The sequence below is a fragment of the Acomys russatus genome, chromosome 10 (assembly GCF_903995435.1).
Source record: "Acomys russatus chromosome 10, mAcoRus1.1, whole genome shotgun sequence".
Lineage (NCBI taxonomy): Eukaryota > Metazoa > Chordata > Mammalia > Rodentia > Muridae > Acomys > Acomys russatus.
In genome coordinates, this window is record NC_067146.1 from 67,712,613 (window position 1) to 67,784,342 (window position 71,730).

The following is a 71,730-nucleotide window of genomic DNA, read 5'->3' on the forward strand; positions in this document are numbered from 1 at the left end:
GAATGCTGTTATTGTGACAACGGATCCTGGAGCAGGGCCACGGTCTGTCTGTCCAACACATTAACCGCAGTCTTCCCCAGCGATGTTGGGAAGGCATGCTGCATTGCTTTCGTCAAAAATTCCTCCTTAGCCAGGCAGTGGTGGCGCATGCCTTTAATCACAGCACTCAGGAGGCAGAGTCAGGTGGATCTCTGAGTTCAAGGCCAGCCTGGTCAACAGAGCTAGTTCCAGGGCAGCTAGGGCTACACAGAGACACTCTGTCTCAGAAAGAAAAATCCTTTTAATATCTCTTTGGTTTGTTTTATATGTCTGAATGTTTTGCCCTTCTGAGTGCCTGTGCACCCCCATGCATGCATGATGCCTACAGAGGCCAGAAGAGGAAGTTGAATCCCTAGGAATTGGAGTTATGGATGGTTGTGAGCCAGCAAGCTGATGCCGGGAACTGAACCTGGGTCTTCTGCAAGAACAACAAGTGCTCTAAACCACTGAGCCATCTCCAGGCCCCAAATTCTTTTTTTTTTTTTTCTAATTAAATTTTTTTATTACAGTGTGTGTGTGTGTGTGTGTGTGTGTGTGTGTGTGTGTGTGTGTGTGTGTAAGTATTCCTCAGCATCTCCAGCTGCTTCTGTCAAAATTTCATCTGCAGTTGCCAACACCAGCTTCTAGATGAGGCTCTCAAGAGCACGTGACCACTTTGTTTCGCTCTTCCAGAGTTTCAGCTCATAGAGTTAGGGCAAGATTTCAAACGCACCCTGAGGAATATTCTTTCCTGTGCTAAGCAAAGGGTTGCCAACATTCTGAAGACTCCAACTCTGCAGATAGTTGGGTTAGATGGATTCTTTGGCAGCTAGTGAGGTGGTGTTTTGGCTTGCTTCTAGAAAACAGATTTTTTTTTTTTAAAGTCTCTGGGGTGAAAGGAGACAGACAGACTTCCCTACCTACTAGAGAAAAGGGCACTAGTTTGGTTTCCAGAATTGAATCACTTATTTTCTCTTTTAGTCCTTATAGTCAATTGCAGGAACTATTTAAGAGGTCAGCAATGGCATCATTGAAGAAGAGGGGGTTAAGAAATCAGCTCTGCCACCGAGAGACCCCCCCACAGAACAGTTTTAAACTGGGGGTGAAGGATAGCTGGGAGTAGAGGTAGGGGTAGGTGGAAAGAGGTCTCCATGTAGGGGAAAGAAAGCAAATCTGGTTGCAGCTGTCAGGAGGGCTATGGTGAACTCTGTTTACAAACGCCCAGAAGTCAGAGGTGCAAAGGACAGCAGGAGCCTTCCACTGCCCCCAACCTCGAATACCTGGTCCCAGAAGCTCCATGACTCCCCACCCCCACAAGTTAGATTGCTTGGCACACTACTCTGGTGATAAAAGTCCACACACCAACAGAGACACAGTGTAGTTCATTCATTCATTTTTCCCCCCTCTTACACATTCCCAAGGCTGATAATACGTGTGCCCTGGGTGCCGTGTGGAAGCCAGCTGACAGACAGCATGAGGGTGAGGAATGTTCCTCTTTTTCCCCCTCTCTCTCTCCTCCTCCTCCTCCTCCTCCTCTTTCCCTACCTCCCTCTCACTATACAGTCCAGGTTGGTTTTACATTCTTTTTTTTTTTTTTTTTTTTTTTTTTGGTTTTTCGAGACAGGGTTTCTCTGTGTAGCCTTGGCCATCCTGGACTCACTTTGTAGACCAAGCTGGCCTCAAACTCACAGCAATCCACCTGCCTCTGCCTCCTGAGTGCTGGGATTAAAGGTGTGCACCACCACGCCTGGCTCTGGTTTTACATTCTTTTTTCTTTTTTCTTTTCTTTTTTAGGCTAGCATAAAACAATAGGTTCATTTCAGCATCTCATAACTAGATGCTACCATACTTTGCTCTTATTTGTACTTGGCCTCTTACTGTTGACCCTCTTTCTCCCTCCAAATAGTTTTCCCTCTTGCACATCGTCCTTCCCTTAAGATGTCTTCTTTTCCATAAGTTCCCTCTTTACCTTTCTCTCCCTCTCTCCCCTACTTCTCTCTGTCTCTCTGTGTTCTGTCTCTGTCTCTCTCCCTCCCTCCCTCCCTCTCCTCTCTCTCTCTCTCTGTCACACACACACACACACACACACACACACACACACACAGACTCCTAGATCCTGCATACAAAAGGAAACATGGTTTTGTTTTGAGTCTGGCTTATTCTGTTTAATAATCTCCACCATCTTACCCATCCATCTGTTGATGGGTATCTAGGCTGGCTCATTTCTTAGCTACTGTCAGTACTGTCCTTCCTTTTTCTCCCTCCAAACCTTCCTACACACTCTCCTTGCTCTCTTTCAAATTCATGGCTTTTTTTTTTTCTAGACAAGGTTTCTCTGTGTAGCCTTGGCTGTCCTAGAGCTCTCTTTGTAAATCAGGGTGGCCTTGAACTCACAGAGAGCTGCCTGCCTCTGCCTCCTGAGTGCTGGGATTAAAGGCATGTGCCACCACGCTTGTCTTGGTTTTTTCTTTTTACTAATTGCTGTTACGTATATGTACATATATGGATAACCAGTTACTGCGCTCTTCCCTGGTGAGGACTGCTTCTCCTCCTCCCAGCATTCCTTAGCTGCTTGTAGCTCTTTGTGTAGAGCTGAGGGATAGTGAACTTTTTTATAGGTCTCTATACTCTGTGACTCCTGTGTCTGATGTATCATTTTCTGTCTCTTCATTTTTCTTATTATTTCCTGAGAGTTTTCTATACAAGAACTTTTTAACTTCATGAGCACTATTTGTCAATTTGAGGGATTATTTCCTGTGTTATTTGAGTCCCTTTCAGAAAGCCCTTGCCTGAGCCTATACCTCGAAATGTTTTCTCCTCCCAGTTTCAAACATTTCAAGTCTTACACTAATGTCTGGGGTCACCCTGAGCCAACCTTGTGCTGGATGTGAGCTAGGCATTGTTTCATTCTTCTCACTGTTTGCCCAGCACAGTGTGGAAGAGGCTGCCCTTCCTCCAGTGTGTGCTTTGCACATGTTGGTAGAACATTAGGTGTTTGATTTATCGTATGTATTGTGATCTATTTCTGAGTCGCCTATTCTGCCCACCAGTCTGTGTTCTTGTGGCAAGTTTAGATCTATTCTCTGCACTGTGGTTAATGTCTGACTCCTCCATTTTGTTCTAGTCTACTTGTCCCTACCAGGCATGCTACTTCTGTTCCATAGTATAGTTTGAGGTTAAGCATGGCCTGTTTTCAGCAGTGCTTCTTCTGCTTAGGACTGCTTCAGCTATTTGGGGTTTTTGTGCTATCATACTAATGTGGGTTGCAATTTTTACTTTTGTGAAGAATTCGATTGGAATTTTGATGGGTGTTGTGTTAAATATGTAGATTTCTTTTAGTAATATAATCATTTTTTTACAGTAATTCTGTCAATTCAAGTGTATGAAAAGTCTTTACATCTTCTAGTATTTTCAGTTATTTCTTCAGTGTCTTAAAGTTTTCATTGTAAAGGTCTTGTACGTTGTTAGTTAGTTAGACTTATTCCCAGGTATTTTATCTCTAAACCACTGTGAATGGGATTTCCCCAATTCTGATTACTTGCTTTCATTATTGGTATATTGGAAGGGTACTTAAAACTACATCATCTATTTGTTTGTTTATTTATTCGTGTGTGCATAAATGTGCATAACACAGAATGTGTGGAGGTCACAAAACCATTAATAAGAATTGTCTCTCTCCTTCCACCATATGAGTCCCACGGGTTGAACATAGGTTGTCAGGCTTAGTGGCCAAAATTTTAACCCATGGAGCCATTTTTCTGTCCCACCGCTGGCTTTTGTATGTTGTTTGAGTGTTGCGTTACTCTCTCCAAAGTGTGTGTTCGGTATAAGAGTTCTCTGGTGAGTCTTCTTAAGTATAGGCTCCTGTCATCTGCATGTGGGGATGCACTGGTTTTTCACTTTCCTGTTTGTATCCCTTTTATTTCTTCCTCCGATCTTCTCGCTGTAGTTAAGACTTTGAGAAACAGATTGAATATGAGCACTGAGAGTGGTGCGCTTGTCTACTTTAGAGGAAATCTTCCTAGCTTTTCCCATTTGGTGTGATGTCAGCTAAAGGTTTGTCAGAGAGCTTTTATTAAGATCCCTTCCCTGTAATCTTAGTTCCTGGTCATGATTATGTTCAACTTTGTCAAGGGCCTTTTATGCATGTATTGCATTGATAATGTCACTATGTCCTTAAGTCTATTTATTGATGTGGCACCCTCACATTTTTTTGGGTGAAACCATGCTGCTGAGAAGACTGTGTATTCTGTACCAGTCAAATGGAATACTTGATATCTGTTCAATGCATTTGATCTATGATTTAGACTAACTCTGAGGTGGTTTCCAGTTTATCTGACATATCTAAAGATAGGCGTAGGTACGGAAGTTATTATTACACCAGAAGCTATCTAACCCCTTTGCCTGTTAGTGTTTGTTTTGTAAAATTGACAGCTCCAACATTCAGTGTGTATACATTTACAATTTTTACCTGTAAAAATATGTAGTGCCTTTCTTTATCTCTTCTGAATAATTTTTATTTGAAGTCAAATCTTTAAGATATGAGAATAGGTACTATAGTTTGTTTCAACTTTCATTTTCTTGCTAGACTGCCATACTTTGTGGGCATCTTTGCCAGTGAAATATGTTTCTTGGTGACAACACAGTTAAATCTAGGTTTTAACCAAGTCAGCCATTCTGTGCTTCTCAGTAGTGAGTTTTGGCAATTTACAGCCAAGACTATTATTGAGAGACCTTTACTAATTTTTACCATCTTGTTTTTCCAGTTGATTGGATTGTTGTTTATTAACTTCTTTCTTCCCTAGTAACAGGGATTTTCTGGTTTCTTCCTGTCCTAGTTAGGCTTACTATCACTGTGATGAAAAAAACCATGATAAATGCAGCTCAGAGAGGGAAAGGTTTATTTCACTCATGGTTCCATGTAACAACTAATTATTAAAAGTAGTGAGGGCAGGAACTGACACAGAAGCCATGGAGGAATTATGCTTACAGGCTTCCTCCTCATGGCTTGCTCAGCTTGCTTTCTTATAGAACCCAAGACCCAACAAGCCCAGGGATGGCACCGCCCACAATGGACTGTCCTCTCCAATCAATCACTAATTAAGAAAATGCCATACAGGCTTGTCTACAACCTGATCTTAAGGAGACATTTTCTTAATTGAGGTTCCCTCCTCTCAGATGAGTTTAGCTTGTGCCAGGTTGAAAAATACTATCCAGCACACTTCCGGTGCAGCTTTGTTCATCTTCCCTCTTATGGTTTTCATGGCTGGCTCATTTTCTTCTTTTTCTATGTGTCGTAGTATTTATTTAAGTATCATCTGCAATCCTGGGTTAGTGGTCATGAACTACCTTAATGTGTACTTGTCTTCAAATGTCCTTATGTCTCCATCAATTTTAAAAGATAACTTTGCTAGATAATAAGTCTTGGTTGAGAGTTACTTTTCATGCTTTGAAATAGACCTTGCTCTCCTGTCTTTTAGGGTTGTTGATAAGAAATCTGGTGCTTTCTTGGAATGCTTGCCTTTGTAGGCATGTTAGCATTTCCCTTTTATCCTTTAATAGTGTTTCTTCCCCTTAAAATTTTGTACGGCCTGAAAATAATGTGTTGTTGAGAGGTTCTACTCTCATCATGTCTAATTGGAACTATGAATGCCTCGTCTGTCTTTGATGTCCATTTCTTTTCCTATACGTGGGAGATTTTGCTGTTATTTCCTTTCATGTATGTCTATAATTTTTAATCTTAGCCCTTTCTTCCATTCTGTAGGTTTTAGGTTGTGTTCTAAAGTTCTTGGAACTCTTGTGGTCATGCTTGTCAGTTTTACTGTATTGATGTTTGAGTGTAGTGTTTCACTGTGTCCATCATCCTTGGTATCTTCCCTGACCCCACGCCCCTTTTTCTGTTTTGTTGAGTCTTTGTTGAAGCTCTTCACTATATTTTTTATTCCGGTTGAATTTATTTGTTTATTTATTTCCACCCCCCTTTTGCCCCCAGCCCCCAGACAGGGTTTCTCTGTGTAGCCTTGGCTATCCTGGACTCACTCTGGAGACCAGGCTGGCCTTGAACTCACAGGATCTACCTGCCTGTCTCCCAGTGCTGGGATTAGAGGCATGTGCCACCATGCCCGGCAATGGGTTGCATTTCTTATTTCCAATATTTGTATTTGTTTTGTTTTGAAATGTGTTTCCTTGCTCAGGTTTTCTTTTGTGTTGCTTTTTCATCCATTTTACTGGCTTCTCATATATTTTGCTGACATTTTCCTTCATTTTGCTGCCTGTCCTCTTTGTGTCTTGGATTTGATTTGCTTGTGTGTAATCTCCATGGAGCCATTGGTCTTTTTTTCTAGTAAACTTTCAAAATCATCACCTTCCATTTTACCCATCTCTGTATCTTTGAAATCCACAGTCAAGACATTTAGACAGCTGTGGTACCTTGCTTTTTAAGTTTCTTGTATTCCTGTATTGTGTATCTATTGGAGTGGATAATCTTCCAGTTTTATTTGTGGAATTTTTACTGAGAAGGCTGCTCTTGAGGACTCAATTCCCAGTGCCACTCAGAGAAAAGAAATCATGCTCCCATGAAGAAATATGCTTGCAGTGAGGTGACTCAGCTGGTAAAAGTGCTTTCTGAGCATGCCTGATGACCTGTGTAGGATCACAAACCCCACAGAAACCTGTGTGCAGTGCTTGCATTTGTAATCTTAGCACTCCTACATAGATATGGGAGGTGGAGACAGCATCTAGTGGTTTGAATAAATATGGCCTCTATAGATCCATATGGAGTTGGCGCTATAAGAAGGTATGGCCTTTTTGGAGGAAGTACATCACTAGGGGGTGGACTTTGAGGTCTCAGAAACTCAATCCCAGGCTCAGAGGCTCTCTGTCACTTCCTGCTGCCTGTGGGTTGAGGTGTAGGACCCTCAGCTACCTCTCCAGCACCATGTTCATTTGTACACTGCCATGCTTCCTGCCATGAAGATAGTAGACTAAACCTCTCAACTGTAAGCCAGCCCCAATTAAATGTCTTCCTTGTGAGTAGTTTCCTTGGCCATGGTGTCTCTTCACAGCAACAGAAACCCTAACTAAGACACATGAGAATCACCTAGAAGCTTGGGGGCAGCTAGTCTACAGTATGCAACATACCAGAAACAAGAAAGACCCTGTCTTAGCAAGGTGGAAAGACAACTCTTGAAAGTGGTCCTCTGGTCTCCACACATACGCACCTGCACCCACCAACACTCTGAATTGTAAATAAAGCTGAACTAAAAATTAGATGACTTATGAAAGGGCCAAACATAAAAATCTTTAAAAATATTAAGTAAAAATACTGCTAGACACGTAGTTAGGAGAAAAAGAGGAAGTTAAGGGATACGGAGGAAGGCTACGGGCGGGGGTTGGGTTGTCTACAAGGAGCAGTGGGAGGAGGCGGAAGTCCTACAAGCAGCTTCTCTCTGCATCCTCAGAACTTGGAGAGGGTCAGCGATGTGCATGTGGGGTGTGAACTTGTGGTTTGTGCTGGTGTTGAGACAGGCCTGGACAGGTGCCTGATGTCCACTGGAGCCATCGTTACTTGAATAGCTTTTCCTTCTTTGCATTTCCACTGCCAGCTACACTCAGCTTTGCAGTCTGTGGACTGGGCACATTTTTTTTCTCACTCTGAGTGCGATAAGCAACCACAACACTGAGATCTATCAGTACAGGCAGAGGACGTGTCGTCATGATTTCCTGATCTCTTAAATAAAAATAGTCACGCTGCTGGGGGATTAATCCCTGTCTCTACAGCTGTGAAAGGCAGACAGGCTCAGCCAGTAATCACCTACTGACAGAAGCTCAGTGCTCTCAGACTCCAGGCCACCACTGGAACCAGGGCTACACACATGACTCTCTGAGGCAAGCCCCCTGCTGCCTGCACATTTCAGCTTCCTGCCTTTCTCCAGACTGTCTTACTCTGGGGCTGAGGCAGGATAAATGCAAGCATGCTGCTTTGGGGCTATTCCCCCATGTTCATGCTCAGCTTTAAACAACGGGTGCCCTCTCAAGTTGGTACCCTGGCACCGTCCTCCACTTCATATGGTGGGACAGATGTGGATTCCTCCGCGCTGCTGGCTGGCTGTGGAGGAGTCAGTCTCACTTAACACCTGCAACTGGATTTGAGACCTCGAGGGTGCGGATTTGTCCTGAGGATAAAACTGCTTGGGTTACCTTCTGATTACACAGCTGTCACCTGCCCCATCCTGTGTGCCAGGGAGCAGTGTGGCTGGATCTGTGTTCTGTTTGGCACCATGTCCACTGTCTTTTCTCCCAGTGAAAGAGTCATTTCACTGGACATGGTGGCAAACACCTGTAATCCCATCACTCAGGAGGCAGAGGCAGGTGGATCTCTGAGCCCAAGGCCAGTCTGGTCTACAGAGCGAGTTCCAAGACAGCCAGCGCTACACAGAGAAACCTGTAATGGAAGTTTTGGTTTCTTCGCAAACTCAATTGTGTTATGTAAATATGTTTTTGTTCTAATCCCAAGTGTGGGATTTTACTTTGAGCTTTAGCTTGTCCACATCTATTAGTTATCTTGTTGGGGGGCGTGGTTTTGGCAGCTGTCAACTGCCTGCCTGGTACTGCACAGAGAGGGGCGTGGTCTAGGGCTCTGAGGCTATCAGACACAGTGAGCGTGGGTGGGTGGTGTGTGGTGCTGGCCTGTGGCATGTAGCAGTTTGATGAGACCAGAGACAGATGGTGTTACAAAGAGACAGAGAGAAATGCTCCAAGGAGCAGCAGATTAGAGGAGACTGCTGCCTGCATCTGATATTGACAGAGACGGGGTAGAGCCCCCAAAGAACCCAAATGACTCAAAGCACCTGGGAGAAGTAAAGGGGCCCCCTCTCCCCACTAACCTCTCTCCTACGTAGGGTTGGGAAGGTGGAAGGGAGGTTGTGGCCTAAACACCTCAAATAAAGTAGAGTTTTAAAAAGAGTGCTATAGAAATCCTGTCTCAAACAAAACAAAACAAAGGGTTTTACATATAGGGATTTTTTTTTTCCAAGTACAATTTAAGAACTAAGGGCACTTAGAGATAAGAAAGGCGTGTTTTGGTAAGCATTGGCCCGAGTTAAGAACAATGGACTTTGAATTATAATTGTCCCTTGGGACTTGGGGTACGTTGTTCAGAATCCCTGGCAAAGAACAAATCTCCAGATGTCTATTTGCATATATGTGTGAGCTTGCTCCCGTACATCTTAAGACACCTCTACTTATAATGCCTTCTACAAAGCAACTATTATAGTATATTCGATATAGTGTACCCATTAGGGAATCATGACAAGAAACAGTCTTGTCTTATGTTCAGCTTCGATGCCAGGGTATTTCTCCCTGACTATTTAGTTGGTAAGACAGCTGTAGAACCCACAGGCATGGGGCCCACTGTGTGAAGTCTCTGTCTGGCAAGGTGGTGAGAAGGGAATGGAGGAAGGTTGGTTCTGGTGTGAAAGCTAGACCCAAGGCTAACGTTCCGAGGGATGTACCAGATCAGGTTATCACTGTCCGTGTGTTGCTGCAGAGTCAGACTTGAAGGTCGCATTGAGTGACAGGTCATTTCCACTGCTGACCCCAACAAGCACTCAATCCACCCATTTTAAAATGCTAAAGTTAATTCTTGATGTTTTTTTTTTTTTTTTAAACTATTCAGCACTAGGTACCGAATTTATGGCCTCCTGTGTGCTAGGCAACTGTTCTACCACTGAGCTACATACACACAGTCCTTACATATATATACATTTATATATATATATATATATATATATATATATATATATATATATATATATATATATATACACATTATATATATTACATATATATATTTGAGTTAGGGTTTCACTAAGTTGTCCAAGTTGGTTCTAAATTCATATGGAAACCAGTGTGGCCTTGAACTTGTCTAAGCTGCTCCTGCTACAGTCTAAGTAGCCAAGCTTTATAAGCATGTCCACCATGCCTAGTACACGTGTCTGTTTTTGGGGTCTGTTATAGTCCCATTCAAGTGTCCCCCCTTAACCTTTATGAGTAGAAGAGACCGAAGACCTAAAACCAAATTTCTGTGGGGATTTAAGAGGCAGACCCAGAGAAGAAAGCTTTCTTTGTCACTATGATACTGTCCCCTCTCAAATCTGGGCATCTTTGTGGTACTTAGAATATCCCTGTCCCCACGGCTCCCTCATTAGGCACACCTTCCCAATTCCACTCTCTGTGCATCATTGCAGAAGCCAGAGAAACACTGCTGGCGGCTTAGCACATTCTCCACAGCCACTCACTGGGAAGGAAGCCCAAGGCCCTGTCACTAGAGATCCCAGAAGCAATAAAAGCAGATCTTAGCATCTTAGCCCCAACAGTCTCTGGGCTTTTTCTTGTTAACGGAGGCAGCACTGGTAGCAATGAACCTCTTACATTGCTAGCTCAAAGATGAGAAGAGTGTGGCTTGACACGGTGTCCTTCCTACCTTGTGCCTCTGCACTGGGCTCAAAGTGACAAAGCGTGCACTCCTGTTGCAGCATGGATGGGGACGCAGGGGGCTGGCTAGAAGGCATGCTGGCCCAGCTGGGTGAGGCTGGACGCAATGCGAGGTCAGTCTGCTGTGTGCTAACCTCCACTGAACCCAACCAGGGACAGAGACCAGAGGAGTTTTCTTCCTGTTTCTGTTATTGTTTTTTTGTTTGTTTGTTTTGTTTGTTTTTCGAGACAGGGTTTCTCTGTGTAACCTTGGCTGTCCTGAAGTCGCTCTATAGACCAGGTTGGCCTTGAACTCACAGCCTGGCTCTGCCTCCTGAGTGCTGGGATTAAAGGCATGCACCACTACGCCCGGCTTGTAATTTGACTAGGAGTTGGATTTCTGTTGCTCAGATTTTCAGGGGTAAAGGGCCCTTCATCAGAGGAAAGACACATAGAAGAACCTGGGATGTCCAATGAAAGGGAATACAGAGGACAGAGAGGAAGGCACAAAGGATGTTACCTCAGCCTTGACCAGGTCTAAGCATCCTCTGTAAAGATGTTTCTTTTTTCCAGCCACTTATCTGTGTCAGGGCCTCAGTATTGGAAACTGTATCGTTTTCATGGTGTCTAGCAGCAGGTTAATTTGGTCAAGGGCGGGGTAAAGGGTTGAAACACTGTCAACATTCCATTCTGTGCTCAGGCCACGGACTGCAGAGTCCAGTGCAGCAAAAAGGCAAGAGCGAGCCAAGGAGCTTCTTGGAGCTGCCTGAGGGGGAGGGGTAGAATCAAGGCAGGCCCCACCATACTGGGTGGAGCAGGGCAATGAACAGAGCTCTGAGGCCAGGTTACCTGGATCTGAATGTCAGTCCCCACACTGTGTGATCTTGTGGAAACTACTTACTGTTCCTTGCTTCAGTTTCCTCATCTTGAAAAGGACAGTACACACACACACACACACACACACACACACACACACACACACACACACTCCCACCTAGCTTATAGAAGTAGTGAGAAAATGAAAAAAGCTAAAAGGAAGTTAGTTAGGGTGTAAAAAAAAAAAAAAAATCCCAGCAACTGGCAGGGTGACAGAATCAGGAGGTCAAGGTCCTTGGCTACAAGGCTAGCTGAAGGCCAGGCTGGGCTACGTGGGACTCTTGTTTTAAAAAACAAAAACAAAACAGGGTGAGTATGTAATAGGCACACACAGCTTGAGTCTACTCACTCAGCACTGTTTAATTCATGAGAAAAAGGACTGGAAAGTCACCAGGCTGTTCTGGAACTATAAATAACGCAGAGTCTACACTCAATGGGAAAACGCCAACATTGTGAAACTTACTGGTGCAAGTCAAACTGCTAAGTTACAAAGTGTTAAAATGTTTTTTGTTTGTTTCTTTGGGGGGGGGGTGTGCAAACCTGGGTGATATTTTGATGTTTCCATTAATACCCTTTCTCCGTGTTTATGTCCTGGATGCAGTCCTGTCCCTGCCAAAGGGGCCATGTTCAATTACATTGGCCTGTGGTGTGGACTAAGCTTCCTTGGGAGGCAGGAGCAAGAAAGGCCCTGAACACAACAGACAACAGAAAAAGGGAAAACCCCTTTTTAACATTCTCTCTTTCCTGTGGAAGCTTCTGGAGGTCTCCAGATCTCCCCCCCCCCCCCCCCCCCCCGCCAGCCCCTGTGGGACTGGAGAAGTATCCTGTGAAACCTGGGGCACCCCTGCCAGGAGCTCTGCACCTTGCGCTTGGGAGTCCTGCTGTCTGGCAGTTTGTGGTCATCCCTGTTCCAGTCTGATCCTGCCCCATCTGGGACACCCGCAGGCTCTATAGGACCCGCCTTGGGTTCTCCCTCAAGCCAACTGAGATCGGCAGTTTAGAGACCTTAGCAAATCCTGCATGCCAACTAGCAGCAGAAGGGCCCTGAGCTGAGTCTGCTCAGTACAAGATGTAGCTGAGCCATTGTTTGAGCTGTGCATCTGTCAATCAGCAGACAGTTGGATACATAGGTGTGGGAGCGGCAAATAGACCAGAACCACAGGGCAGAAAATAACTGGATTTTTTTCAAAGATTAGCAGGCTGCTCTGAAGGATCATGTTTTCTCCTCTTGGGCCCTGGGTGCCAACTGCCTTCCTGCCCCACCCTGGCTAGTTGCTCCCTGTGTCTGCACTGGGAAGAGGGTGTGGGGGCCTCAGCAGCAGGAAGCCCTTTGTTTATGCTGTGCTGACCTCTAGAGGCGTCCAATTAAAAGGCATCCCAGAGGGCCCACTTCACTTTGAGCTTGGCATTGACATCCACTTTGGGGGCTGTCTCGCTAGAAAACGCGAGCATTCTTTCCACATTTGTTCCATGACTGCCTAATTATAGTTTGTTCAGGTTTTTAAAAGCATCATTGTTTTCTACTCCCCCGCCCCCAAAAGGTGGAGGGGAGATGGGTCAGATTCAAAGAGGGTTTGTGTCTGTTATCATATAGAAAGAAAATGTCAGCTGACTCCCAAGGCATTTTAACCTCGCCTCCAAACTACTAGCTGGCTACACCTGACAAATGGAGGAATATTTTAGTCACCTAATTCAGCAGGACACGGGGGGGGGGGGGGGGCTAGACACCCAACCCTGGTGCCTCCAGATACTGGGGTGGGGGGTTTGTTTCTTTTCCTGTGTTGTGCACCCACCACATGTGTGCTCAGGAAGCCCTGGGGATATTGTAGTCCCCATCCTACCTGCCTGACGTCACCATGGAAACAGGACTATTTATTACATCCCTAAGCAAGGTACCCTGCCCTTGCCTCTTCGTTGTATGTTTGAATCCTGTGGTGTGGGAAAGAATGTTTAATTGCTAAGAAACAGAGTCAACACTGTGGCCTATGGTAAAGAGAAGGGATGTGTGGCAAGGCAGGGAGAACCTCGGAGCAGTGGCATTTGGGCTAATACCCAGCTGTGAGGCTTCACTTGGAAAAGGGATCCTGACCGTGCAGGGCACCATCGTGGCTTTCTGGGACCTTGTGGCACTCCCTCCTCTAGAGGAAGGCCAGGTGTTCTACTGATGCTCCTCCCCCAAGGGAAATCAGAAATGAGGTCACTGTGGTTACTCCTACCCATGAGAAAAATAAAACGATGGGGGGGGGGTGGGAGGGTAGAGCCACACAGGCTGTCAGGGACCTGTCTAGGCCAGAACCTTCCTTCCTCCTGCCAAATGATTTCAGAGATTAACTATAGCGAGAGGAGATGTGAGTAATGCTAATATCTGTCCCTGCATGTCAGCCCCCCCCCCCCCGCCGCCCAAGCCTGTGTGATCAAGTCATGGAAACAGGAATTTTCCCATGATAAAAATCTGTCTCCATGGCCCTTTCTGGAGCCAGTCTTTGACCAGAGGGGTTAAAAATGTTCACACACAGCTTTCCTTTGGCCTTGGAACCTATGGCCAAAACCAAGGACACCCAATGACATTACAGAAACACACACAGCCTCCAGCTGGGCCTGCTAAGCCATTATCAAGTTTAGGGACCTGTCATTCAGAGGGAGAAACTTGATCTTTAACCAAAAGAATGAAACTTGCTGCAGTCAGAGATCCCAATGAAATAAATAAATGCCTCTGTCTGGTGAGTAGTAGCAACTTCAAGCAAGGTGTTGGGGAAATGTCATCAAGTTGTTATTGGCCTGTCACAGGATAAAGATTTCTGACTGTGCCACAAAGAAGAAGAATTCTCACATACGACAATAGTACTGGCTTAAAGGGAGATGACGCATTACTAAACACTAGCCAGAGCATCTGTTAAACGCACGCTCCCAAATAAAGGCACCTTGGATGCAACTACTCCCTCCCATCCTCCGATCCCCCAACCCACCCCACACGACCCCTGTGCCCACGGTCCTTGCACACACAGTGTGTATTCTGTCACCAAAACCTGTGGAAAGAGTTTAAAAAAAAAAAAAAAAAAGGCAAATACCACCAGGGCTGAAAGGCTCTTTATTAGCAAGTGTATGGTAATTACATCCTTGGATGTGGTCCTTGCTCTCATGGAAGGGAGGGGGAAGCAGATGGGACAGCGGGTAGAGAGAATTTACACAGTTCTGTCTTGAGAATCTATCAAAGGACACAGCTTTCGGCAACCCATTTCAGAGTCCGTCATTTACAAGAGAGCTCTCTGAGAGGAAACACAAACTCAAAAGAAAAGACACACAGGAAAAACTCTCTCGGCCTCAAAAACCGGAAACCAACAACAAAGTGCCTTGCTTTTGTTTCTTCTGGTTTGCTTCTCTGCAGACGGCTGAAATCTTGCTGGGTACACAAATGAGCACAGGATTATAGCTGGGTTCAGACTTGCCTGGCACTGAATATTTATTTTAGTGCCTGTGATAAAGCTGGCATTTGTATAGAGCACTGGCCTATGGCAGTTCCGAGGGCTCCTGCTAAAACAGAATCTCGAGAAACAGAACCAAAAGGCAAGTCCAGGACAAGGCAGTTCATGAAGCGCACACCTCCAGCTTTCTCCCTATGTGGAACAACCATGAACACAGTCCTAAGCAAACTGAATGTTAATTCCTACGTAGCGTCGTACCCACTTCAAGATGCCTGGGAACTATTCAGCCTTGTAGTGTGGCAAATGGGACTTCTAATGTGAAATGCTCAATGCTCAAGGTCATCACCATAGTGTCCCGGCAACTTTTACACCTACTCTTGTATGAAACCTAAAAGACCTTGGCTTCTCAAGGCATACCAGTTACCACTAATCCAGGGTGACTCACTGAGTTTGTATCAAAGAGGAACATGTCTAATGCAAAACCGTTTTGTGGATCTCTGGAGAGGAGGCGGCAAGCCACGCCTAGCATCTCCCTCCAGGTTTGTTCTAGGGACAAGAGCCCCCCTGCAGCCCCCCCCCCCCCGCCTGAGTTTCACAGACACCTGACGCGCCAGTAGAGGAGAGGGCGGGTATGGTCCACGTGCTGCCAGCTGTCACTGCAGTGCCCTTTGGGTCAGCACTCTTGAGGGCATGCTCCCCTGGCTAGCAGCTGGTTTTATTTTTAATAGAAGGAATTCCACCAGGTATATGCAGGGGGCGGGGAGGGGGATGACACACCTGCTGTGCCTTTGGCTTGGCAGGGGGCACTGTGAACGCCACAAAACCATTACCACTACCCGCTAAGCACCCAGTTCTATTGACAGCCAAGAACACAAGTTGTCCTGTACCCCAGGACAGTGTGCTTTGTTTACAGCTCAGATGGACCCAGACCTAACTCTCTCACTGTCCCTGTCGACTTCCGCCTTGTTCACTCCTTTGTTCTTCTCACTGTAGAAAGCTAGCTCTGACTAAACTCTTTCCTACCTGATGAGTCTTAACATGCACTAACTAACAATCCCACTCGGGGGATCACAACACCCGGGCCACACTCTTTGTGCTCTGAGACACTGAAACAATATTCAGAGACATGCATTGTGCTGGAGAACAGTTTCTGTCTGTACTGAGCAATGGCGTCACGCCCAGAGAGTTTTACTTAAGCAAACTGCAAGCCTAGTTCTGGCGCCAGCGTGCAAGGTGGACAGTCTCCTCACGCAACAGACGCTTTGTGCTCTGGTCACGTGCTGCAGTGGGCCTAGGAGTCACAAGTGGACCCCCCTCAGTATTTCCGGGCCCTGGCACTGCATGGGGCCTCACTACCCTCCCTGCTCTGCACTTCGATTGTGGACATGAGGAAAATGTCCCCACGGGTCACTCAACTCTAGGCTCAGGCTTTGTAATGTTGTCATCGGCATAATTCAGATTTCACAGCTGGTCACGCCCACCAGTAAGCAACCAGTCCTCGCTTACATGTGTATTCACACACACACTCTCTTTCTCTCTCTCTCTCTCTCTCTCTCTCTCTCTCTCTCTCTCTCTCTCTCTCTCTGTATTACCTACTAAGTTTGTCACTCTCGCTTTCTCTTTCCTGAGAGACGGGGACAAGCACAGTGCTCACCGCCCATCCTCCAGCTAGTCTCCATGCCAATCTCCCGCCTTGGGTTACCTGGCCACCACATCCGAAGCCTCAAACAGCAGCTCTGCCTGCCTCTGGCAGAACAGGTTCAGCAGAGACAAACCATCTTCTGGGGCCTCGAAGCAACAGAATCTCATCAGTTGCCAGGGGTCAAGCCCACCTCAGGCCCCTGGAGTCTGAACACTCCGCTGGCCATTATATTCTAAGGTGGCCGCATGGCTAGCATCTTAAGGACACCATCTTTGGCAAAATTCCAAATTTATTTCCTCCCCGCGCCCCTCAGTGTCCTTGGCTGTCACTCTTCTGCGCACAGACTTCCTACGGCAGCCACAGTGGGCCAGTGTTTAAAGCTCAAAGAGCAAGTACCCTTGTTTCATAGATGTCATGTGACTTGTCAATGTCCTGCAGTCAAGGGCTGAGGCAACACTAAAAGCAAGCATCTCTCCTAACTCCCAAAGACCCTGTGGGCCTGAGGGAGGGGTCACAGTCATCTCGCCGTGGACCTGTTCAACCTCAGTCGTAGCTGGGACAAGAGAATCCATAGAATGGGTAGGAGTTGAGTGTGTGCATGCTTGTGCACACACGTGCACCCTGGAAGGGACACACACAACAGCAGGTTTGCAAGGACAGTGGATCTGCTGATGCCTCTGGTGTTTGCGGTGGAAATCAGCCACACCCAGGGATGTCCCTCCTCCTGACCCCTGGGCAGAAGAAAGCAGCCCACTGTGCCGCTAGGGATCTCAGCTCAACTTGTACAAACAGAGAACATTAATATGGTAACACCAAGTATATTTGGTCAAAGTTTTAAATGCGTTTTTGATTTTTAAAAAATTCATCTTATATTAATATTCAAACACATGTAAATTTACAGGTGAAGCCTCTGGGTATAAAATTTCAGGTTACCTTGGAATGGAGCAAACTGCTCAGGCGACTTCATTTTATCCACGAAGTCATTTATGTGGCCTACCATATTTAAAAGGAAGTTACCTACCCCAGAACATATGTCTACGAGGCAGAGAGCTCTGTCTCCCTGCTGTGAGCCGACATGGTGGGACCCTGGGCAGGCCTGCAAAGGCTGGACCTCACACCCTGGAAGGAACACTCCGTCTGACTTTGCTGAAGGGCCACTTCAAGGGGCGTCACTTGGCTTGAACATCACCATTAATAAGTTTCTCCCAGAAAATAAACCACATAGGTACAGAAGCACAGGTGGAGACCAGTATGTGACATCACCCAGCAACCGAACAGTGCAGCACAGAGCAGCGAGACTCTCCATACTACACTGGGTTACACAGAAAACAACCCGACATGCCTGCCATATGCACACGCTTCTGCCATTGCAGATTTCTTCATCTTCTTCCTCTTCTTAACTTAAAATACTGGTAGTGTAACGTGTGTGTGTGTGTGTGTGTGTGTGTGTGTGTGTGTGTGTGTGTGTGTGTGTAACATTCTCAAACTGGATGCGCGGAGGAATTAAGTGCTGTAAAGGGGACACTTGCATCCTAAGTTTTGAGAACCTGAGACATGGAAGGGTCACTATGGTGTCAGAGGATGTCCTTCCTGGTAAGTGTTTATTGGCTAAATGACGATGGCAATTACTTCTGGGAGCTGTCTGTGTGTCCTGATCATTAAAAACATCCTCTTGTAACCAAGTAATCCCATAATTAAGATTCCTACTTTCATATCACTTTAAATTTCACTGCAAGTAGGCTCCCTGGAGTATGTAATTATAATTTTAAATAAACCAACTCACTGGGAACCTTTCTTGACATTTTACAGAATAAAAGATTAGAAAAGTAAAAGATTTCATTATATTAATTTTTTTTTTAAATCCTAGTTTATTTTCCTGCTAGATTTGTCTATGGCTTCAAAGCTTGAGGGGCACTTGCTCGGATTCTGTTTGCTTTCATGATTTAATAAGTTGCCATCTCATCGTAAAGAGGGAAAGGTAAAGGCTTCATTTCATATGTAGGTTTATAACCAGCTTAAAGAAATCAATAATTTATATCTTTCGCCCCATCTATAGTTTCCGCTATCAGAATTGAAAAGTGGCTTTGGAATCAGCATGTTTTAAAACGATCAAACAACCACAGGAAGATTTACACTAACCAGCAGCTGGCTGCCACATGCCCAGGTAACCAATTCTACAATGCTGAAACTCTCCAAGGAGCCTCAGCCACCCCCACCCTCTGCATTTGCACTTGGGCAGTTCACGACTAGATTATTAAAACTCATGCTTTCTAAGCAAAACCTTTCACTTACGGACACTCAAAAGGTACATAAAAAAAGTGCAGGCTGCATTTCTCCTCTGCCATGCTTTTCCTCAGCAAGGTCCCATGTGAGGACTCAGAACACATCCTTACTACATTCAGAGTTCTCCACACTCCACCTAGGAGACGTTGGTTCTCCAACACAAACTCAAGGGGGAACAGGCAGCCACAACACGGACTCTAACTTTAAAGTGGCAAAGTGGCTGCCAAGACATCTTCATAGAGACCCCGCCAAAGTGGGAACCCAAATTCTGGTCACTTCTGAGCGAAGGCCATCACAGATATTGTGTGGTCATTCAAGAGGTTATTTCATTTTCATTTGGATGCCAGGAGCCGGCCGTCCTGTTTTGAAGAGCGAATGCAGAAGGCTGCCACAGGAGCGCAGGGGCCCCATGGGTAGCACAGGGCTTACTCCCCCTTCTGGAAGGTGACCCAGGAGTTTACTGCTGACTGACCCCCATCTGGGGGTGGTCCGCCTCTGGCTCCTCCTCCTCCACATCGGCACTGTATTCTTCAAATGCGTCATCATCGGCATCCGGAAGCCCCAGCAACTACAGGGAAGGAATTGGACAAGAAAAGCAATAGCCATAAGCACTGCAGGCAGAAGACCAAAGGCATCACATCCAAATGTATCTGCACCTCAAGAGGCTTAACACAGCGAGTGCATCCATGGACTCAACTCCCCCACCACGGCACCAACAAATTTAACAAAAGACACCGATTTCACCTGGTACCCTGGAGAGGCATGGCCCACAAACCAGTGGTTGGTAGATGCTTATGCCACACCCAGGGTCTTGGTGAATCACACACAGCACGAATAGTGCTGATGTCCCTTCAAGGGGTCCCCAAAACTAACCTTCTGCTTTATTCCCTCACTCAAATATGTGGTTATTTATTAAGAGTAGGACATAGATAAAGATGCTAAGACAACCAGGATGTGCAGTAGCAAAGGGTTAAATTGCATGGCATGTTAGTAAGAGGATCTTAAAATTGCAGTTTTAAGTAATTTAATGATATAAAATGAATATAAATGTAAAACATGGTAAAATTACATATTAATCATGATACAGATTTTCTTAAAATTCATATGGATGGATGCACAGAAAAAGAGACAGCAATGAAATATATTCAAATATTGAGGTTCTTAAATTTTTTACACTTATTTATTTTGTGTGTTTGCATGCATGCATGTATGCACCTATGTCACAACATGTGTCTGGACACAGGACAACGTACAGGAGTTGGTTCTCTCATTTCATCATATGAAGGTCAGAGAGTGAATTCAGGTCATAAGAGTTGGCAGCAAGTGCTGTAACCCATTGAGGTATCTCACTGGCCCCTTTTATTTTTATTAACTGTGTATGTGTGTGTGTGTGTGCGTTTTGAAGTATTTCTATAAGCCTGGGACTGTGGACAATGAATGTTTTGCCAGGATATACGTGCACTACATGCATGCTTAGTGTCCATATAGGTCGTGATGGGGCATTGGACCCATAAAGTAGGAGTTAGGAATGTTTGTGAGCCATCGTGAGAGTTCTTGGGATCAAACCTGGGTCCCCTGAGGGAGCAACAAATGCTCTAAACCATCTCCCCAGATTTCTTTTCAGCTATGCCCCACAAAGTTCTAAGATTATGATCAGGGAAACTTAGAACAAATTCAAGATAAATAGTTTTCAATTATGCATGTCCATATGCATGCATGTGTGCATGTCTATGTTTTCGGTATGTGCAAGTGAGTACTGGTACCCTCGGCAATTAGAAGCGTTGGATCCCATGGAGCCAGCCTTATAGGCTGCTGTAAGCCGCCGGCTGTGGGTGCTGGCAACTAAACTCAGGTCCTCTAGAAGAACAAGCACTCTTAACTGCTGAGCCATCCTTCCAGCCCCATGGTAACAGTTTTCAATGACACTGGCCTTTCATCAGATACTGAATAGTACTAATCACTCATAATCAATCTGAACCAAAACTTGTGTGCTGGCAGAAAGCCGAGGCCTTTAGTGCCCCTGGGCTTCTGCATGTGAAGATGGAATAAAGAGTGACCAGGAGATTTTTTTTAAACACCAATCCCCCAGACTTGTCACCCTCAGGCCATTTAATTAAGTGACCCTAGGAATGTAAACTTCAACTGTGTTAAGACTTGCTTATTCCTCACACAGCTTCTCTATCATCCCACTGCCCTTCCTCCACATTCCCTGTGGCTCAAATGGAAGAACAGTAAGCCAGAAGTCCCAACTAACACACTGTCTACAGAAAGTTCAGGTTCTAGAACTCTCAGGCTCAGACACCCAGGAATGTATGCAGGGCAAAACCATCTGTGAGGCATTACTGGTCACAAGCCAAGATGGCCACAGCTGACTGCCCACGCATGCTGCTGTCTCTGGAGTTTATGGCAGCCAATGTCTCAGACAGGTACTCCTCACATGAGGGGAAGGGCAGTGAGAGCACGTCTGAGCTTGTCCAGCCCTGGCATGCCAATCTCATGTGTCCTTGTGTACAGGAACTCGCTGGCATTCCCATGCCTTGCCTTGCTCAACCACAAAGCTCCCTTGGAACAGTCAGATTTACGTAGACTGCTAGGTCCACTAGACTACACGGGCCAATCCTGGAAAGGAAGAGCTGCCAACACTTGAGAATTAAAGTTCTCTGGGCCCCGGTCACCTGTGTGACTGAGTTCAGGTCCTGTGGGCAAAGATTCAAATTGCCTGAGGCTGTAACTGGCATGTGGCACCCTGAAAGGGCACACATCAGGCACCTCAGGCTGGTGTCTTTATGCTGGGGGTAGAGGTATGTGTGGCCTCTGGAGTCTAGAGCATCCTGGATCCACTAGTGCTTTGGTGTATACAGTGTGGCTTTGTGGCTTTAAGCATCCCTGCACACTTTTCACACTTGGGAGAAGCAGCATTTCTTACACTTGGCTGTGTCTCTGAGTCACCGAGAACACCACCTAGAGTACAGCCCTGGCTCAGTGGACCTGTCTCTGCATTTCTAACCTGCTCTGAGAGGGGCTCAGAAGCCGCACTTTGGGCAGCAAGACTAGTTCAAGCATTTGGGAGGATTTGAAACTGTCCTAAAACTCAAGATGAGTTTCAGTTTCAGTCTTCTCCATACTAGGAGAGAGAGGTAGATGCCAAGATCGAGGTAGGATTCGAGTGGGCAAGAGATGCGCTGTTGTAGGGTGGCACTGTCCTTCCTAAAAATAACCTTTTATCTCCTTTTGCTTTGTTTTCTTTTTCTTTTTGTTTTTGAGACAGGGTTTCTCTGTGTAGCCCTGGCTGTCCTGAAATTTGCTCTGTAGACCAGGCTGGCCTCAAACTCAGAGATCCGCCTGCTTCTGCCTGCTGAGTGCTGGGTTTAAAGGTGTGCGCCATCAGGACTACCGGGCTCAAAATGACAAGGTTTGACGGTTCCTAACATGAGCAGAAAAACAGAAGCTATAGAAAAGTTAAGTTTCTAACATTTAATGCCATTCCTGCAAGTCCCCATGGGCAAGAAAAAATATTATCGCGACCCCCACCCCCCTGGGTTTCTGCCCCACTTAGGCAGCTCGGCACCAGTGGATTCTTTCATTTCGTTAAGGTTTCTGACCAGCCAGTTGGAGCAGAAGCTACAATTTCACTGTTTTAGTCCATGAAGATATATTCCCTGCCTCCCCAGCAACCAGACACAACCTAAACCACCATGCCTAAAAGTCTCACACCAGTGTCCAGAACCGGAGGCTGTGTTTTTCTGGTAGGAAAAGAAAAGAAACAGTGACAGACTGTATCTTCAGAGATAAGACTGGGCCACTCGGAGGCAGAAGCCACGGGAGTGGGAGTGGGGAACCAGCAGCACTAAGGCCCAGCTAGGCCATCACAGTAACACGAGCCAAAACAGCATCCAACACCACCACGGGTACAGGAGCCAATCTCAATGAGGAGGAGAGGGAGGTGCCTCTCTGAGAGAGCTGAAAGTCCTCACACTCAGGTAACTTGTAAGAGAATCAGGCACTAGGAGACCACCTCTCCTCTCCTGCTCTGCTTGCTTCCCAGAAACTAACTCTGGTACTCATCATCAGTAAAAAATGAGTGGTACGGTCGCCCTTAATGAGCCCTGCTATCACTGGTCTATTATCTAGGTTGATCTTTCGAGGGCCAGCGAGTCACCTGAGAGTCAACCTAAGTGAGGAAAATGACTGTCTTTCCTGCCCATTCACCAGTGGTCTCTGAAGTCATTACCAGGGCACTGGGCGGTAACAATGAGTGGTAATGTCATCTGCATTCATGAGCCAATAGCATGCTTGAAGTGAGGAGCCTCTCTGAGATCTTCCTTCATGAGGCAGGAGGCTCCTCTAGTGGAGATAAATGGGGTCACTCCAGGTGAAAAGACAGACAGTTGCATGCAGTGACCACGTCCTGACACCAGCGCAGCTGGATTTTGACAGTCTTGGGTGTTCACAGTCTCATTCCCCATGGTCCCATTTTAAAGATGGAAACACAGAGGCTACTAAAACAGCAAGAAGCCACATGGCAAGAGACAGGGTCGTCTATCTACCTCAGGTATTTCTAAAGACTCTGACCCAGGCAACCAAGATGGGCTCTGCCTGGGTCAGCTCTCCTCCTACCTAGTGTGTTCCAGAATCTCTGCAGGAAGCCAGCGTCAAGTACTCTGACCTCAATGACATCCTCCCTAACTTCTAGCACATGTGACACTGGAAAACAATATAGCTTTTTTTTTTTTTAAGTGTTTTCCTATTATGTGACCATGATAGAAAACGTAGAGAATAGGAAAAGAAGAAAACAGAAATCACCCACAATGTGGAAGCTCTCCAGTACATGTCCCAGAGTAGACGTTTATCTTCCATATATATGGATTTGGTCCTCAGTGAGTTTATTACTTTGCAAAACCAGTGTTGATAACCTTTTTCTTGACCCCTCCAATACCTTTGAAAGGTCCCTTATCCAGCCAGCGCTTTCAGTAAGACATGTGTTGAAATCACACAGCAAATGTTCTTTCACTATCAAAACCCCAAGATTCCCCACATACTGCCTCACAGGCCCTACAGTCTCTTCACGCCAGTGTTCTGTGTGCTGTCTCTATCCTGTACACATTGGGGGCAGCGTCTGTTTGGTGCACAAAGGTCACCCGCAGCCAAACTGTGCTGCTTAATCTCCGCAGCAACCCGAAGCTAACCACTTCAGCAGTTTCCTCAACCTATAAACGGAGAACCTGAGAAACAGAGAGGTTAAATCCTCTAAGGCAGTCAGCCAGCAAGGGCCAGAACTGGGGTCAGAACTCCAGGGGCCTGCACAAGCAGCTTGTGGCACAGGCTCACAAACATCCTCTCAGAAAGATTTTCCCCAAGAACCCAGAGTGTAATGCCCTGGCCAAGGGGTGGCACCTCCGCTCTTTCTGCATAGCATCCTGCAGGATACAAGCTATGCCATTACCCTGGCCTCACCCTGTTCTGTGGCCATCGCTACTCCTAACCAGCTCCCAGATGGCAAAAGCCAAGCGTGCTATGCCATCCTTTATCTTCCGGAATAGGCCTCTGGTGATAAGATGATTAAAACATCTTGTGGGAAATATGATGAAGTGGCAGAAAAACTAAAGGAATATGATGGCTGAAAGAAAAAGAAAAAGTAACTTTTTCTTCAAAGATCCAGTTAGAGCCAGGTGTGGTGGTGCCACACGCCTTTAATCCCAGCCCTCGGGAGGCGGAGGCAGGCAGAAGAACTCTGTGAGTTCAAGGCCAGCCTGGTCTACAAAGCCAGTCCAGGACAGCCAAGGCTACACAGAGAAACTCTATCCTGAAAAACAAAACAAAACAAACAAAAAAAGATCCAGTCAGATTTCAGTGTGTAAGGAATGAAGCTTTGTGGTATTGGTGTAGGAAGTGCAGGCAAGAAGAAGGGCACACAGTCCTCAGACAGCTCCAGGTTGCAGTGTATTGAGGTGACACCACTCTTCAGGGTGTCATTGCCATGTGCCCAGCTTTAGCAAAGTCAAGCAACCAGGGTTGACTGAGCCCCCTCCCTCCCTGCACCCCCCCCCCCAGGCACCGGAAGGCTACAGAGAGATAAGTATATAGGCACAGGGCAGCATCAGGTGACCACTGGCAGCCTTGTGAAAACAATCGTGATTGGAAGGGGGCACACTAGTATTTTAAAGCTCCACCTCTGCACACCCAGCATGCAGCTATCTTAAGGCACAGGTGAACGCATTCTTGTTGGAGATGCCACCGTGCAGCTGCTGGCTGGCATGCAGGGGAATGCACCGCTGGTTTCCTACATCGTGCTCTCCCTGACTCTATAAAGTCTTCTCCAACAGGAACTCTCACCTAGGACAGCAGCAGCCAAACCCTGCCCGTGTCTCCTTTCTAAAGCCCAAAGCTCCACAGAGAGGTGAAAGGGGCAGGTGAGATGAGGGCACAAGTTTCCCCACTGAGTTCTTAGTCCCACCAACTTGGGTTCTAATAGCGCAGGCCCAAGCTTTTACCCCTGCAAGGCCTCCCAGCTTTCAGTCTACTGCCTTGAAGTTCCTTCACCGTGCTGCCAGGAAACTCAGGTTCCGTCTTCTTCTCAGTTTCTTACACTCCACTTCAAGCCAACAACAAGGCCAGCTGGGTCTACTTTCCAGGTTTCTCAGCAGTCAAGTCTCTCATGCCACACTCGCTATTTTTGAGCTGGCCTCACACCTGCCTGCAGACATGGCACTGTTCCTCCTCATCCTGCTGACAGCCCACCTGAGCACTTTAGTTGGCAAGAGGGCACCACTCAAAACAGGGCATCATCACGGCCCTCCTGTTCTATTCAGGCTCTCCACAGCTGGCGAAGCCAAGGCTCCCCACAGCTATGAGGTCCTATGTCCTCCTGGACTCCACTTTCACTGTGCTTAGATGCCCAACTCCAAACCCAGTGGCTCCGTGGACACCTGCTCCATGAAGAACACAGGCAATCTCCTGCCCCTAGGTTTTCAGACCTGATAGCCTTTGGGTCTGACACACCTCACCCTGGCTTTCCTCACGGTCATGGCTGACTCCAAAATATCCTTCCCGCTGAAAACTCCCAGACAAAAGCCACTAAAGTTTCATTTCTCCTAAAGGAAGACTGAAGGATTAGGACCAAGCCTTCCACTGAGAACAACTAAGATATTTTCAAGCATTTGACATGGAAATAGCCTCTTGAGTATGCAACATTTTGGAAGCCAGAGAGGTCGCCCTAACCTGACTGGGAAAGTGAGAAAGTATATTGTCCTTTCTGACTGTTCTAAGAATGAGGTCAAAGCCCAGGGTCCGCTAAGGGAACAGACTACAGCGGGATCTCCACTTTAACCAGGAGCCCTCCAAAGGCCCACGATCCTGGAACAAAGACAAGGTAAAAAAGATGAAGAGAACAGGAGACAAGCTCTGAAGCCTGTCTTATCATCACATAGAGTGCCTGGGAACCGCAAACCAAGTAAGTATTAAAGGTCATCTCAGGCAGACAGGGCTCTCAAGTTCTGACATGGCCAACAAAGTCCTCTCTGGAAGGTACTGTCATCTTGGGCCCCTGGCTATTTCTATCCATGAACACGCGCACACACACTCACCTGAACTTAGACAACGCCACACGCAAATGCGGGATACCAGAAGTGCGAGCCAGGAGACACGAAAGATGCCAAACACAATTTGCTAACCTTGAAATGTTAGAACGCCAGACCAGCTGTTATGCAACCAACCTCCCTGTGTTCAGACGACTACAATGCAAGCTTGAAATCTTTAGCAGAGAAGTAGAGGACACTGAAGAGGATTCAGAAATAGACAGAAATGCCACAGCATACCACTGAATGCATGGAAGATAACCGCAGTGGGCAAACTAGGGCAGGGCCATCGATGATGCTAGGGATGACTATGGGAGAGAGAGAGTGAAGCAAGGAGTCATCAAACTAGGAGCGAGCGTTCGCTTGACGTGTTCCTCAGCTGGCATGAAAGCAGACCGTCAGCTTACCCCGGAAATACACTGTCCGGAACCTGGAAGGGGAGGGCAAGCTTTATGGAAGTGGTTTAGAGAACTGAGACAAGAAGAGAAATGGGTATCCAATGCCGCCCTTCCCCACAAGCACAAACGTGAACAACCTTTATCCAGATGTCCATGACCCCGAGGCAAACACCAGCATGATAAAACAAAACAAAACAAAACAAAACCAAAAAACACAGCTTCTAGGAATACTGGGAATCTACTGGGTGAGAACTAGACTATGCCATTGCCTCATAAAGGCTCTGTTTGTTTCTTCCTTGTCAGTACTTCTCAGCTCAACTAATACCAGGAACAGCCATCTTCACCAGACAGCACACTGCATCCCGCCTTTGGCATCCCCACACTGGCCGCTGTCTCTATATTACAGTGAGGGCAAGCAGACAGGAGAATAACCCTGGGTCTGCCCACTTTCCAGACCATCCCTACTATCATGGTGCAGTTATGGAGGGGCGGGGACAGGGTGGCTTCAGAAGCCATGCAGAAACCTACAGGTCTGAAGGACTTGAAGACTTTTTCCAAGACTTCATGAAGCGTCTTCTTGCCGCAGGAAGAGATGTAGTCCTGTGCTAGCTGCAAGAAGGGCAGGCAGTCCTCGCTCTCGCTCCACACGTGCTGCGGCCCACAAGGGCAAGGAGAAACAGAGAACAGAAGTCATTACCCCCGAGTTTTAAACACTCCCGCATTCCAAGTCAGCCTGTCTCACAGACTGAAAGCCATCCACTCGTTCTTCGATCAAGTCCTCGGAATTTCCCCCAGGCTCTGTGCTCTCAGTTTCACGCGTTAGGCCTCCGACAGGCACCGCCCCGCCCCGCCTTCCCCCCCCCCCCCCCGCAGGCGCACAGGGGTGATTTTAAAAGAGGAGGGAGGATAAAGCAGAGCCTTGGCCATCAGAGTGCAGAACTTTGCTTCCAGCTACAGCTGAAGAATGAATTAACTAGTTTGTAATCCTGATCTTGGAACAAGATGTTCCCTCAGCAAATCGGCCCTTGAATGGGGGGTGTTGGCAAACTTCTTCAAGATGAAACGGACTTAGGAGAATGTACAAGGTCGGCACTGAGTCCCTTCGGAAGCTTGCTCCTCCCCCTGGGTCCTCGTTCCCTCAGGAACAAGGTGGGCGTCCTAGCCAAGCATCCACTGGTCAACCCAGCACATGTGGCCCAGAGTTGCTGTTGCTCCTGAGGCTGGGGAAGATTTATTATGTGAGGAAACCCATGTTATCACTTCTTTATAATTAAAGCAAGGTTTTCCCCATAATGGTCAGAGATCAAAAATAAGCTAGACTCTGGTGAGGCCTGGAGGAAGAAACCCTGGATCTGCAGAATCAACCAGCCAGGAACACGGGGTGTACCCCACGAGTATCAAGGGTCCTGCCTCGAGGGTTTCAACTAATGGCATATGCTGAGGCCTGGGAAGAGGGAAAGTGTCTAATGGATGGGACGACACAGAGGCTAGGTAGCAGGAGACACAACCTAGTTAGAGAGAGGTCCAAGGTGTCCAAGAGAGCCATACGGCACCCCTGCCTGCTTCTATTTACGGACCCGAGCAGGGCATTACCACAGAAAGTTCAGTTTGCCATGCACCGAGGACATCACCTGGCCTTCCTTCTCACTGCAGGGTGTCTAAGAAGAGTTGTGCAGACTTCTGTCTGACCCAGCTGGGGTCTAAGCGAGGGCAAGTGGGTGCTGATGTGTCACCTCACACTCCAGTTGTCTGTGACACAGTTGTAATGGTGGCTTTCCAACCCACCCAGCTGCTCTAACACCAGCAGGGTCCTCCAGTGTTTCTCCAAGCCTACCTCACCAAGCCACTGCAGAGCTCCTCACACCCTTCCCTACCACAAACCCTAACGCCCTGGAGATGCTGAGATAGGTAACCACTCCTCACACAGTGCAGAAGGCCAACAATACGGAGCACTCCCCAGTCCACTGTCTCACTTATTCTCAGCCAATAGAGGCGCAACAAGAGCCTCAAGATACTTTAACGAGCTTCGCACGGCCTTTGCTTCCTCCTGCACGTTTGTAAAGCTCCAGATTGTTTTAAGTTCGAATCCATGGTAGAAGTGGGGTTAGCACCTACCGCCACGTAGCTTTCTGTCTGCCTTCCCCAGGCACAGTGTGAATGTAGAGTGAAAAGCAAAAGGCTTATCATCGTGTGGGCAGTGCCGGCTGGTAGCCGGTGCCTTGTCTGTAAGCAGTGGGCACAGCGTACTTTTTCTCCCCTTCTGCATCTGCAGGACTGGAGAGTGACAAGGTGGGCTTTGCACCTGCCACAGAGTCACAGGATGAGTAAATCAGACACCCAGTGTGACTTTGCTGTGATTGCCCTCCTAGACCACTTGGGTTGAAGTCAATTCATAAGCAAGTAGATCTTAATAAATAAATAAGTCCACATAGACGTCTTGGTTTAAAGTGCACTTGGACTTTAAATTACAAAGCAAACAGAAGTGTACCATGTAGGCAATAGCAGAATGGCAGTACGGCCAACTTCTGGTGGTGGAGTGCGGTCAGTTAAGTATTTCTAGGTTTCTTTAGTCTTGGGAAGACACTCTTCGCCCACCATCTCCCGACTTCACTTCTGGAGCTATTTATTGCTATGTGTTGGAGAAGGGAGAGTTGAGCCCCATGAAGGAGCCTTCTGCCTAAATAGCCTTCATCTACTGGTGTACCTGTACCAGGAGTCACAGTCTCATTGGTTTTATGAGCTTAAGAAAATAGAATTGTGGGGCCTGGAGAGATGGCTCAGTGATTAAGAGCACTGCCTGCTCTTCAAAAGGTCCTGAGTTCAATTCCCAGCAACCACATGATGGTTCACAACTATCTATAATGTGATCTGATGCCCTCTTCTGGCCTGCAGGTGTACATGCAGGCAGAACATTCTATACATAATAAATTAATAAATAAATATTTTTTAAAATTAAAATTAAAAAGAAAATAGAATTGAAGCCGGGCGTGGTGGAACACACCTTTAATCCCAGCACTTGGGAGGCAGAGGCAGACGGATCGCTGTGAGTTTGAGGCCAGCCTGGCCTACAAAGCGAGTCCAGGACAGCCAAGGCTACACAGAGAGACCCTGCCTCAAAAACAAACAAACAAACAAACAAACAAACAAACAAAAAGAAACTAGAATTGAGGGCTTTGCCAAGATGGCTCAGGGTTAAGAGCACTTGCTGCTCTTCAGGAGGAGCTGGTGTGATCCCTGGCACCCACACGACAGCTCACAACTGTCCAGCTCCAGTTCTAGGGGAGCCAGCACCTCTGTGCACATTAGGCACACATGCAGTACACATATATTCATACAGGGGAAAGACACATACACATAAAATAATAAATAAATCTTAGACAAAATGAAAAAAGCCTTAACTGGAATCACTGTCTACAAGACAACAAAAAGGGATATGGGCTTGGGTCAGACAGACCCAGGTGGACAGGGCAACTGAAAAGACATCATTTACCAACTGCTAACCATCTTCTATCTACTGTCTTAAAAAAATAAAGAAAACATTTTATTTTAATTAAATTACTTCTATCTAGCAGTGTTACAATACAAGATGAGATGACCTGAGAAGTGAGCCTGCAATGTGTGTGCGGGCAGGGAGAGGGAGAGTGGATAAAAGAAAGATAATAAAAGGAAAAAGGAAAGAAACATAAAAGCGGTGGTGAGAAGAGACCAGGCAGCCAGGTGAGAGGGCAGAGCCTCCGATCAGGGTCTGAAGTTAATTTCATAGAAGGACGAATGAGTAGCTAAAGCCTCAAAGCTCTGGGCCATAAGGGACAGCCACTCTGACCGCAGCCAGAAACTACTTCAAGCACATACACGAGACACCCACGTTAGCGGGAGTGGGGGGGGGGGGGACAGCAGGAACTGGAGACAGTGGCTGCTGACACAGAAATAGCTTAGCTGGGTGTGTCAGACTGAAGAATAGCAGCTGCCCCTTGGTGCAGACGGTGCTTGGAGCCAGGGTGAGCAACAGGCCTCCAGTAATGGCAAGAGGTGTCAAGGGGGCCGGAAGTGATGCAGAGCAGGGTTCCTACCCCTTGTCACTCACCCGGAAGCTTGTTTCAATGCAGATTTCCAGGCCCACCTCCCAGAGTTTTTGATTGAAGGGGGTTACATTTCAATTTTTTTTTTTCTTCATAGATTACTCAAGCAATCCTGGCCACAGCCACGAGCTGCAGTGATGTGGCCTTCACTGCCCCCGCCCCGAGCGGCCTGCCTCTCCTACAGCAAACGCCCAATGTGAATGAACACTGTGCAATTATATGCCATCTGTGGCTCTTTCTGTTACATCAGGCGTGAGCTCACCCAGCTAAAGCAACACCAGCCAGTCCACCTGCAGCAGAAAGGGAGCATGCTCCACTTTCTATATAGAGATGACAGGGTCTGGCCATCAAAACGTGACATTAGGTCATTAGGATGAGACTCCCACTAAGCTCTTGCTGTCTTTGGGGGCACGCTTGCTAGACTCGCTGCTACGAGCTGGTGAGACCAAGAGGGGTTCAGGGCACACACATTATTCCCTGAACGGTCTAGAACAAGCTCTACTCGCTCCACATTCCCACTGTACTAAACATCCTATGTAATCTAAGCCAGTTGAGGCTTACAGGGACGTGTGTGTAAACACATCATTTCATGTAACAGCTCTGAATAGCCTCAGATTTTGGCATCTAAAGAAAGAAGGTCCCGAAACCAACCACCCCATGGACCCAGTAAAGCGTCTCCTCTTGCTCCGTGTTTAATTGGCGTCTCAATCTAAAACTGATTGATGTCTGTCCACAGAGCAGACAGAGCACAGGAGCCACGAGCCACCTTGTGGCACCCAATGTACTCGCACACCCAGTGGGAAGAGCACAGTCAGCCTTACCTGAGGCAGCCTACTCACTGTGGTGAGCACTCCGTCAGGGAGGAAAACTGAGGCTCAAAAGGTTAAAGGACTCGCTGGTGGCTACCGGAGCAGCACGAGGCAGAGAGCACCCCACAGAGATTTTGCATGCATGCCCTTAACTGCCTCTGTGCAAGCAAAAGTTAGAAGGGGTCTGAAGGCCACAGGCGTCTGCCTGAAGACTGCCTATCAGACTACGGGTCAGGAGCTCCTCGTTCCCAGCCATGTGGACTCGTACCAACCCAACTTTCCCCTCTTCATGATTAGCTGAATATACAAGTGGCTTTGTTCTTGAAAATAGCCTCCAGGAGTAAGGCAACGCTGCTGTGCGCCTGACTCCTCACACAGCACTCACAGTAATCATGGGTCACAGTGTGATTATCCCATTTTGTGATTGGGGCAGCCAAAGAGATGCTTACTCTCCTTCACACCATCACAGAACCACACCGTAGTTCCATTTAAATACGTCACAGAGGCAGGCTCACCAACGAGAACTACGTAAACGCATCTAAGAGCTGAGTACCGAGTCCCTCCATGTGTTGGGTTTCTTTATGACTATTGGTAGTTGTTTGGGCTTGAGGGGATGAAACTGCACAGAAATGTGGAGCCAAACGTGTTTCTGATGGGTTGTCTGAAAAGGTGGCACTGTAAGGTAAACAGAGACCTCCTCGCAGTCAATCATTTCTATTCTATGTGATAAGCAGGGCACTCTTCAATTAGCGGACAAGCCAGTGCTCCAACTGGACACAAGCTTGCGTATTTGTGAGTGTACAGGTGCACATGCACACAAGTACACACACACAGGGTGGGGTTGAGATTCTATTCTCCCATACCTAAATGGCTACCCACAATCCCCTTCTCAGACCTGACAGCTGCCCTCCCCCCCAACCGAAAACCATCTGAGTTGGTAGGAGAAGTGCAAGTGCCTGTTCCCACTCCCTGGGTGGCACAGGCTTTCTGTCACAAGCCCAAGCATGGTGGGCACTTTGGAAAAGGGCTACGTTGGCAGGTGGCCTGTGAAGTGAGGAGACAATAAGGGGTCCAGGAACTGGCCAGAGGAGCGTCGATCAAAAGGACTCTTGTTCTTGAGCCCCTGGGACTGCCACACCCAATTTTCAGTGAAGGCCAGAGACTCTGGGCTAACAAAGTCTCTTACATACTAATCCTCTATTTCCTCATCTCCAAAACGGGTACAACATCTACCTTATAGAATGTTTGTGAATTAGAAGTCATCTTTCAAAGCTGATTAGATGGCTCACTGGTTAAAACGTTTGCTGTACAACCATGAGGGCCTGAGTTCAGATCCCTAGCACCCACGTAAAAAGTTGTAACCCCAGCTGTTGGCAGCAGACACAGTAGAAGACAGGCTCCTGGAGACTTGCTGGCCAGCAAGGATGCTCTAGACAGAGAACAGCAAGTGCCAAGGCCCTGAGGCAGGAAGTGCCTGTGACCTAGGAACTTGGAAGTGGCAGAAGACAGGCCATGTAGAGGTTTGAGATCCTCCTGCTTCTGCGGGGATTACAACCACGCCCAGCTAGAAGATGCTGGTGGAGGCAGCTGGGTGCAGTAAGAGACAAAACACGGGAGGGCTCACCCTTGAGTGCCCTCACAGGCATGGAGGAAAACAAGAGGGCACGGTATATGCTTCACCTACACGGGGCGGGCGGGCAGAACGCAGATGATCTGCACACAGGGAGTGGGGAAGAGTAGAAATTACGGTTTTGGAACTGGAGCTGGAATCTATCATATGGATGGCCAGAGTCACGTTTACAGTGATTACAGTAACACAGGCTCTCACATATGAGCACTGAGCACAGGCTAGGCATGCTCCTCAGCAGTCCTGCCAGGCACTCAGTGACAAAGCAGCCACTTGAAGTCAGGTAACAGGAGGTCACAGTTGTGTAAGCCTGGCAGAGAGAGATTCAATGATGTCCCCAAGCACACAGGCAGAAGTGGGAGCTTGGGTGTCTGAGAAGAATCGGGATTAACCACTGCCACATTGCTTCGGAGCTAGCTAATAGTCCTTATAGGCACGGTGCCATTTGTATGTTGGATAGCTCTGACCCAGGAAAGACCAAGCCTTCACTGGTGTGCTCTTAAACTTTGTACACTGAGAGATGCTATATAATATTCTTTTTTCATGTTTTTAATATATATTTTATTAATTTATTCATATTACATCTCAATTGTTATCCCATCCCTTGTATCTTCCCATTCCTCTCTCCCTCCCTCCCATTTTCCCTTTACTCCCCTCCCCTATGACTGTGACTAAGGGAGACCTCTTCCCCCTGTATATGCTCATTCTTACTGTTAACAAAGTCTTCAAATAGCAGAGGTGCCACTTAAATTTCTTCAAAATGCTTAACAGATTCCCTTAGAAAAATGACAAGACTCTGGCCTGGTCTGGTACAGAATCGAGAGACAGTGTTGGGCTGACCTGGAGCTACTGTGTATACAAATGTTAACTGCTTGCCCCAAGAGCCTTACTGTTAGCAATTCTCATGTATCCAAAATGACTCTGGCTAAATGAAGTTGCCTACTGCCTGGACTGGGCAGAAGAGCGATAGGCGGAGCCAAGGTTCCTGGGCTTGGGGGTGGCAGAAGGACCACCAGGAGAAAGATGAAGAAGAGGTAGAGAAAGGGCATGGTGATGAAGAACTGACCTGATGGAGAGGAGCACCCCTAAGGAACATGTGCAAGCATCTGTGGGGGTTTGGCTGGGAAACAGACAAGACATCTTAAAGGGTTAACATCTTCTGCCCACCTCCAGTGCATTAAGGCACTAACCGGTTTCTGTGTCTTTTATTTATATAATATCGAGTTAAGGAATAACTGCTACCGTATTGGTAGCCAACACTAATTAATAGAACCATTAGTTCATTTTACAGGACGGTCTGCTTAAGAAAACACCTATGGCTGGCAACTTGCCTCCAGAAACTTTGAGAACGTTCTAGTGTGTCCAAAGAATTATCTTCTGCTTTCCTTATCTCCTCCGTGTAGTGGCCAGCCAACACTCGGCTCGTGCTAAGAAGAGCTGATCTGTGCTTACATGACTCAATAACCGACCTGTCTCCGCTGTGAAGTCTGTTCTATGCTGAGGTATTGTTTTTTTAAATAGGGTCTCAGGATCCTAGACTGACTTCGAACTTAGGCGACAGCCCAAGAAGACCTTGAATTTCTGATCCATCTGCTTGCACCCTCCTTCTAAATGTAGGGATTACAGACTTATACCATCCAACACACACATCCCATCCCCACTTCTGCAGTGTTCGGCATCCAACTCTACATTTTAAACATGATACGCAAGTGCTCAACCAATTGAGTTACATCCTTACTCAGGTCCAGGTAAAGGATTTTACAAAGACAGTGGGGAACATCAGGTATCTGAACTTTAAATTTGCAGGACACTTGCTGTGCATCGGAACACTAGGTGTACCTCAAGGTCTGCCAGAGAACTGGTATTAATAAACTAATTTTGTGGATAAGCAACTCAAGTGGATAGAACCTAAATCTAACCCCCACCGAAAGCCAGGAGTATACTTTATTGGCCAGACGTGCATTAGCCTATACTGTCCTGTTCAGGTCTCAGGGATCCTAGACTGAACTTCCCATGGGTTGGGTGTGGCGACCCCGGGGGAGAGGGAGGGAGGAGGGCCAAGTCCAGCTTTGTCATCCCACCTGCTGAGCCAAACAGATTGATGCACCACCCATCTCCTTTGCAGCAGCTGCAGCAGCGCCTGCTCCAGCCTCAGGCCAGCGACCACACGATAACCCTCATCCCCAGCTGCCTCCATCTTACATTTGGGGACTATTATTTATAGTGCTTACAAACACTCTATGGCGCGCCATCCCCGCCCTTCCTCCACGCCTCCCATCACAACCTCGTGCTCTCCGCATCCCTTTCCTAAAGTGTAGGCGCCAGAATCTCTAGTGGGAGGGATGCAGGCCAAAGGTTCGGCCACCATAGTTTGTGGTTCTGGTCTCTGTGGGACAGGGTGTATGGGTTATTCCTCTGGAAAAGCCAAAAGGCCTCGGTGGGGTCACAGTAGCCTCACGGCAGGCCAGAACCTGCACTGGCTACACACACTTGCTGGCAGCTCACTGAGGAGCTAGGGAAGCAGGGGGCTCGGGATAGGCGTGCCCCAGCGCGAGAGCGCGCGCGTGCACGCGCGTGCATTTTCAAGCTCCAGGGCGTAATTCCGCAAAGAGGGTCCAAAAGATCTAGCATTGCGGGTGTGGACGGAGGCTTTGTGTTCTTCCGAGGGACTCTCAGGCTGGGGCGAGGGCCCGGCCAGAAGGGGCGGCTGCAGAGTTGTTTCTGAGACCCCGATGGGGAGGGACACCTCCTCTGGACCGGATCTTGGGCTATACACCCCGCCCGGCGGGTGCCACACAAGGACTCCCCTGGGATGCTCTGAGCCACGCGCCGCGCCGGGCACGCGGTGATCCGGGAGGTCCCCTCACCTCCAGTCCCGGGTCCCCCGGTCCTCTGCCGCCGCCATCCGGCCCACCCGACCGCCCAGGAGGAGCTCGGTCGAAGAGGAGCGCGCCCTCCCTAGGTACTCACAAAACTGTCGCCGCTGCCGTTGTCCGGACACAGCACGTAGAAGGATACGCCTGGGTCGGCGTAGAAGTCCATCCTGCGCTCGGTCTCCTCGGCGGCGATGAGCTCGAAAGGCGTGCTGGAGCACCACTTCTCCGCGACATCTGCCAGCTGCTGGAAGTCCATGGCGGCGCCGCCCGCGCCTCCTCCGGGGCTCGCGGCTCCCGGGTCTGTTTACACCGCCCGCTCCGCCTCCGCCCCGCCCCCACCCCCACCGCCCGCCTCGAATGGAACCGAAGCACTCAGGGCCCCGCCAGCCCGGGGCCGCCTCGGTTCGTGACGTCACCATCACTGGCCAATCCCCCGAGCCCGACCCAGAGCGGCCTCGGAGCTCGGTGACGTCAGGATATGGGCGGGGCGCCCATCCCGGCAGGTGGCGTTGGTGTGGGGCGGGGCTGCCTCCGACCCCTGGCTTGGAGCCAGTTGGGAAAGCGTTCCCCAAAATCCACTATAAATGCGAGGGGCACGCCCAGAACTACAGACAGCTTGGCCCTTGCCAGGACTCTCGGTTAGAGGTGCTGCGATAGGCCGAGGAAGCTGCTTTGCTTTCTACAGAAACCAAAATTGGGTCCTCCAAGGAACCCTGAGTGTGTTTTCTAGACTGCTTTGGAAGGAAGTGTACCCTAACAGGCACATCAGGCTCAGTGCTTTTACAAATACCTTCACTATGATTTGGCTTGAATTTATGTTCTATGACCTAAGATGGCCAACTGTTGTTTTGTTTGTTGGGTCTGGGGTTTTGTTTCGTATTTTGAGTTGCTAGAGATTGAACCCAGGCTTGTGCTTTTCCTATATAGGCATGCTACCACCGAGCCACATCCTCAGTGGGGGAAGCAGGGGCCCTGTGCATTGACTACACCTGTTAACTATTCCGTCTGCTGCGTGCCCAACAGACACAGGGAGTGCTGGAACGGACTCACTAAATAGCATTCATTCTATAAACACATCAGTGGCTTTTTTGGGTTTTGTTCTGTTTTGTTTCGTTTTTAGAGACAGGGTTTCTCTGTGTAACAGCCTTGGCTGTCCTGGAACTTGCTTTGTAGACTAGTCTGGCCTTGAACTCACAGAGATCTACCTGCCTCTGCCGCCTGGCGTGTGGTTCTTTTTAAAGCGTGCCTTCTGAACCAGCAGCCTTGCTCGCTGAGGTGTCTGCCTCAGTGAGCCAAGGGGAACTCAGCTAACGTACCTCTTTTTCCAGGCAAGCGATGTTATCCCACAGCTGTCTGTTTTGATCATTTCTGAGGCAGGGATTTTCTTTCTTTTGGCTCCCTTTAGACAACTGGATCTGTATCTCTATAGTGTATCCCTCAGACTCTGAAAGAAGGAAGAGCGCAGGACAGTGATCCCAAAGGCATCCTGGACAACAAACACATCCCTCCGCATCTTTTTTTCCCTTCCTTAGCTGTCCTTGGCTAGAACGTCACCCTGTAAAACAGTTTCCTGATTTGACCACGTCTTCCTTTAAGCCAGTTAGTTCACTGACCACCTGTGGACTATTTGTTGAATACCAAAGACGCACAAGGCATAGCTTTGCCCTCAGGAAGTACAACGCTACACAGAATGCTAAGTGGTCCCTAAGATTTCTGTCCCCTTGGTTGTGCATACGTGCCTACCAGTTACCCAGTCAGATGCTAATGTAGATGTTGTTCCGGTGAGATTCTGCAGATGCACATAAGGCACTCAAGATAGGGAAATGGTCTTCTGTGAGCTTGGTGGAGTGAGCTCTTAAAATGTGCTGGGTACTTCCTGGAGAATACCCAGTGTGCTATGGGTTTGTCATCAGGGATTGGGGAGGCGGGGCACCCCACTGGGAACAGGTGTTAAGAACAGTCCTAGCCAACAAAGAAACAGACTTCAAGAACGAGCTTAAGTAGATTCTCTCTCAAAGCTTCCAGACAAGAATTGTGCCTGGCAATGCCACCAATCAGTCCTGAGATGCCCTGAGCCAAGAAGCCTGTTTTGCATGACCAGCTGCACTTTCTGCTTCCGGGAACTGAAAACTGTGGGCGGGGACATTCTCTGAGCCCAGAATCTTGGTTGTTTTAAGCTGCTGGATTTGTTTACATTTCTCCTATCGCAGTAGAAACAAATAGCGAGGACAGTGAGAGAGACTGTCAGAACAACCAGAAAAAGTCAGTATAAAGCTCTAGTGAACACACTGTAAGAAAGCTGCAAAGTGGGAGCACAAGACACCTCAAGCATCCTTCTGATTTAGCTGGTTCTGCCACTTAAATACGTGTTAATCTTAGAATTCCAAAAATGACTATTTCTGTACATTTGACATGAAAATGTATGAAGAACGTTTTGGGGTTTGTTGTTGTTGTTGTTTTTGTTTTTTCTTTTTAGGGAGAGAGTTAAGTCCCCATGTTTTAAAATTCACTAACAAGTTGAGTCTGAATGCTGAGCGACTGTAATGACACAGTTCTATTTGTTTAAAATGTGCTCTTTCAGAAAGATTGAGACATACCTATGAGGAAAACAAGAATCCTAGGCGCAGCGCACTGGCTCGGTGAACTGGACAGCTGGTCTCTTCAGGGAGACAACTAGATAGGAGACTCTGCGTTGACTCCTACTTCTGTGCTTTCAAGTTTTCTGTGTATTCATAACTTCCTTAATTGCCCCAAGCCTTGATTTTCTTTTTTGGAATGCAAGGTCAGTAATGAGATAAAGTGTCCTTAATCTACTCATCAGTCAATGCTTTTGTTACTCTGGAAAAAAAAAATCTCTTCCTTCTGGGTGATTTACAGGAAAACCAGTTATGATGACTAGTGTTAACTGTTAGCTTGACAGAGTCTAGAATGGCCTGGGAGATGGGTCTCCGGGTGACCTGGTGGGGAAAATCTTGATTGCATTAGATGGTGTGGGAGGACCTATCTTGACTGTGGGAGGTGCCATTCTCTGAGCCCAGAATCATGACTTGTATAAGATGGAGCCAGCAAGCTGAGTGCTAGCTTCTCTCCTTTTTAAAAAAAATTGTTATTATTATTTTTAGTTTTTCAAGACAGGGTTTCTCTGTGTTATATTGGCTGTCCTAGACTCACTTTGTAAACCAGATTCTTTTTGGGAGGGGCATTGGGTTTTTTTGTTGTTGTTGTTGTTGTTGTTGTTGTTTTGTTTTGGTTTTGGTTTTTCAAGACAGGGTTTCTCTCTGTAGCCTTGGCTGTCTTGGACTCCCTTTGTAGACCAGGCTGGCCTTGAACTCACAGCGACTTGCCTACTTCTGCCTCCCAAGTGCGGGGATTAAAGGCATGCGCCACCAAACCCCACTGCTTCTCTCCTTCAAAATGCAACCAGCTGCTTCACGGTCCTGCTGCCTTAACTTCTTGGATGTGATGGGCTGTACCTTGAACTGTGGGCTCAATAAGTCCTACCTCCTTTCAGTTGCTTTCGTCAGGATATTTTATCACAGCAACAGAAAAAGTAACCAAGACATCAGCTGATTCTTTTAAAAACTCAAACTGAGGAGTGACGCCAGGGTAACACCATGGTGGGTGCTAGTCACAGAGGAAGTGACATCCCATCTTATCCCAGAACCAGTGGTATTTAAGGAAGGCTGATTTGGCTGTGAGTCTTGTCATGGGCACTGTAGGGTAGTTAGCAGTGCCATTGTTCCTACCCTGCAACATGCCAGCACCACTTTTGTCTCCCCTCCTTTCTGTCCGTGTGACAATCAAAACTGTCTTTGAACATCGTCAAGTATCTCCTGGAGGGGAAATTGTCCTTCCTAGAGGGGCACAAATGGAGAATGGAGAGCCTCCAGGAGGAAGTTCTGCTTTTGTCTCCTACTATGTGGCAAACAGGCCTGTCCACATATCTCAGTCCAAATCTGTTCTAGAAAGCCTTTCCCCTGAACCTCATTTTCCCCAGATGCCTGGAAAGGTGGCCTCTGCTTAGGTAAAGGTCATCAATCTTCACCAAGCCTCTACCTGCTTAGGCTGAGCCTAAGGGACAGCCTATGAATTTGAAGGCAGGATGGTGTCCACTTCAGAGCTTCTGCCAGTAGGTGAAGGGACAGGAGGTCCAGTGGGGCCCCTTTCCCTGTGCTCCCGTGAGCCCGTGACCATGGTCTGCAAGTAGAAGGAAATGGAAGGTTAGCACCACCAGTGAGCAGAGAGTTGAGGAATCTTCATTGTACTTAGGAAAAGATTTCTTCTCAGACGCCTGGTTGTCTTTAAATTTTACCACTTGGGCCCGGTGGTAGTGGGACACTCCTCCAGCACTCCGGAGGCAGAGGCAGACGGATTTCTGTGAGTTCCAGGTCAGCCTGGTCTAAAGAGTGAGTCCCCAGCGCAACCACGGCTACACACAGAAACCCTGTCTCAAAACAAAAAACAAACAAACAAACAAATAAAACCAAGAAACAAAAAACCAAACCAAACCAAACAACAACAACAACAACAACACACACACACACACACACACACATACACACCACAACAAAACAAAGTTACCACTTGGCTTTGGGGAGCTGTGCCCTGGGCAAAAAGGGAAAGTAGAAGCCCTCTGGCTGGGCGGTCTGGGCAGCTCAGTTTGGAGCAGCAGGGCCCACCCTACAGTCCAGCTAAAGCCAGCTCTCCACCCACCTGGCTCTTCAGTCCTCTGGGTTTTTAAATCTCCTTTGAGTAAGGCTGACTTTAACACTCAGTTGGACCTGCAGTTCACTCCCACATGCCAAGTTCATTTATTTAGTCTACTCTCTGGAAAATTCTCCTTCACCCACACAGTCTTGTGAGTCCACAGCAGGAGGAATTAGGAGTGGGAGAGCACTGGCTCCATGTTCACCCTTGGTCTGAGCCCACGGCGGCAGCTTCCCATCAGGAGGCACTGTCCAGGCACTTGGAAGAGGCGCGTGTGGTTTGTTACAGTGACTCAGTATCTGAGGAGCAGCGACTTACAAGAGAGGAACCCTGGGATGAGAGGGCACCTGTGAAACACGATCCGGAGGGTGGTAATGGGGAGACAGAGTGAGGATTACGGCGAAGTTTATGTCTCCTTGAAAATAAAGTCTGAGGACAAGTGAAATTGAGAGATGAACAAAAATTAAAATTTACATAAAGAATCATTTGAAGTTTTCTCTAAGTGTCTACAAAGCTCAAGGGATTTAATTCTGTCAACAAGCCTATCGTCTGGCCAGGAAAGCTTATTCAGAATGTCGTTAGTTTTTGCTTCACCAGCAGTCCTGGCGGTGCTTCACCAGCAGTCAGCGCTGAGCTTGCCTCAATGGAGTGAGCTTCGTATGGAAGTCCTGAGCCATAACTGCCTGACCAGGAGTCAAGTTTTGGATGGTCCTGGTGGCCTTTTGGGTGGCTGCCTGGTTCACAGCCAAGCTCAGCATCCAGCAGTGATTCTCCTGGGAGGAGGGGAGCCCTCCCTTCCCCAGAATAAAGGGAGTCTCAGATGGTCATGGTGGAGGAATGGCATGAGCACCAGAGAGTTTATTTCCTGAATCAAAGACATTTATAGACCTTGGCAGTGGGAGAGGTTTTGAGGGTGAATGTGTTTGAGTCAATGGGGCTAGGGTACTAAGGATACTTGATTTACATGCAATGGTACAATACATCAAGTACATCCAGTAGCATGGAGTCCTATCAAAAGAAGGAGAACACAGTACTTAATTATCCTATGGGGGAGGGGGGAATAACTTCCAGGTAAGGTTAACGGTCATTTGCCGAAAGCTAAGATCTTCTTAGCATAGGATAGGATATTTCCAGGAATCCCCAGGTGCTTGTTGAACAAGTTTCTTATCAGGAAAGGGTAGGGCCTATAATCTTCCCTGAGGGCTATGTGATGATCTTTAGAGGATCTTGGGTTCTCCGATCAGGCGAAGAGAGAACCCTGATGAGAAAGGGAGTCCGTCATAATAGACTGAGCTCAGGTGGCTATTTGGAAACACCAGACTTCAACCTTAAAAAGCAGAGTTCCACAATCATCAAAGGCAGACTGAGGCCAGGCTGGTCTACAGAGCAAGTTCCAGGACAGCCAGGGCTACACAGAGAAACCCTGTCTCAGAGAACCCTCCTCCCCCAAAAATAAGAAAGAAAAGAAGAAAAAGAAAAGCCATGTTAAAAGAGTCTTGACCAGCATTTTCCTAGAGTATTAGAACAAACTATGGGCAGTCCAGGCACTGATGAGTCTCCAGAGCTTCCTTCTGAAGCTTACCATAATACTTTATCCACACACATTAGCCTGCGGGAGGCCAAGTATCCCTTTGGATGTGGTGATTCTTCCACTAGCATCAAAGAGACCCAGCACCTTTTCATGACTGGGGGTTGTGGGGGGGGGACACAAAAGTGCTCATTAGAACAGTCACTGTGACTTTCTTAACACTTCAATGAATAACATAATAGGTGTTGGGAGGCATGTATTTTACTATAATGAGGAAGAATTTTAAAAATAGGATTGAAGAGTCATCCAAGGAAGCGCTCTTGATGCTGCCCAGCCCACTGCTCTTACTCAGCAAGGTTTTCTTTAAAAAGCAAGCGAGGTGGCTCAGTGGCTGCTCTTCCAGGGAATTCAGCTTCAATTCTCAGCACCACACGGTGGCTCACCCGCTCCAGTGCCATGGGTTCTGCTTCTGAGGCACCTGGCATGCACATGGTATGCAGACAATACATGTGGGCAAAAATAACCCAGGCACATAAAATAGCAACTTCTAAATTAAAAAAAAATGCAAATCCTACTTTAATACAATAAATACACTCTTTGGGATCATTAAAAAGGTCAAGGAGAGCTAAATAAAATAAAAATATCTCCTGCTTCAGTACATAGTTATTGAATGAAAATGGGCACAGTAAAGAAACCAAAAGAGCCACTCCATGGGTGAAAAGAGAAAAGTTTATTCCAAACTGCAGAGCAAGGAGAAGTGACAGGGCAAAGAATTCCTGGGTCCAATGTGAGTGGGAGAAAGGGGGCTTATGAGCTAGGGTGGGGCTTGTGAGCAAGGATTGAGGGAGCCTAGAGGCTAACATTGACCTTGACAAGTTAATAGGCACCACAGTCACAAGTTAATGGAAGAGCCACATGTTCCTCTTGCTGGACACAAAGAGAATGGCTCCATTTTTATTTTAGCAAGTAAGAACTTTATCAAGCCTTTGAAGGAATAGTGACTTTTGTCTAAATGCCCCATCTTGGGGAAAGAACTTTCTTGGGGGTGTGGAACCCCAGCCATTGTGACTCCATTTTGTTGCTAGACTTCATCTTAGGCCTGTCTGTAGGCCTGTCCTCAAGGTCACTGCAGTTACTGTAAAAATCACAAACTGTTACAGGAAAAAAATCCACCCTAGGCCTGAACCAATCAGGTCACAGCAGGAAAGTACTTAACATCCCAGATGTTAAGTATTTTGAGGTCAGGCTTGACCAATCCCCTAGCGCCAACCCAATCTTGCTAAATGTCAACCAATCCTGTAACTGCCAAACCAGAAACTCCTGTTCTTTGCTGTAACCACAATAAAAAACCCTGTCTAACAGTGGTTGGGGCTCTCCTACTGATCTACTGCTTTGGGGAGGTTTGAGAGCCCTCGGGGTCGAGAGTTTAAATAAAGACCCCTTGCTTTTGCATATGGCTTCGGACTCGTGGTGGTCTTTGGAGATCTAGCGATCTGGGCAGAACAGGGGACCAGATAGTTATATTCTCTTGAGAAAATAAAAGTGGCCATAGAGTTCTAGTCCTTGTTACTGTCCTAGATCAGCTGGTTTGAATGAGAATGTCAGCTCATATGTTTGAACATTTGGTCCCAGTTGACAGCATCAATTTGGGGAAGCTATGGAACGTAGGGAAGTATAGCCCTGCTGGAGGAAATATATCAGTCACTTCCTGCTCACTTCCTCTGCTTCTTGTGTGTGGATGAAAATATGAGAGCCAGCTTCCTATTCCTTCTGCTGTGCATCATGGGTTGCCCTTCATATGGATTCCAATCTCTTGGAACCATGATCAAAAATAAACCCTTCCTTCCTTAAGTTGCTTTTGGTCAAGATATTTTCTCATGGAAACAAAAGTAACTAATGCAGTTAGCTTTAACAACTCCTGTTATGTAGACTTTTAACCAATTATTAACATCCATTTGTAATGACTCAGAGATATAACCTCTCTCTTACATATAAAAAGACTGCCTAGACTACTCTTTAATCCTAGTTTTTAAAATTGTCCTCATCAGCTGAGCACAGTGGCACATGCCTGTATTTCCAGCAGAGGCAGGTGGATCTCTGTGAGTTTGAGGTCAGCCTGGTCTACAAAGTGAGTCCAGGACAGCCAAGGCTATCTAAAGAAACCCTATCTCAAACAAAACAAAAACAAAACAAAACAAAAACAACAACAATAAAAACAACAACAAAACCACAAACCAAACCAACAAACAAGAAGCAGAAGCATACAAAATCAAAGTACGGTTAGTAAAAGTCATGTTCTGGTATTCTAGCCTAGTTGATTGTATATTTACTTACTCCCTACATTTGTAGGTTCTACATCGAGGTATTTAAACAACTTTGATTCAAAAGTATTGGAAACTATGTTTCACTGCAGCCTACTGAGCTTGTAAATTTTCGTTGTCATTGTTTCCTGAACAATAAGTATTCATGGAACATTTACACTGTGTGCTGGTTGGTTTTTGTCAAGTTGTCACAAATGTAGACATATCTGGGAAGACTGAAGGTAATTGGTAAACTACCTCTATCAGATTGGTCTGTGGGCAAATCTGTGGGGACATTTTATTGATGAATAATTAATTTGGCAGGACTCAGTCCACCATTGGTGGTGCTAACCCTGGGCAAGTGGTCCTGGGTAGTACAAGAAAGCAGGCTGTCTTGTGCTCAAAGAGAGAAGTTTAAAGAAAGGTCTGATGTGGAATGGAAGAAAAGGGAGGGATGCCCTTCAGGGGGTGCCTTGTCCAGCTAAACTTCCAACTTAGGAAAAGGAGAGCTTACGTAAGAAAGCAAAGCTTATGCAAATGTAATTCAATGTGCAGCCTCACTTGGCAGCATTGGCTACATGGTCCTGGCTTCAGAGTCCTGAGGGATACGGGAGTAAAAGGGCTTGAGTGAGGTTAACAAAAACCACTGAGGCCAACCATGTGGCAGGAGAGTACCTCCAAGGAGTCCTGAAGAGGCCATTTCATGAAGCTGTAAAAGTAAAAGCTGGACTGAGTTGGAGAAGTTAGAGGTGCCTGAGCTGTGGGATACCTGCCAAGGAGAGCTGCACCCAGGAAATGAAATCAGCGCAAAAGAAAGCCATGTGTTGTCGTCAGCGAAGCTGGAAGAGAAGGGCCATCTAAGCCCTTGACATCTGACTTAGAGCTACATCAGACATGGAGCTTCAGGATTTGGAGTTTGCCCTGCTGCGTGTTTGTCTTGCTTTGGTCCAGTATGTCCTCGCTATTTCCTCTTCTTCCCTTTTGGAATGGTAATGTGTGTTCTGTGCTATTGTATGTTAAAAGTATGCAGTGTGACTTTTGCTTTTACAAGGAGGTTACTATTAAGAGATTACCAGAGAGAGAGAGAGAGAGAGAGAGAGAGAGAGAGAGAGAGAGAGAGAGAGAGAGAGAGAGAGAGAAATTGCCTTGAGCCTTAGAAGAAGAGACTTTAGACTTGAGAACACTGTTGGGACTGTGAAAGACTATGGGGACCTTTGAAGTTAGACTAAATGCATTCTGAATTTTGATATGGCTTATAAGGCTATGGGGACCACGTAGTGGAATGTAGTCGTTTGAATTAGAATGGCCTCATAGGCTCATACATTTGAATGCTTGGTTCCCCAGCTGGTGGAATTGTTCCTGTGGCATGACTACCTCCCAACACACACACACATACACACACACACACACACACACACACACACACACACACACACACACACACGACACACACCAATAAAATGATGATGATGATGATGATGATGATGATGATGATGATGATGATGATGAAGAATAGAATATTAAATAAGGTGGCTTAGAATTCAGGAGTTAAACAACACCCTGAATCTAGGTGCCTAATTGAAGTTCTTGGGTACCTGTTTCCCTCTATCTCCCTGTTTTTTCCCTCTGTGCTGGCCCTGCTATTGAGCAATCTCCCATCTTAGTCTGTAACACAGACCAAAGCAACTATCTGCTTATATACTTTGGATATCAGAAGTGAGAGATTCATACTCCCTCCTTCTCTCCAAGTTTCTGATCATTCTCCTGCAAGGCCTTACATAATTCTTCTTTAGTTAAATCTCCTCTCTGGGGTATAACCCAGGTCGTGGCAGTACTCTGAGTGCTCAGCCTGGATCTGCTGCCACCCCATATTTGATCTGGTGGCCCTGGATCTGACACACTACTGGACCTGAATAAAAAGTTCAGCATCAAGGATGGCCCTGACTGCTTTCTATAGAGATGGCCTTGTTCCTCGGGATGACACCTAACCAGCATTTGGAAGCCTTGTGATTTTATTTTAGCTCTGCTATTGCCTAACAATGACCTTGGGTAAGCCACGGCTTCCTTGCACACCACCACTTCAAAAGTAAAACAAGTGGAGTATAGAATTCCAGGTCTAAATTTCCATTATGATATTTAATTAATTAAGAAAAAATACAGAGATTATTCTCTCTTCCAGGGATCAGAAGCAACTAGAAGTGGGCTCTGGTTGTCTTAGTCAAAAGTCTATGGTTGCTTATAGAAGACTAGAAACTTTATTCAAAATAGTGTGGAGAGGGTGTGTGTGTGTGTGTGTGTGTGTGTGTGTGTGAGAGAGAGAGAGAGAGAGAGAGAGAGAGAGAGAGAGAGAGAGAGAGAGAGAGACAGAGAGAGACAGAGAGAGACAGAGAGACAGAGAGAGACAGAGAGACAGAGACAGAGACAGAGACAGAGACAGAGAGAAACTTTGCATAAAAATCTTGACTGTCCCACAGACCCCAAGGCCAGGCAAGGCCTCATGGGAGCCTAAACCCAGTAACTGGAAACCCACTAAAAGTTCTCTCCTCTCCTCTCCTCTCCTCTCCTCTCCTCTCCTCTCCTCTCCTCTCTCACTTCCCATGCCCTGAGATCTGCCTTATTTCCTTCTCTTACCAGGATTATCTTTACATTTGACTCCTTCCCATTAGCTCTTTCTTCTCTCTAATGTCCACTCCTTCTCCAGACATATGGGTGAGAATGGCTTTCCACATGGCAGCTTCCACTCACCAATGTCCATGACCTTTACCCAGCTCACAGGCCTACCATATGTCTGAATTACAACATCAGTGTGATTGGCATTCTGAGACCAAGAATCCATTTACAGCTAAGAGGCTCTTGCCATTATCACAAACATGGCTGCCATATGAAGATGGGGCATTGGTAATGAGGGAGTGAGCTGGGCACACACTCTATGTAGCACATATTCCAACAACTCAGGAGAAGTACACAGGGGGTGGGATGTGGGTCAGCAGTGAAGAGCACCTACAACTTTTCCAGAGGACTTAGGTTTGATTCCCAGCATCCATATCAGACAGTTTACCACCCCATAAGTCTAGTCCAGTGGACCTGGCATCATCTTCTGGCCTCTGCAGGCTCATGTATATGGCACATACATCCACAGACACACAGATAAATAAAAAAGAAATCTTTAAAAATTACACATGAGTTCATGGAAGCCCCATAAAGAAAGAAAAGCTTTCTTTTGGGGGGGATATTTTTTAGGGGCAGTTGGGTTTTTTTTTTTTTGTTTTTGTTTTGTTTGATTTTTCAAGACAGGGTCTCTCTGTCTGTCCTGGGCTTGCTTTGTAGACCAGGCTGGCCTCAAACTCACAGCAATCAGCCTGCCTCTGCCTCCCAAGTGCTGGGATTAAAGGTGTGCGCCACCATGCCTGACTAGGAAAGAAGAGCTTTAAAGCGTGAGACTCTGAATTTTTGATGTTTTTGTTTTTGTTTGTCAAGACAGGGTTTCTCTGCTTAGCCCTGGCTATTCTGGAATTTACTATGTAGACCAGGCTGACCTCGAACTCAAAAAGATTCACCTGCCTCTACTGCCCCCACTAAGTACTGGGATTAAAGGAATGCACCACCACCACCCGGCTATACTCAGGATTTTTAAACAGCAACAAAAGACTGTTGGAAGAGCATGTATTCAGAGGATATAGAAAGCGGGGCATGAGTCATAGTAAGCCTTTTAAAGGAATAAAGTAGGGAAGTGACATAGTGGGGGGTACAGCCCAAAGTGTGACACACACAATGTTTTAGGGTTTTGCACGATCTGTGTATACTTGTCAATGAGGACACTGAGAGATCCGTATATAGCTATGATGGCATTTCTTTCCCAAAGTCACTTAGAAATACCCAGATGGACCAATTCCTGCAGCTGTGATCTTGCCTATTAGAAGGAAGGTCACTGGCAGAATCGGGAGATTCACCCTGACCATCTTGTGTTTTTGACCGAGTTGCCTCCCAGGGGATTGTCATGAATCGAGATTATGTAACTCAAAGATACATCTAATGCACTAATAACATGCTGCATTAGCCACACAGCTCCTGGGTTTCAGTGGGTTTCCTTCAGAAGAACAGGGCTGACTGGGAAGGGCAGTTTGCTGCACCACTCAGCATAGATGGAGAGATTGTTCCACTTCTCACTAGCTTGGGAATCATGAATGCATGCTGCTTTCCCGCCTTCCTGAGGACGTAGCATCTAAGCTGGGGCCCATCTGCATATACAGAGAGCAAGCTAGACGTATTGCTTTTTCCTGAGGCCCATGTGGCTCTGCCGTTCTCCAAAGTTCATAGTGACTGCCTTAGCTAGGCAGATGGAAGGAATTCTAAATGGCTTGAAACAGGTCTAGACCTGCCCAGGAAAAGTCCGAGCACCATTCCTTGCAGTGTAGACCCAGACTGACGAGGCTAGCACTTCTTCTGGAAGCAGCAGTCAGCTGGTTTGGGGGGTCGTTGACATTGCTTATTTGTTGATTTGAAACAGCATCCTCCCTGAGATGTGCCTCTGAACAGAGCAGCGAAGATTAAGCCACAAATGAACACAGCCAATCCATTGTCCAGGCAAGGAGCAAAGATAAACCATAGACTCCTCCTCCTGTTGGTGTGCAGATTCCCTCTTGAGTCTGTTTCTGACTACTGTCTTCCTGACTTCCACTGTGAGCGACCACTTTGGGGCCACTTTTCTTGGAAAGGAGGTGGAAACATATCCTCATCCATGGAGATGTAGGTTGATGGGCAGGGTGTGGGGTGGAGGTGGGGTAGGGGTGGGGCAGGGGGGTGAGGATTTACTTGTTTTCCTGGGCAACCTAGCTGCCCAAAGTTTCTGAGTCTAATCATAATGTATAACCTTGGCTCTGCCTCTGGGCCACTGCTTCCTTTTCTCATGGGTAAAAGACACCCCCCTCCCCCCTTTCTTACACATGTGCACACACACACACACACACACACACACACACACACACACACAAAACATGCATGTGCACACACACACCAAGGTTGGCACTGGTAAAGAATGAGCCAAAATCATACACTCAAGGGGTTTAGATTGAGTGAAAAAATTCTTAGAGATACATTTCCAAGGGTGAGAGGGTGAATATGGTCAGGGGTAGAAATCCTGGCATAAAAGTTTATTCTAAGAATTTTCACGAGTTCAGTAAAACCTTAAAAGATACTTTAATTTTTAAAAAAATATTTTTGAAAATTAAAGTAGATGCATATCTCTTACCCCTTCCCCTTTCCTCCTTCCAATTCCTCCCACAGGTGTCCTCTCCAATTCCTGGTTATGGTCTCTTTTCTTTAGTTTCGTGTGTGTGTTTGTGTATACATATATGTATATATGTGCATATATCCACACATATGTATGTATATGTATATTATATTACACATTATTAGTTGTATGATATATACATTAATACATAAATGCGACCTGCTAGGTCTGTTTATTGTTGCTTGCATGTATACGATTTCAGAGCTGACATTAATATTGGATAACCAATGAAAGGGCATATCCCTGGGGAAGACTAACTCTCCCTCTCCCAGCAGTCCTTAGTATCCAGGAGCGGAGCCCCAGGGAGTGAGTGTTACCCCTTCTGCATTAGCATGTCCACTGGTGATGTCCTTGGTCAGGCCTGGTTAGGCAGCCACACCACTGAGGTAGCATGGGTGAAGCTTCCCCAGTGTTTCTAGGAGACACAGTCTCACAGAAGATGCTCTGGTCCTTTGGGTTCTTACAATCCAATGTCTACTCTTCTTTTTCCAAGATCCCTGAGCCCTAGGTGCCCTCTGCACAGGAGTTCTGTTGTAGACTTACCAACTGGGGCCAGGTAGCCCAGGGTCAGTTGTTCTCTGCACTTTGACAGTTGTGTTCTCCTGCAGTGGCTTCTATCCGCTGCAAAGAGAAGCTTCTTTGGTGAGAGATGAGAACTAGCGATATCTGCGTGTGTGAGGATGAGTGTTTAGAATGCAGTTAGGAGTTATGCTGGCTTCGTAAAGTAGCAGTAGCATATTCTTCTCGAAAATCCATGACTCCACTTAGCGTCCAGTAGCTGGCTAGATTTCCAGTAGCAGGCATGAATTCTCTGCTACTGAGCAGGCCCTAAGTCCAAGCAGACAGCTGTTGGTAACTGGCAAGCAGTGCCACTACTGCACCCTTAGGGACATCTTGCTATGCTGCCTATTGTGGTTCGCAGGCATCATGGCTCAGTAGGACCTTTTTTTTTTTTTTTTTTTTTTTTTTTTTTTTTAAACGTTTTTTTTTAAGATTTATTTATTATGTATACAGTATGCCTCAGATCACATTATAGATGGTTGTGAGCCACCATGTGGTTGCCGGGAATTGAACTCAGGACCTCTGGAAGAGCAGTCAGTGCTCTTAACCGCTGAGCCATCTCTCCAGCCCCAGTAGGACCTTTTTAAAAAATAACGAATTTATTTATTTTTATTTTATGCGCATTGGTGTTTTGCCTGCATATATGTCTGTGTGAGGATGTCAGATCTTGGAGTGACAGACAGTTGTGAACTACCATGTTGGTGCTGGGAATTGAAGCCCTGGTCCTCTGGAAGAGCCGTCAGTGCTCTTAACTGTTGAGCCATCTCTCTAGCCCATGGGTAGGACTTTTTAATCTCATTCATTCACTCCTAAACTAGAGAAAGAATGTTGTTGGCAATCTTCTGTAAAGAGGTCCTTTGGCACGTGAGCTGGAGAGATGGCTCAGAGGTTAAGAGCACTGGCTGCTCTTCCAAAGGTCCTGAGTTCAATTCCCAGCAACCACACGGTGGCTCACAACCATCTATACTGAGATCTGGTGACCTCTTCCGGTCTGCAGGCACACATGTCGGTGAAACACTATATACATAATAAATCTTTTTTTTTTAAAGATGTCTTTAGGTATTTCTTAGTAATTATGGTGAAACACATGTACCATAGTTTACCAAATGTTGTGTGACAATTATCACTCTCTTCTACAACATTTAAATTACCTCAAATGAAACCCCATATCCATTTCATTAGTCATAGTCTCCTTTCTTTCAATTCCTGGAACTCACCAATCCGCTTTCAGTGTCTGTGGCTTTCAGTGTCTGTGGAATCATATACTATGTGGCCTCTTACACCTGGCTTCCTCCACTTACAATGACTTGAGCTTCCACGCTGTAGCGTATGTCACTTGCATCAGGATGCCAATGCTTCTGACAGTGGAATAATACTTTATTACTCAGATATTTTGTTTATCCATCTGTCACTTGATCGGAACCTGAGATATTTCGATCTTTGGCAATTGTCAATTTTGTGTGTGAGCTTTTCTGTGAGCACCAGATTTTTAGTTCCCGGGGGGCTCTATGGCCAGGAATGGAATTCCTGGGCTGTATAGTAATTCTGTATTTAACACTCTGAGGAGTTGCCCAGCTGCTTTGCTCTAACAGCCATGCCATTTCCATGCTTACTAACCACATGCAAAGGCTCCAGTTTCTCCATATCTTTGCCTCCACTTGTTATTATCTGGCCTTCCCCCCTCTAATTATAGGCATCAAAGTGAATATGAAGAAGTATCTTATTGTGGTTTGAACTCACATTTCCCTAATGACTAAGTTCTTGGCTTTTTGAGGTCATAGGAAACTAGACTCATAACATGGACTTTATTTTAGGGATTTAATACTCTCTGGGCTGAAAATATAGTAGAGCCATGGTTCTCAGCCTTCCTAACACTGTGACCCTTTAACACAGCTCCTCATGTTGTGGCAACCCCCAACCATGAAATTATTTCCCTTGCCATTTCCTATCTGTAGGTTTGCTACCATTATGGTTTGTAATGTAAATATCTGTATTTCCCAATCATCTTAAGGAATCCCAGTGAAAGGGGCATTCCACCTCCCAAAAGAGTCGTGACCCACAGATTGAGAATCAGTGCGGCAGATGATTGATCATTACCCGCTGACAGTTTTTCTACAAAGACAGCGTGAGCTCTGTACATCAGCTGAGTACCCAAACCTGTTACATTTGGCTTGGGATGTCAGTGTACATGAACACATCCTAAAGGCCAAGATAATATGCTGGCAAAGCTAGCAAATTTACAGTTCAACACAAGGCTCTCTAATCCATTATTCCAAATGGTGGCTGAAGGTCAGTTATCACAAAAACAGACATCAGCTACTGTTTTCATCTCCATTTTCACTTTTAATAAAATGTGTCTTGGCAAAAACCTCTCAAGGAAGATGGGTACCCACTTTTCAGAGTTTTTGTTTTTGTTTTTTTGTTGTCGTTGTTGTTGTTGGATTGATGTGAGCAAAACACTCTGTGATGATAAGACTGCTGCTGTAATGGAAGGGTGAGATGGTCTTATTAATAAGTCTTCCAGGCTGAGCATTTACTGTGTGAGATCCTGCCCCAAGCATGTCATTAGTAGCTGAGAACGCACAGTTCGTAGACATTATATCATCTTGATAACACCTCTTGGCTCAGCAGCAAGCTGGCTATGTCTAGGTTCAGGCCCGAGTTCTACCACTTCCTGGCTAGCCTCTATGAGTTACAGACAGTGGTGCTGGGAATTGAACCCCGGGTACTCCGGAAGACCAGACAGTGCTCTTAAATGATGAGCCATTTCCCCAACCCTGAGCACCAATGTCTCTGTCTATAAATATGAAAATTAAAGTGCCCACTGCTTAGGGTTGTTTTCAGGATGTGCACCGATAACTCATTTAACGCCCTATAGTGCCTGGTGCATGGACAAAAGACAACCCATGTCTGTTACCTTTGCTTTTCCCTCAAAATAGGGATTGGCAGATATTTTTCTCTTTGTGTAAGACACCAGTCCCACAGAAGTCATCATTTCAGGGCGGGGGTGGGGGGATGTCTTCCTAGCTCACAACCTTTTCCAGTTCCTGATAACTACGTGCTGACCCAAAGTGACGGCCACACAGCCATCATGTCTGTACCCTCAAGCTGCTTTTGATTGAACATGGCCAGTCCTATTCCTGTCGAGGCTTTGGGAATGAGGTTACAAGACAGATGGTTCAAACTGTATGTGGCTATTATGGCACATGACTCACAATTTCTGCCTAGGGTGGGGACAAGTGGAAAGCGCACTCTCAGAAAGAGCTGAGGAAAGCAGACAAGCAGCAGGGAGCATCCAGGGGAGCTGAGGAAAGCCCCACCCCCTCCCTGCTTCTAGGGCTGGCTCTCCCTGAGGTAGTCCAGCTGTTTTCTTTCATCTTGAGGCACCACAGCTGTGATGTCTGTGCTCCACAACAGTAAACCATCCTGGCAAGCCATCCCTAAAGGCCTTCGGGGCGCTTCTCTGAATTTTGTGGGCAAGATTTTTCATAGGCCACACACTCAACCAGGCAAGCAGTTGAGTCTGAGTGACCTATTTGAGCCCTCCTTGTACCCAATGGCTTCTCCAGCTTCTCAGACATTTTAGGCTGAGAAGTCTAAGTCAAGATATTCTCAAAGGTGACCTTCTCCACAGAATGTCGCTACAGGGCTTCCCATGTACCAGAATGGGAGACGTTTAGTCCAGGCTCATCCTATTGTTTATAGAGTAAATATTAAAGCTCTTATGTGGGCTGGGTAAGGTGCTGAAAACCTGTAATTCCAGAATTTGAGATGTGGACACAGGACCATCTGGAGTTTAAGACCATCCTCATCATAAGCTCAAGCCCAGCCTTGAGAAGGAGAATCTGTCGATGATGATGATGATGATGACGACGACGATGGTAATAAAGATTCTCATTTGGAAGTAAGCTTGAATGTCAGGACCCCAATTTGCTGCTGCTGCTGCTGCTGCTCCTCCTCTTCTTCCTTTTTCTTTGTCAAGAACTCAGACTCAGAGTTCAAGTATCTGGCTGAACTGTCTCAGCATGCTAGCAGCCGAGGAGCACCATCAGGTGGCTTCCAGGATGTGCATAAACACCATCCACAAGGCTGCATGAGTTTGAGTTGATTTCTTGGCTGCTGGGATCTGAGAACCTGCCTTGCAAGAATGCTTTCCATCTTGCAAACTGACCATTCGCCGTGATTGCAGGATCATCTCCTGAATTCGACTCTCCATTCTTCAGTCGTTCTGTAAGCTGGAGGAGACGAAAGGCCAAGCCAGCGCTAGACTGGCATCTACAAGAGCAACTGAAACACCGTTGCCACTCTCTTGAGGCCAGGCTGCTTCTAGAAGGAGGGAAAAGGAGTTCCATCCCATCTAATATGCTTGTTGCTTGTTCCTGAGCTTCAGGTCATCTTTGTCTTTTGGCCTATTGGGAAATGTGTTGATACACTCTGTTCTCTCCTAGCATGTAACGCAGCTAGCTGTAAGCCCACTTCTGCCATCCCAGCCTTGCTGAGCAGTCTTCACCAAGAAAGATGCAATGGCGCAATATAGTTTTTTTTAGCACATTAGAAAATAGAAATCATAGTCTTTAAATTATATCCTTTAGCTGGGTGGTGGTGGTCACTCGAGAGGCAGTGACAAGTGTAGCTCTATGAGTTCAAAGCCACCTGATCTACAGAGCAACTTCCAAGATAGCTAGGGCCACATGAAGAAACCCTGTCTTGAAAACCAAAAACTCCCAAAAGTCTATCCTTTAAATATATGCCATCCAACAGGGATATTAGCTGGGATAAGACAATGACTTCTTTTAAACACAAGAAAAACACACAGAAATGTCATCAAATTAAAATGTGCTTTAAAAATAATACCATCAAAAAAAAAAAAAACCCAAAAAGATAAACTATTGACTGAGAATATGCTTGAAAATCATGGATCTGAAAGGGGACTCACATCCAAAATGTATTTATGAATTCTTGCAACTCAAAAACAAGAAAACAACTCAGAAGTTGGGCCAAAGATTTGAATAGAACTTTGTCTAAGGGAGATGTACAAAGAGCTAAGAAGAAGAAAAAGATATTCAACAGCATTAGTCACAAGAGAAATGACAATGGGATGCCACTCCATACCCACTGGAATGGCTTAATTAGAAACAAAGTAAAGCTATAATAACAAGTGTTGATAAGGGTGTGGGGGACACTAGAGCCCTTATGCATTGCCAATGGACTGTTAAGTGCTGCAACATGTTCAATATGAACTTGCCATATATGACCAAGAGATTCTGTGCTTCATATGCACAACAGAAATCAAAACGCACATCTGCACAAAACTGGTACACAAATAGCCACAGCGGTACTCTTAGTAACTGAAAAATTGGAAACAGTCCAAAAACTCATTAACTGGGAATGGATAAACAAAAGTGGTATACATACAATGGAATAAATGCCCAACAATAAAAAGGAATAAAGCAGGTATAAATCACAGTATGAATGAACCTCAAAAACCTGCTAATTGAAAAGAGTTGGTCATAAAACACCACAAATCACACATCTGCATTTGTATAAAAGGCCTCAGAGAGCTAACACTACAGAGGTAGAAAACAGATCGACAAGTGTCTGCGGCTAGCAAGGGAAAAATGGGTAAGAACTGTGTATCAGTAACTTCTTGCTTTTGTGGGACAAAAACCTCTGACAAGAAGCAACTTAGCAGGGGTTTCGTTTGCTCCCCAGTTTAAAGGGATATGATTGTCAGGATGGGGTAGGCATTTGATGAGCACAGCTGGAGAGCAAGAGCTAAAATGCTTGCGCTGGCGGAGACATGTCACACTGGTCACAATGATGTGGGAAGTCCTTCAGGGTTAAAGAGGACAGTCAGCAGTTACAGAACATCGAGGACCACACGGCCTTGTGAGTGTAATTAAAACCACTGAGTCACACATTTTAAATGAGCCCATTTACAGCACAGAACTTTTTAAACATGGGATTAGGGCAGCAAGGGGCAGGTTACACATGGAATCTGCATCCCCTTTGTAACTCTTTTTATAAATCTGAAATGGCTCTGACCTAAAAGTGAACAATACCTGTGTATTTTTGGTGCACTTTGTTAAGAGAGTGACCAGACAATTAGATGTGACAGAGGTAAACTGCAAAGTAGTGAGGTCACAGGGAACCGTAAGCTAAGGGCAGCTCTGTACCAAGGCTGCGTAGGAGTCTTTCCTTCCTTCTTATCACAGGCCAGGTCCCTTGGCTCAGGATGATTCTCAGAGCTTCATAGGTTGAGATAAGGAGCTGGCTGTGCTGGAGAAAATCTACAACCCCACGGATCAGCACAGGGAGTCAGGTATGTGGTCTGAGGTCCTCCAATGCAGAGAGAAGCAAAGGGACCCGGGCCTACATGTGAGAACTGCAGCGGGATTGCACTCACGAAGCTATTTTAAGCTGTGTTAATTCCTTTCTCTGGCTAATTTCTAAATAATCTTTAACAGGCATGCATGTATAAATGAGAAAAATGTTTATGTAGAGGATTTGGTAATATCTCCAGTCTTGGATCTGCACTAGAGGGTGTTAGAACATATATAATATATATTTATAATATATTATATAGGGAATATATTATATATATATTTATAATAGTCTATAACTACTGTATTACATTAGCAACTTTATAAAGTATGGAAAAGCATACATACATTGGCACATTGGCCATGCTAGGCAAACAGCTCAGGGGAATTGAGCACATTGATGATGTCACAGGAACATTCTAGAACATTTTTGACACTCCAAACAGAAGCTCTGTAACATTACACAATAACTCCCTGTTCCTTTTCCCTCCAGGCCCTGCGAAACTCCAGCTTACTTTCCGTCCCTTTTGAACTTGTCTACTTCAGATGCTTTGTGTAAGTTGACTCATTTCATATAAATGTCCTTGGCATTGGAAATGTTTTCAAGGCCCATTCACATTATTGTATGTGACACAACATTATTCTGTTTGTAAGGAAGTAATATTCCACGTTTAAACCATATCTTGTTTATGTCCTTATCTGTTGACAGACACCTGAGACATTCCCACTGACTCGCCTAACATGGCTCCAGGGGCAGGTCTGACTGGAGATGGGCAACGAAGGAAAGATGAACACAACAGACACACAAAAAAGCTGGGATCGCATCCCCGCCAGCATGTACTGTCACTTGAGTTTTTGATCTTAGCCATTCTGATAGGTGTAAGATGGAATCTCAGTTGTTTTGATTTGCATTTCCCTGATGACTAAAGACATTGAACATTTCTTTAAGTCTTTCTCAGCCATTTGATATTTCTCTGTTGAGAATTCTCTGTTTAGCTCTGCACCCCATTTTTAATTGTGATATTTGGATTGGCAGTGTTTATTTTCTTGTGTGCTTTATATATTTTGGATATTAGCCCATTGTCAGAAGGAGGGTTGGTGAAGATCTTTTCCCAGTCTGTAGGCTCTTGTTCCGTTGACAGTGTCCTTTGCCTTACAGAAGCTTGTCTGTTTCATGAGATCTCATTTATTAATTGTTGACCTTAGAGCCTGAGTTGTTCGTGTTCTAGTTCAGGAACTTGTCTCCTGCCCCAGTGAGTTCAAGGCTCTTCTCCACTTTTTCTTCTAACAGATTTAGTGTGTCAGGTTTTATATTGAGGTCTTTAATCCACTTGGACTTTAGTTTTGTGCAATGCAATAAATATGGATCTATTCAGATTTTTCTATATGTAGACATCCAGTTAGCCCAGCACCATTTGTTGAAGATGCTATCTTTTTCCACTTTATGGATTTTGTTTCTTTGTCAAAAATCAACTGTCCATAGATGTGTGGATTTATTTCTAGGTCTTCAATGTTATTCCACTGATCAAGCTTCTTATTTCTATGCCGGTACCATGCTGTTTTTATTATTATTACTCTAAAGTACAGATTGAGATGCAGGATGGAGACTTCTCTGGAAGATCTTTCATTGTACAGGATTGTTTTAGCTGTTCTGGGTTTTTTGTTTTTTCATATGAAATTGAGGATTGATCTTTAGGATGTGGAGAAAGGGGAACACTCCCCTGTTGCTAGTGGGAGTGCAAATTTGTACAACCACTTTGGAAATCAATCTGGCGCTTTCTCAGAAAATTGGAAATAGTGTTACCTCAAGACCCAGCTATACCACTCCTGAGCATATACCCAAAAGATGCTCCACCATACAACAAGGACATTTGCTCAGCTATATTCATAGCAGCCTTATTTGTAATAGCCAGGATCTGGAAACAACCTAGATGTCCCCCAATCAAAGAATGGATAAAGAAACTGTGGTACATTTGCATGATGCAATACTATTCAGCTATCAAAAACAAGGGAATCTTGAACTTTGCAGGCAAATCGATGGAACTAGAAACAATTATCCTGAGTGAAGTAACCCAGACTCAGAAAGACATGCATAGTATATACTCATTTAAAAGTGGATATTAGCCCAACATAGATGTCCTCTGAGAGACTCCACTAAGTGGGGGATTGGGACAGATATTGAGACTCAAATCCAGACTCTTGGTTAAAAGCTATGAGTTGTATGGAAGAGATGGGGGATGGAAGGACATGTGTGTGGGAGGGGGCTTGACAGGAGCTCCACAGGAGACTATCAAGGCTGGTGGATCTGGACACAGCGGGGCCTGCACAAACTGATACACCAACCAAGGACATTGCAAGCAGAGTCCTTAGACCCCCTGTTCAGATGTTGCTGAGGGACAGCTCATTCTCCACATGGAGACAGGGAGGGAGGGCAGGAGACTGCCTCTGACATGAACTTTGGTGCCCGTTATTGGATCAGTGCTCCTTAGCAGAGAGGCCCTGTGGGAACACAGAGGAAGGGGATGCAGACTATCCAGATGAGACCTGACAAGCTGTGGTCAGACAGTGGGGGAGGAGGACCCCCTTACCCCTGTTACAGGTCTAGGGAGGGAAATGGAGGGAGGGTGGGAACAGGAAGATAAGAGCGAGGGATTTACAACCAATCAAGAGGTAATGTGAATAAATTATAATAATTTTTAAAATCCTTTTTTAAAAAGGCTGGGGTTGGGTAGACTGGGCTCTCAGATAGAGAAGCAACAGCACCTCAAAATCTCGGTGTGCTTGTTATATATAGTCAAACAGGGAGACAGGGCTATTGCATATAGCTGAAGAGTGAGCCAGGGTTTGTGGTGTACAGCTGGATCAAGGAGACAGGTTTACATAATCTCAGTAGGAGCTGTCTCTGTAGGGGAGCAGACTTTGAGTGGTAAATACTGGGAGAGGGGAGAAAGCCCACACTATCAATATTTGGACTTGGGCCCCCAAGGAACACTTCCCCATTCCTCTAAGCCTCATCCCCAAGGCTGTACCCCAAGGCTACAGGGGTCCTGCCCATGTCAACAACACACGTTCATTCAGGACTTCACACTCTCACGGCTTCCTAGAGTTCACTTTGGGCTGTCCTGAGCAATGGTGCTACAACACTCAGCAAGGTCTGTGTAAGCCCTTCCCTAAGCCTGTAGGTCTATGCTGAGTTATACAATAGCATTTTCCTCCCTCTCTTCCTTGAATGCATTTTGGAGTCTCTGGGGCGGTAACCTCATGAACCTTAGCACCTTGTGGGTTGGCTGGGGGGATAGCCGCATTGCATCATTTTGATTAGCTAAACACAAAAGAAGTCAATTTTGTTCTGAACACAATGTATCCAGGTGGCTAGACAAAGCATTGCAAAGCATTGTAAGCTAACTGGCTATGATATAGGCTTGGGGACTTTTCAGTTCCCCACCGTTCTGGGAAAAGGGAACATAGTCGGGTATTGTGTTTTGGGTTAAGTGGAACATAAATCATTAATTCAAGCAGAATGCTCAACAACTTTTGAACTGTAAGTAAAAGGCTATTCAAGCTCCCAAGCAGGTAGAGCTGGTGAACATGAACTTAATCTTATTTTATGATCAAAATGGAGACTTGGAGGAAAAATGGCTTCTGATATGCTAAAAGAGACAACAGGCATTAATAAAAGAGCCATGCTTATGCTAGGAACTAAAATAGGTCTCAATGGAGGGGCTATAGAGTTTAAGCAGGTTTCAATAGCTTGCTTATGCCACGGGGACACAGGTTGGTTCTCAAAGCTTTGGCAGCTCCCCAACACACATTGGCGTTACTCACAAGCTGAGCTACCTTGGGAGGGTGGCTTGGTCTCTCTTTCAGGCAGCTGTCATCTCACTTCAGGAGACTTGCTAATGGATAACAGTAAAAAACACCAAGCAGGTGTCTGTCCAGCACATAAGGTAACACACACAGTGATTTGTGCATGTATGTGCCTCCACTCCCTGCTCCAAAGTCACATGGCATAATATCTAGTCCTTGCCTATACCAGGGCAACACACTCTCTCTCATGTAACACTCTTATGACCCATCCAGATGAGGAAATCAAGGGTCAAGGGTTAAGTGGCTTGCCCAGCATGACCTGCACTGTAAATTACAAGGGCAGGGCTTGATCTGTCTGATGTCCAAAGTCTATTCTTGATTACATCAGATGACAGGGACCGAAGCATGGTGACAGTGGTAGGGAGTGTCCACTGGAAACATCTGCCTCCCCCACCGCAGTCCTCTCACAAACTGTCACCTTGAGTAAAGCAAAGACACACTTCTCTGTCTTCTCATCTCCAAATGCAGTGGCCAGTGGCCCCCTTCACAGTTACTCTGGCTTGGCTGATCCACCTCTATAAAGCTGCTCCCAGTAGCGGCTGATAGAGAAGTCATGATCATAGTTGTACTGTGGGAGGGAGAAGCCCAAGTTTTAGCCTGCTGTGATGCTGGAACAGAACCAAGAAGTTGGCATGAAATTGGATCCCATGCGGACCCTGGTTCAGATGTGCTGTCTTCTGTCAACTTCACCATAAAGGAATGTGAGTGACCATATGTGTCATTTGGAGCTAGAAAACACCAAGAGTCTGTGCCAATATAGCCAGAGGCAAATGTCTTGGACTTACCATAAAACCCAGGCTTGTTTTGGTAATAAGCAAAGAGAAAATTGATCTAGTGACCTTCAGATGAGAGGGATTTACTGACACAGAAGGAGGAAACTGAGGTGGATCTGGCCCCAGGCAGTTTGCCTTGCCTCAGCACCCAATTCTTTCTTGCTCTCACTTCCTGTCCTGTGCTTCTGTCTGCTGGCCGCACTCCGTTCTGCTCTAGTGTCTCTTGCAATGAGGACTGGAAGGTGCAGGCTGTTGCCAGCTTGGTAACTCTACAGGATGAGCCACTCTCTGTGTCTCCAGGAACACTGTCAGTTCCGGATATTTTGTTGCTTTTTTTTAAACACAGAGCCTTGATATTTAATTCAGACATCTCAAACTTCTTGTTTCAACTGCTCCTCCTGCCTTATCTTCCAAATAGCTGAGGTGGCATTTTGTGCAAACCCGGTGCTGGGGATTCTTGTGAGCTCCAGATGACTTCCGGTTGGTTCAGCTGGACTGCGAAACTTGGTATCACTGTGAGTTCAGTTTTCCCCTTGAGACCCAAAAGAATGTTACAAGACTCTGGAGTTACATAAAGCAGGCTATTTGGATGACTAATATCTCCCTGTGGTGATGGAATAGCAATGTGTGAAAGAAACTTAGTGAGGAAATGAAGTGATTGACAGTAACTTGATATTTTTAGTTACTGTGATGGATCTGGGATAAAAGGAGGGACAGTTTAGTTTTAGGCTCCTGGTTTCAAGAGGTTCCAATCTGTGATCACTTTGCCTGTGACAGGAAGCAATGCTGCTGCTCGTTTTCTGGTGGCTGGGAATGGGGGGCGGGTACGGTAGGAACAGGTCCCCAGTGACCTAACTTCCCTCATCCATCCAAGCTCCACCTCCCCCGCAGCACCCGAGGCTTGTGACCAAGTCTCCAAGACAGGCGATGCAAGACATTTAAGATGTGCATGATATTGTAAAGCCAGCATCATTTTAAGGCACAGCCGACACCACACATGCTTTTTTTAAACCATATTTTTAGAGCAAGAGCTCCCATACTCTTTTTCTTTCTTGTATGTTGGGGATGAAGCCGAGGGCCTTGTGCACGCCCTGAGCTGCACCCCAGTTTTTCTCCAGTTGGAAGTAAACATCATGGATTTCAAACAAAGGCAAGAAACATACAAAGGAAAAAGAAAAGCATAAACCCAAATCAAAACCACCTTCTACACCTCACAGGAATATCATTTCCAACTTGTCTCTGCCTACATGGGGAGATGGGTACTATTTTTATAAACATAGCCATACTTTCAATTTCTCATGGTGACCTCTAGTCACATTTATCTTTAAAGAGAAAGAATCCAGCCAATCTGTACGTAAATACTTAAAGAAGAGAAACTGAGCTGAAGCAATTACTAAACTCTAAACATTCCTTTGAGATGGGAGTTATCTCTCTGTATGGATGAGGGCTCTGACAGATTATAGACTAGTCACATAGCCCTAAGGCCAAGAAAGGAAAGTAACTTCTTCCGTAGCTTACAGAGAAAGTAAAATGAACTGGGTGAGTGGACAAAGGTGACCCTGACTACTTGTGACTGCTTCCGCCAACTGCAATGCATGAACAGATGGTTTGACCAAGAGAGCATGCAAAGGACATGAAGACCCCCTTACTGTCTTCCTACATGACACTCAAGGTGACCAATCTCAAGAAAGATTATCAGAGTCTATATCCAATTCCTGCCTTATGTCTCACAAGCCCTGTGGAGCATCTCTCACTCTCCCTTATAAACCTCTATTTCTCTACTCATTCTTTGAATTGACTTAACTTTCTTGGGTGTAAGACAAAAAACCCAGAAGCCTTGGCCTAGGGTGACTTGGTCAACTATAGATCATATGGCACCCTGGATCCCCAAATTAAGATCACCAAGGCTCTAGAAAGGCTTTGCACTCACAGAACCCACTTATGCCTATCTGAACAGTGGGTCGGTGAGTTTTTTGTTTTGTTTTCTAATGTCCATTCAAATAGCGGTACACGCCAGAAATCCCAGCCATTGGGAAATCGAGCTGGGAGGATGTGGCATACAAGTCTTTAAGAAATGAATCGGACAAGGAAAATGGAACAATAGATTCAGTTCAACCTAGAACAGCCTGAGAGGCTCGTGCCACCATACTCTGCAGCTCAGCATCTGAGAGACAGGGGAGTTCTGGTGCAGGGTTGGGGACTTAGCTATTGTGGTGCAGCCGCTGTGGGGAGTGCCTGGCCCTGGCCAGCTTCATGAGGCCAGACCCACTTGCAGGGTGGGTCAGATGGCCTGTTTTTGTGACCTAAAGGCAGCATGGTGCGAGCTAAGGCAGCTTGCATGGTTTTGCAACCACCGGGCTCCGAGGTGAGTGTGATGAGTGGGGATTCTGCAATTCCCCGGACAGCAAGTTTCTTGAAGCCTTGGTCCTTTTTATGGCTCTGGTTTCGAATTGGGGAATTCCTTTTAGAGCCAGGACTGCACAGGAAGATCTTGTCTCAAAATACAGAACAAAGGTAGAAACAATAAGAATAGTAATTTTCTGCTTTGAACGTTCAGTCTGGGCAGCAGCAGCTGGACTGGCAGGCACTCTTGGAGCTACCTAGTGTTCTCTCTACGTTTGGAGTCAAGGCACAGGTTGCTGTCTAGCAAATGGACTGGGGTTTTAATTTCTTATTCCCCCTCCCCCTTTTTTAGGGTTTATTTTTATTTTCTTCGTACAATGTGCATGCAGTACTCAAGGAGGCAAGAAGAGGGCATTGGTTCCCCTGGAACCCGAGGTTACAGATGGTTTCTGTGTGGAAGCTGGGAACTGAGCCCAGGTCCTCTGGAAAAGCTGCCAGTGCTTTTAACCACTGAGCCATCTCTCCAGCTCCCCAATTCCTTATGTCTTACATATAAGTTGCTGTGCGGCTTGCTGGTCTGCTGATTCATTCTATCAAATGGCTTCTTCAGTGGTGTATTCCAAGGCTCTGCATGCTTAGGCTAGGTGTTCTGATTTTCACCTGCCTGCAATCATACATGGCAGGCTTTTTTTTCTTCTCAGAACTTTCTAAATGACCATTGTTATGTTGGTATCGAGTACCCCAAGAATCTCCAGGAGGTAAAACCAATGTAATACCATGAAGGATCTTTTATTACTACTCAAGCCAGGCTGTGAACGTCACCAGCTCAGTGGTATCCGGAGGCGACGCTGTGCTCAGGTTTACAGGGGGTGGTGGTGGTGTTATCGGTCCTTTTCCCTCCCAGCATTCCTAAAGTAGGTGGGGACCCAGCCTGGCAAGTACTTGGTAAAGATACATAAGGAAGTCTAAGTGTTCTAAGGTGATCGGCTACAGAACAGGTAGGTGCCAAGGACACCTGGGCTCCAACCATCTTTGATCTTCTTCATTAACCTCTTCTCTGAGGGGAGTGTCCTGTTCGGGTTCCAGCTGAAGGTCTAGTCCAGGGCTAATTGGCTGTTGCTAGGGAATTGGCCCTTTGATCTGCCTTTCTTATCTTGGGTGGGCAGAAAGGAATGTGGCCCTGTGACTCGGGCTAGGGGAACTTTCCTGCAGCTGTGCCTTACAATCTGTCACTGTGACCATGAGATATTGATTTTAATTCTTTGCTCTCTCACCATCTGCTGCTTTCTGTCACTAAAGCTTTTTGTTTGTTAGTTTGCTTGTTTTTCATTGAATCCGGGGCCCTGATGACTTGCTTTAATGGACCAATGGTGAAACAACTTCCTTGGGTGTCTAGCATTTTCTATTGGATTTCCTAGAACATAGACCATTCATTCATTTATATTAACTTTTTGGTAGCATACATAGAATGGGTTTTATTGTGATATTGTCATGCATATATCATTATACTTTTTTCCTTTTTGGCTTCTTTGGCATATGTTCTTGTGGACTGTTTACAGTTTATCCTTCTTTATTCAAATGCTGATTTCTCTATCCCCACTATCTGGTTTCAATCCACATTGCATTGTGATGTTTATTCTGAGTATCTTCTGTCTCAAGTTTGTATAAATATGTCACCATTTGTTCTCAGTATTGCCAATAAAGGCCAACTAGCAAATGCTGAGAAATAACAGAGAATAGAGTGGGACATCCTGGTCCAGTGAGGGGAGGAGAAAGAGTGGGAAGGGCTGGAGGGACATACATGGAGAGGACTGGAAAGCACCAGGAGGAATGAGTTGGACCTAGATATGAGTAAAAATCAAGTATAATATGGGAAATCCAAATGGGAGGAAACTATACTAGCTTGGAGGTTTAGAATGGAGTAATTATTGCACAACATTGTACTATAGACTAATTAAACAGATCCTAGTCTCTTCATGTAGTTATTTGGGTATAAAGCTGGAGATATATACATGTGTGTATGTGTGTGTTTGCATAGTCCTCCATCCTTTCCTGTACAGACAGAAGACACTGCCAGCAAGGCCTTATATTTGCCTGGTACCACAATCTATGGTTGTGTTGGCCATTGTGGTATCAAAAATATTTTCAGGTAATTAAACTGAGCATCTCATACTGTCTGGTTAACCCAGCCCCACTCAAAAGAAGCTTCCCACCAAAGGCCACCCCAAAGACCAGCACCTACCGGTGTAACATCAGACCTAGCGGAAGCCTCTGACCCTGCACGAGCTATGGCTGGCGTCTGTTCTGCTTGGTCAATGTCTGTGTCATACTGGTTGTTGAATATTTTTAGTGTTAACGTGTGTAGGAAAACACACAGATCATAAGCTCCTGAGGGAAGAGAAATGGCTGCCAAGCAAGATGAGAAACATATCAAGGCAAATGCACCAACATTATACAAAACCAGCGAGCAGTCTGAACGGAGTGGCACAGCACAGATGTGAGCAATCACAACTATCCAAGTGTGCTATGGTCAGAAGAGGAGACTGTGTGGGGAACGAGTGGAACCGATTTAGAAGAAAAGCTCACACAAGAGACAGGAGAAGAGAAAAAGACTGTCTGCAGAAATAAACAGCATGGCCAGAGAATGTCATAGAAAGAACGAAATGCAGTAGAAAGACCCAGATGTGGTGGCATACCCCTGTGATTCCAGTACTTCAGAGGTGGAGGCAGAGGATGCTGAAATTGAAGCCAGTCAGAGGCTGTGCTGGCTAGTTTTATGACAGCTTGACACAAGCTACCGTCATCAGGGAGGAGGGGGCCTCAATTAAGAAAATGCGCCTGTAAGACTGGGTTGTAGATGAGCCAGTAGGGCATTTTCTTAATTAATAATTGATGGGGGAGGGACTAGCGCGCTGTAGGTGAGGCCATCCTTGGGCTGGTGGTCCAGGATTCTTAAGAAAACAGGCTGAACAAGCCATGGGAAACAAGCCAGTAAGCAGCACTCCTCTATGGCCTCTGCATCAGCTCCTGCCTCCAGGTCCCTGCCCTGCTTGAGTTCTTGCCTTGATTTCCTTTGATGATATAAATACAATGTGGAAACATGGAAACATAAGCCAAATAAACCGTAGTCTCCACACATTTCTTTGGTCACGGTGTTTCATCATAGCCGTAGAAATTCGAATAAGACAGAACTACATAGTGAAACTCTGTCCAAAAAAAAAAAAAAAGAAAAAAAAAAAGAAAAAAAGAGACAAACATGTTGATATGTGAAAATTAAATTGATAACGTAGAGGAAAGGGCTGAGGGTGGGAAACGTAAAGGAGTCTTTAAAAGTAATTGACCAAGAAAAAGATCGTAAGCCGGGCGTGGTGGCACACGCCTTTAATCCCAGCACTCAGGAGGCAGAGGCAGGCGGATTGCTGTGAGTTGGAGGCCAGCCTAGTCTACAGAGCAAGTCCAGGACAGCCAAGGCTAACACAGAGAGACCCTGTCTCGAAAAACCAAAAAAAGTAAAAAAAAAAAAAAAAAAAAAAGAAAGAAAGAAAGAAAAAAAATCATAATTTAGAGGGAGAATACAGAAAATTTCCTTTGAAATTAAGACATGAATCTTCACATTCAAAGAAGGCACTCTGTTCTTCCACTAGTGGGAGTGGAAACTGGTACAGCCACTATGGAAATTAGTATGGCGGTTCCTTAAAAAACTAAAGCTAGACCCACCGTATAATCCTTCCTGGGAATAGGTACACCAAAGAATTCTACATCAGCACTCCACAGAGCTAGCTGCAGTGCTCACAGTGGGAAGACACAAGCCAGCCTACATGCACATCAATAGACCAACAGGTGAGGAAAATGTACATATATAGAATGGAATTCTGCTCAGCTGTGAAGAATGGAATTACAACATTTACAAGATGAACATGGAGATCGTAGTATTAGCTAAAATCAACGAGACTGAAAGGGGATCCTGCGAAGGAAGGGAGGGGGAGAACAAGAGAGAGTAATAGGATATATGTGTTGTGAAAACATTAGTGGGGAGACTCAGCAAGATGGGGAGAAGCTCATGGAGAACAGTTGTGTGGGGGTAGGGCTGAATAAGAAAATGTATAATGCCAGGTGTGATAATGCACACCTTTAATCCCAGCACTTGGAAGGCAGAGCCAAGTGGATCCCTGTGATTTCAAGACTATTCTAGTCTACACATTGAACTCCAGGACAGCCAGTGCTATAGAGAGAGACCCTGTCTCAAAACAAAACCCTTTGAAGGTTATTAATATTTGATATTGGTTTATCATTTTAATAAATCAGTGGATATATTTATATATATGTATATATATATATATATACACACACACATGTGTGTGTAGGTGTGCCTTCTGTCTGTACAGGAAAGGATGGAGGAGTATTCAAGCGTGTGTGTGTGTGTGCTGATTACCTCTCTGTCACTACAATGAAATACCCACATGTCTTAGTCACTGTTCTATTGCTGTGAAGAGACACCATCACCAAGGCAACTCTTTTAAAAGCAGCATTTCATTGGCTTGCTTACAGTTTGAGGGGATTAGCCCATGATCATCGTGGAAGAAAGCAGGCAGGCATGATGCTGGAACAATAGCTGACAACTTTACACTCTGAACCACAGGCAGACAGGCAGTGAATGGGCATGACACAGGCTTTTGAAACCTCAGTGCCCACCTCCAGTGCCACACCTCCTCCAGCATGGCCACACCGCCTTCCTAATCACTTCCACCAACTGAGAACCAAGCATTCAGACATGAGTCACCGGGGGCCATTTTCATTTCAAACCACCACACAGAACTTTTCAGTGATTCACTTGTTTGGGGACACCCATGCTTCCTTAAATAACCTTTACCCATGGTCCACATTCCTGTAAGGAACCCTTACTTGTGCTCCCTTAAGTAACTCTTACCCATCCATGGTCTATGTTCCTGTAAGGAACCAGTACCCATGCTCTAAGTAATCCCTCACACACAGTCCCATAGGGAACCCTCACTCATGTTCCCGTAAGCAGGCCCAATAAACTCACTGATTCATCAAGATGCACTTCTGTAAAATACTTTCTTTGGTCTGTTGATCTACCTGATGAACAGACACTTGGTCATATCTCCCCAAGAAAAGCAAGGCATTGAGAGAGGACACGTTAACTGCATGCCTTATGGGCTTTCGTCTCAGGATGGGCTATCTCCTACTCTTTGCCTGACTCCCACCCCCACCCTGCCCCATAATCACTTTACTCTGAGGAAGACAGAAGGATTTATCAACTCAAAGCACAGCTCTTGCTCCAAAGGGAATAAGACCAAGTGTAACATGAGCCAGATCACTGTGGCCTGGGAACACAGATTCAGGCTTCCCTGAATGACACAGTCCACTGTGGAAGCAGTTACCTGAATTTGTAACGACAGACAAATCAAGTATTGGTCAAATATATTTATTAGTGGGGACACCAGGTAGGTGGCTTGCAATTAAGTGGGGAAGACATGTTGTGTGTTTTTAGTGCTTTTGGATAACATTCTTAGCTTTGGGGGAGATTGGTGGAAATTAGTGGTCTGCTTATGACTTGATACAGTTCAAAGGTTTTCCCTGATGGAAACATGTCAGCCCAGATCGCAAATGTGAGTAAGAACCAGCAAGGGGACTAAAGACGGTACAAGATAAGTCTGGCTCTTCAACTGCAACATTCCAACTCTCCAAAGCCACAGAAGTCCTAAGCATCGATGTGGGTGAGGCTTTCTCAGGAAACTTCAGTTCTCAGCACTGATCAGCTCCCTTCTAATCTAGATTTTCATGAGACTCTGGATTTTTTTTCCCTCAGTGACAATGGGTTAGAAGCTATTCTTTTCTGACTGGAAATCTAGTCCTTTTCTTCAGCTACCTCTGGAGTTCAAGGCACAAAGGAAAATCTCAGTTCCTTCTACTGCGTGACTGCTAGGAACTTTTAAAGTTTGTTAATTTTTAAATGTTTATTTTGATTGTCATTTTGTTAGACCCTAAGAAGGAAGTTCTACAGGCTAGACTCATCCTGAAAGGTCCCACAGACAATTTTAGAGGACTGCATCAGCGACTCTGAGGATTTCATTCAGGGCTGGATGGCAGAACCATTGGGAAGAGGTCAAAGGTGTTGGAGACAGGTCACAATCCCGAGACTGATGCATGTGGAGTGACCCAGACGACAGAGCTTTTAACAACTGCTCATTTTTAGAATCCTTCCACCCAGTCTGTATGTATGAATCTGAGAACCTAGAACTGGGTTTAATCTTGCTGATTCATAATTTGACACAGAAAAATACCACTGACACAAACATTTTAGGAGTAGTAACAAAGGCCATGTAGTATTATACAGACATACAGACACACACAGACACACACAGAAATACACAGCACAGTCAGAGACATACAGAGAAACACATACGTAGGTGCACAGCCATACAGAGAAACACAGCTCCCTCTCACCCTGTGTATCTCTCCGCTCCCTCCCTCCCTCCTGCCCTCTCCTCTCCTACCCCACAGCAGCTAGTCTCTCTAAGTACTGCTTAAGTAACCGGGGAAGCAGAAGGGAACTGGACTGTGTGTGCAACTGCCTCACATCTATTTTCATCTAGCTGGGTAACAGAAGTAAATCATCTAAAAAAAATCAGGAAATACCAGTTGAGGTGACATTTAGCTTGTAAAACAGTTTCAAAATCCTTGCAAAGATAGGAAGAGGGCCATCAGGGACAGGGAATACCAACCTTAGAGTCAGTAACAGGTGCACCAATTACTAAACCCAACATCAAAGAATTAACCCAGTCACCTTGGAGTCATGCCTCCTGCTCGAGGCGTACTTGATGTGGTGTCATTTAGACCTGTACAAGCTTTGGGGAAGAACTGATACCTAGAGGATGTTGTGTCTGAGAGGTTTGGAAGGATCTTCCTGGAGTGAAAAAGGGTGTGCTTCTCCAAGTTCCTGAAGGGGCTTGAGCCACAGCATGGAGCTAAGGGAACATTTTCAGATGTGAAAGGGCGTGTCAACCAGGGCAAAAAGACAGAAGGCCGAGAGATGAAGACAAAGTGGGTGTGGAAAGTGATGGAGAACGGAGCTGAGGGCATGTCTTTCCAGGGAGGACAGAGTAATGTGACACCATTGACTTGGCTGACGAAGTTTAAGAATCAGACAAGCTTGGTCTGGGGTCTGTGGGTCTATGATGGAGCTACCAGACCACAGGGCAGATGAACAGACTGTACCTCAAGTGTAATTTAATGACTGTCAGCAGGGTGACTGGTCTCTAGGACCACAGAAGCTTGCAAGGACAGGCGGGAATAGGTTTAAATCAAAATCCAGTTAGAGAGGGTCATCACCCCACTTTCCCCAGCGATCAAGGAAACTTGTGGTATATGTGGGCGTGGGCAGTGAAGCCTAGTGGTCAGAGGATGGAGAAGGCTGAAGAGCCAGCATCTAAGGCCTAAGATCTACAGAGGATTTTGAACATTTAAAAACTTGAAACCGTTTCAAAAATTCTGATCCTACAGTCCACCAGTGCCCTATGACTGGTCACCCATGTTGGCAAAGACTTAGCGGCTTGACTCTGTTCTCTAAGGGAGACAGCTTCACACAGCATCCTCAGTCACCAGGTGCCAAGTGAACATCAGGGCCCCAAATGCTCTCCCCTGCACCTCTGGAATGAGGACCGTGACGATCCTTGTTATACACACAGACAGCTGTTGGCCTCTGAACAGGCCGAGGGCTTGTCTTCTGCTGTACTCACATGAATGGAAGAACTAAAGTACAAACGTCCAACCCCTCCCTTACATCTGAAGTATGCACTGTCTCTTCTCTAAAGGAGAAACTTGTTTTTATGATCCCATGAGTGGGGTCTTGTGAGAGAACAGGTGAGGTTAATCCACTTGAAGACCAACCACCTCACATGGGAGCTTGCTTGTTGCCAGCTGAAAAGATCCCGTGAACA

At 46.1% G+C, this 71,730-nt stretch overlaps 1 protein-coding gene across 2 annotated transcripts; it reads right to left on the bottom strand.

Annotated features, from left to right (window-relative positions):
- Positions 1 to 16,954: 16,954 nt before the first annotated feature.
- On the bottom strand, positions 16,955 to 36,406 carry Mturn (maturin, neural progenitor differentiation regulator homolog). Of its 2 annotated transcripts, XM_051152335.1 has the most exons (4): positions 36,172 to 36,406; positions 27,215 to 27,337; positions 19,187 to 19,282; positions 16,955 to 18,806 (listed from the first exon to the last, which is right to left on the bottom strand). In XM_051152335.1, the coding sequence occupies exons 1-4, from the start codon at positions 36,331 to 36,333 to the stop codon at positions 18,720 to 18,722; spliced, it is 468 nt and encodes a 155-aa protein (XP_051008292.1). In that variant the 5' UTR covers positions 36,334 to 36,406; the 3' UTR covers positions 16,955 to 18,719. The 2 variants fall into 2 exon arrangements, with proteins under 2 accessions (XP_051008292.1, XP_051008291.1); XM_051152334.1 differs by having other exon boundaries at positions 16,955 to 19,282; positions 36,172 to 36,400.
- Between the last annotated feature and the right edge of the window lie 35,324 nt (positions 36,407 to 71,730).

Bases quoted from the DNA above. Each gene is read 5' to 3' on its own strand.
- Mturn (XM_051152335.1), bottom strand. From the start codon at position 36,333: ATGGACTTCCAGCAGCTGGCAGATGTCGCGGAGAAGTGGTGCTCCAGC. The intron at 27,338-36,171 runs GTGAGTACCTAG...TGTGGGCCGCAG, and splicing joins ACGGCAGCGGCGACAGTTTT to CACGTGTGGAGCGAGAGCGA. The intron at 18,807-19,186 runs GTCAGTCAGCAG...ATGTGTTCTGAG, and splicing joins CGGACCACCCCCAGATGGGG to TCCTCACATGGGACCTTGCT.